Below are 72089 nucleotides of genomic sequence, written 5' to 3'. Positions count from 1 at the left end.
TCTGGAAAATATTATGTAATTTCGATTGGGTTTCAAATGGTTCAAGCAGATTTAGTTCTCTGATTTGTAACCATTTTACAATTCTATCATGTTGATTATTGCAAGTATTTCATTTCTTAGACACGGAAGTGTCTGCATATGGGTCTTGTCCATATCATGAAACAGAGATTATTATTCAGTATTTTCTTTACTTTTTCCCATCATTAATTTTCTGTGCAATGTATACGAGTATCCAAACGAATATTACTTTCTGTCGACGTCTCCTTTATATTATCGGGGGCGGTCGGGTAGCCTAGTGGTTAAAGCGTTCGCTCGACACGCCGAAGACCCGGGTTCGATTCCCGACATGGGTACAATGTTTGAAGCCAATTTCTGGTGTGATATTGCTGGAATATTGCTAAAAGTGGCGTAAAACCATACACACTCACTCACCTTTATATTATCTAAACGATTTACGGTTGTTTTTTTGCCTGCGTTTGTGTGATTCACAATAAGTTAAGTCAGTGTGTTGGGCACAAAAAGGCCTTATGATGGCCCACGTCGTACTTAAACACTAACACCTCCACCACCACAAACTGGTCAACTACCACGAGCAGTCCTTTGATCAAGATGCGCATGTCTCGGAACCATCTGATTGTGTAACCAGAAACCTATGATTGTGGGTTCGAATCCCGGTTCGCCCCGATTATGTTTCTAGGTTTGTCAGCACCATACCCGTGCTCGTGGGTTTCACCGAAGTGGTAAACGTCTGAGACCTGCATCACTTCGGGCTTTCCTCCCACATTAAGCTGACACGCCCCTATATAACTGTAATACTGTTAAAAGCGGCGTTAAACTCACTAACTCACTCACTCACTCTGATTGTGTCACTGTAATTTGGCCCATGTTACACCATTATAAATGGAGTACTGGTTTTCACATGAAATATAATTATGAATCACTGAAAATGTGACACCTTTTGTTTGACGTCGGGGGCGGTCGGGTAGCCTAGTGGTTAAAGCGTTCGCTCGACACGCCGAAGACCCGGTTTCGATTCCCGACATGGGTACAATGTGTGAAGCCCATTTCTGGTGTCCGCCGCCGTGATATTGCTGGAATATTGCTAAAAGCGTCGTAAAACCATACTCACTCACTCACTTGTTTGACGTCGAGGTTTCTTTTATGTCTTTAACGACATTACTGTTTGATTAATCTGTATCTCTCCTTTGGTTCACAATAAAACAAATCGATTTGAACATCATTTGAAGGTTTTTCCACACAGCATTTTCATTACTGCTTTAACAATGTAAATGCTGTCTTTGGTTTGACAGAAAATGTTATGTTTCTTTTTGTTTAATGCCGCACACAGCAATATTCCAGCTATATGACGGCGGTCTGTAAATAATCGAGTCTGGACCAGACAATCCAGACATCATGAACAATTGGGATACGACATGCATCAACCAAGTCAGCGCGCCTAACCAAGACGTGCATGTCTTAGACTTCAATTATGTGCTAAAAAAAGAAATCAAAACAAACAAATATATTTTTATATCGTTCTTGTATTTGTTTCATAATAATGTGGTTGACAAACAGGGCATATAGTGATCAGTATGTCCGTCCGTCCGTCGGTCCTCCATCGGTTTTCCGTTTTCGGAGCACAACTCTTCAACCGTTGACTATTTATTGTTGAACCTTTCTATACAGATCAGTCTAGTGGTGTTCTAGTGCCTTTTGGTGATTTAGCATTTTGAAAAATACCGAACACCATTTTGCTTTCTTCTAATGAGCCAAACGTTGGGTATAAGGAGCCAGTTACGAATTGCCTCAGATCGGGGGATATATGATGACTCTTGTTTCATATGTGTACATATAATAAATCTTAAAACATGTCAATTTTTTTAAAGTAATGCGGGTTTTGTTTAAAGTTAAAATGAAAAACCTTTTGAATAACTTGTTTATATGATTTTCCCTGAATGAATATTTCACTCCAAATGAAGTACGAACATGCTGCAGTTTTAGACATTTACGATTCATCATTTAAATGAAGGAAATAGAGCATAGGACATTTTCTATTTCTTATGTAAAATATTTTATATAAAACGTCAATGCTAGGGAAGAACCAGTCTCGATTATCCAACGATAAAGCTTCCATAGAATGCAAAATATTGGTGAAATATATATGATCGGAGCACTATGAATCAGTCATGACACCAGGTGTTCGCGAAATGAGGAAGCATGCCCTGTCCCGCCTCTAACAAAGTATGCCTGACAGCCCACAGCATGCTTCCCGAGAGGCGACGGCGGCATGAAAAGAAACCAGACAATCAATTGATGGACCATAATCCAGTCACAAGATTGCACATTTACCGATTTTGTATAATCTAAACACCATATGTTACTTTTGAATTACGTCTGTTGTGAAGGAGTGCAGACATTCTGCTGCTCATAAGTAAAGACAAAAAGTTTGAGAATACAACGTGTGAATAGACACAATACAACACTTTATTTATTGAAACTAAAAACCACATGTAACAGTCACTTTTTAAATACGTCCGCTGTATAAAAGTGTAACCAAGAATTTGTCGAAATGCAGATATGTACCGGACTTTGATACAATGTAAAACTCAGATGTCCCCTATGATCAATTTTGTGATTAAATTCTCCGTGTAAACATACGATATTTAGATTTTTCTTAAAATACATGAATTAATGCTCTGAATGGTATTTTCGGAAAGTGTAAAAAATGGCGATAATTTCAATGGTCCTTATTTACGAAGGTGTCATTTGCAGTAATTTTGCTTTGACTAATACCACAGCGGGAGATATAAAAAAAAATCCCCGCAAAATTCAAAACTGTGAAGTGTATTTGCGTGCGTGGTGTATTTTAAGTTTTAAGCAAGCTGAAAAGGTGTGGGCTGAAGCGCTGGGACATATACGTGTTGACATGACATCAGAAGGTTAAGTGAGGCTGAGTGTGCTCGCCTCACGGATTGCTATGTTCGGGGTATTTGTCTAAAATGGCTAACAAGGAAGGAATAGACTCACAGACTGAATGCGTGACGAGGTGGATAATCAGGTCTTGTATATCGATCGTATTGTACCGTCTTACTGCTTGAGCACTTTTGTTTTTAAGTCTGTGTCTGACTGAAATAGTTTTAACATGGCCATGAAAACAACTTGAGGTTATACGTCAGGGTTGTGTTGGGTACTAAACCTTTACAACTTTTGTAAATCACACATGCACTGTTATGGGGCGGAAAAAAACAATGATAGTAAATGGGAAAATCTAGGGTTCAAACCTGAGAAACGGATTCTAAGTGACGCACCACATTTCATTTTACCTTCATCTTGTCATATTAGGTGATACTTGAACTTATAGTTGTTATGAAGCAAGACATACAAATGCTTCTAAAACATACGTCAAAGTACGTAAGGAACAACATTTAACATTCGAAGCGTTATCACTGAATTGCAGGAAAGAATTCGAACTAGAACTCACGAACAGCTGAAGAGAGTGTTTTGTTGGATGTGTTGAGGGTGAGGAACGGTTTACAGGGATCCAGAGAGCGCGCAAGAACTTACCTTTAAGCAAAGATTTCAACCATACTGTACCATGGGTGTGAAACATAGCCGAGTTCAACATAAACCAGATGTCGATTGTTTACATGGCATGACTAACACGCTACTGCCAAGTGTTCCTTGGCTGAGTACACACCAACACAGTTTCAATTGCAAGCCTTTGTAAGGGTATGTTTACCCCCTATTGTTTAAATCCTGCAAATGTGAACTTCCAACATCAATAAGAGCCTAAAGTACCCTGTGATGTTCAAGGAAACAATTATAGATACCGGATTTAATCTTTCCCAACCGATATGCCATTAACCCAAATGTTTCAGTTACGCTTGTCGTCCCAAACAAGGCAAACAGTTTAAGCCAGAAATCGATGACGGTTTGTCAGTAGTCAAGCTCGCGGTATAAATCAATCCCAATGCTAGAGAAAGAGGCCTCATATATTGAAATTAAAAGTAAACTGGTAATGGTCAGTCTGAGTCTGGCCAAACAGTGACCATTCAGATCTGACCACATACCAAGTGATTAGCTGCTCAGTCTGTAAAAGGCGTCGGGGAAGCGGACAGGTGAAATTGGCCGCGTTGGTTATGCGTGTGTATATGTTTATTTTGGGCAATATGTCATTGGTATCATTTCTTGGTCATAAATGAGTTTGTATAAGTACGTGGTTATTTGTCTTGCAGCATAATACCATGGTACCGAATCTGGTCCATGTATGAGCATATTGTATTACCACGATGTTAAAAATGTCGTATTGACTGCATTATTCTCCTTGGGTGACAGTGACATAATGATTTATATCATTCTAGACCTGCACTAGCATTGGGAAAATACCTGTAACGCCTTATCACCACCATCATCATCATAATCATAACCATCTCCCTCATCGTCATAATCCTTTACACCAACAATATAATGATCTAAGCGGTTTTATGTACTCACGGTTAATGGAGGAAGGTTGTGTATACAGGCCTTGACGATTTGAACAAACATGATCATCAACACACGAAACAATACATATAGCACATATATTTCTTCTTGTCAAATAACATGGGGTTTTTTCTAATAGAGTGACCTGATAAAGTTGTTATTTTGTCACGAGAGTCCCTTGATGGGATAAACATGTTATTTGACGAACCAAAACAGAAATATTCTATTTTTTGTAATCACCAATCATAATCTTACGTTGAATCAAAGTGTTATTGCCAAACTCATGTTGAATATAATGTTATGTCACTCGAGTGATATATCGATTTAATAATTATAGATAAATACAGCATTTCAACACTAAATACATATTACATGCATGTACGCTCCTTCTATCAATATGGAATTATCGAATGTAGCGGCTGTATTGGCAATCGTCTTCAATCATTATTTTTTCTCATAAATATGAACAAATATATCATTCTTGATCATTAATTTCTGAAGCCATAGCCATATGTTATTTGATCTAAATATAATTGACCTCATGATATGGTATTTTTAACCAGGTACAACAGTACGTTTAAGTTAAAAATACCATACTATGAGCCCACTGTTGTACCTGGTTAAAAATACCATATAATGAGGTTATTGTAGGAAATGCATTACTTTCTCGCTATACCCGTCATAACGTCTATTGTTCTGAACACGTGATCTACAAAGAAACTGCAAATGAGGGTTTATAGTCGATAGGAATATATCAGAAAAAGTGTGTTTGACTTTGTAGCTCAGTGTGGCAGCATGATATTATTGCAAGCAGAGATAAATACCACGTTACCACGTTGCCATGGAAACGTGCGGTTTTTAACCGATTATCTGCAGTAGCATTGTAACTAGGTTAACATTTATGTTACACTGTGTTTCTTAAGGAAGACGATATGCGGGTATGTCAATTTTCATAATTGTTTTCATAAATATAATATTATATACCAGTATGTCAACATCACATTTGTAGTAGAACAGACTACATATAAGTGTAATACGAAAGTTTTATTTTATAATAAACAGTGATTAATCTACAATAAGCATTTGAGGTTCAAGGTCAACTATATTGATAAATACATTTTAATAATAACCTGCGAACAACGAGGCTTTACGGAGTACCTGTCCCGAGTTTTATTGACGTAAATTTCAATTTTATTTAACGGGGGCAGATAATAGGTAATTCCGAGTTGCTTGTAGGCTATTCTTAATATTACCAATAAACGTTTTTCTGAGAATATATAGAAAAATGTAGGTTTCCTGATCTCAAATAGATACCTCAGCTCACTTCCTCATTTTTTTTAACGACGAAAATTGGGTGACGTCATCTTCAATTATTTGCGACAATGCATTCATATGACAGCACTTGCTACTTCCGAAACAATGAAAACAATTCAACAAGTGTGACAAACGCGCACTCACAACTCAGTACATTACAAAGTAGGTCAAAATAAAGTTTGAATAAAGAGTTTATTGGAAACATTTAGAAACAGTTGAACTTCAGTTAGATCGGGTAAGTTAAGATTACAGTTGAACCAGGGAAATTGTTAGATATTGATCTATCATTACAAACATATCCACTATTGAATCTGGGAGAAGATGAATGAGCATCATTTCTTATCAATATTTGTTTGATGTTGTTATGTAAACCTTTCAGCCCAAAGCAGGCAACCATCATGATTATATTCAAAATTATTTTGTTACCAAAAACAAAAACAAAAACAAAACATGTATGTACGAACATGGACATGTACATGCACAATGGATGTGAGAAGTGAGAATTCGTTGCAAATAATATGTTGTTGCATTCTGATTTGGTTTAATTTTTGTATGTACTGTCATAGCGACTGATTTACGACTACCAGTGTCTGAAGTACATTTGACTCCAAAGGCAAATTACCCCGTAGCCATGTCTCCATCACTTAATTGTCATTAAATTTTAGGCGCTAATCCCCGTTGTTAATCCTCACCAACATTTCACTGTATATTGACTGACAGCCAACCTGGGCTACTTTATCACTTCCCGTTCATTACTGTTATTAATAGTATGACATTTATTGCCTTAATTGTTCATCCGCTAAGCTGTGTCACGCCCAGAAGTCCCATGTCAAGAGCAACGTCATTGTTGTTCATTACTATATATGTGCTACCATTACACTGTTACTTGGGTGTTAGTCAAGCTTGGTATTCCGAGTGCTGGTGTAGAGACGACCTCGAGCAGGATGTGCCGCTCGTAGGAAAACGTCCTGAGGTGAGCTGGAGCTCACCTCATGTATGCCTGAGCTGGAAGGTCCGCTCATCGCTGTGTTTGTGTTGTCAGAGCAGGTATTCCGCTCATTGTGAAATTGTTGTTTATTGTTTACATGTTGTCCATTAAGCGTTCCGGGACAGTGATGTCGATTTTGTCCTTTATTCCCCCAAGAGCTAATTCCCCGTCAACATGAGAGTTGACAGTACTACAATGTGTAAAGTTCTACTGCATGTGTTTTGTACACATGCTTGTTTTTGTATGTACTACAATGTGTAAAAGTTCCACTGCATGTGGCTTGTACACATGCTTGTTTTTGTATGTGCTACAATGTGTAAAGTTCCACTGCATGTGTCTTGTTTTTGTATGTGCGACAATGTGTAAAGTTCCACTACATGTGTCGTGTACACATGCCTGTTTTTGTATGTGCTACAATGTGTAAACGTTCCACTGCATGTGTCTTTTACACATGTTTGTTGCCTACATGCGACATTTAAACGTACACTCACTCAGTCGGAGATGTTGTATTCGACACCTGACCAAAATTTCAAAATTTATATTGTACATGTATATTCTTTCGCTCTAACTGATCGAATGGATACTGTCTTGATTTCAATAATGTATTCCTAAAATGATAAATACTTCGATCTTTAACTGCCTAACCTTACATTTTTCTTTAGAACTATTACACAACCAGTACGAAGTTATGACAACTTTACGTAGGAGGAAAACTCACAACTGCCGCAGGGCATAACCGTCTTCAAGTCCACGGATATGATTTTAACAGACATATCCACTGGTATTCGAGCCGTGGTATGCGTGAGGAATGCAATGTTTCACCACCTTTCAGCCACAATGTCTCGCAAAGGTACCAAGGGTATATTGATAAATATATGCGCCTAGATATATGAGCAACCCATGAAAAATTCATCTTGCGAAACATTAAAGGCAAATGTGTTGCTGGAGGTTGCAATGTATTTTCCCAGCCTCTAGATTTGTATGTATACAAAACACAATATATCCCTTTGGCTTCGACTTGATGTTCCAGTTTTCACTGGAAATGGATTTTCTGTCGACCTTACCCCCAGGGTACGCTGCCCTGCTAGTTGTAATAAATAATAGAATTAAAAGAATTAGATGGAATATAATTTGATCTAATGTTGTCTTGCAGGATTTATGTATGCTATCTTTTTATATATTTTATATCTCTCTCGTGATATAACTACTTGATAATACAGACGAATGGCTTTATCTCTCATACCGTGGGATTTCACCAGAAATCAAATACTTTTCTCTTGATCTGAAATGACACGTTACCAAACTGATCCAGCTTAGTAATCCGATTTGCATGTATATGTAATAATGGTAATTTAAACAACACAAAGCATTATATACACGCTAGTGTGGTCTTTAAAGATGGATGAGCTTACTGCCAATAGCGCTCTTGGAGTCTTTGTCTCGACATTGGTTGTACATTTTGATTTAGGTAAATCACTTCTGGATAAAGGGGGCATGGGTGGGCCAGTCGTCTATGGCGCCACGATTCGCTGTGCAGAGTTGCGTCCCTTGGGCACCACAGAAACCTATGATTGTGGGTTCAAATCCCGGTTCGCCCCGATTAAGTTTCTAGGTTTGTCAGCACTATACCCGTGCTCGTGGGTTTCACCGAAGTGGTAAACGTTTGAGACCTGCATTTCCTACCACATTAAGCTGACACGCTGTGATATAAATGGAAACTGTTAAAAGCGGCGTTAAACTAAACTCACTCACTCTTTATATAGACTGCAAAACTAAACCCTGTTTCAGATGACTTCTTTTCGGGATAGAGATTTTTTATAAATAACTCATTTGGTTTTCAAATAAAAAGTATTGAATTTACACGTTTGTCATATGAATCATATGAGAAACTATAGATTTGTTTGCCCTCTGCGTCAACCGTTTCCACTCGGAGTTAGTCGACTAGTCATATGAAGGAAGCCAAGGACGCTAACTGACGTTGATCGCTTATTGTGTATCTCAGTAAGATTAACATCTCAATTATTTTAGCTAACACGAAATCAATAGGTGCTTCTACAAGTTTCTGTATATATTTTTATTATGAAATTAACATTGTTCAAACACATATAACCTAAGGGCAAAAGACGCTATACCTCTCAGTTGAAATTATCATACATGAATGTTTGATTTTCAATTGAAAATATCTGAAGTTAGCGATATCATATGCGACAAATGAACTGTACTGGCGACAGGTCAGCTCTCAAAGAATACTTCTACATTGTTTTATTTGTTCAAATATAATTCTATTTAAAACTTTTCAAAACTATGAAATAATTCTCATAATACATAACTGCTGATGGGTAGCTTAGACATCTTATCATTGACAATCAAGAAATTTGCTTTTTTTCGACACAAATTTACAACATTTTAAACATGGTAGGGGTCATGTTATTGCATTCATGGGCAACCGTGACGATCCGGGTTGCAACAGGTCTTCGGCAACCAAAGCCTGCCGTAAAAGGCGATTATGCTTGTCGCAAGAGGCGACTATAGGGATCGGATGGTCAGGCTCGGTGATGCATGTCATCGTATCCCAATTGCATTGATCGATGATCATGATGTCAGTCACTGATTTGTCTGCTCCAGACTCCATTGTTTACAGACCGCTGTGATATAGCTGGATATTGCTGAGTGCAGCGTTTATCAAACAACAAACAAACAGTCCTCATTTTTACACAAATATACACAGTCACAGATTACGTGTTGCAAACTGTTTGCAGGAATGAGTGATTGTTAAATGGACATAAAACCAAATTTAACAACAGTTCTTTCAAATACATATTATCAAAACACAAAATAACTCCCTTCATTCTCCCTCAGTTGATGTCGAAGTAAAAATTACTACTTTAAAATTGTGTGTGTTCCGATAAAAAAATAGTTCAACAAAAATACATCAACTAAATATGATTACTTACTAGTGTAGGGAATTTGGTACAGCCAAATATGCTTTATTTTACATTAAAATTGAAATAACATTTCTTAGAGAAGTTATTTAAAGCCACATTCCTTCTTGTCCCTACATCTGTGTGAACTCATGCTGTAGAAATACATTATCGATCAAGTTGCAGACAGTTATGATAGACATAGAAGCTGTATGTGCTCGTTAGGGGCTGTTAGGCCAGATAACCTGCATCTCGTCATGAATACATTAGTGCCGTAATACGTCGCAAACTGTGTTAATGCAGCCAATTGAAAAATTCAGGTACCTTCATGAAATCCCCGAGGTTTCAATAAGTACATGTACACATATATTAAATATGGCTGGTGCATTAGAATCATCAGCTGTGTCAAATCGTGTGGTCTATATTTGTGTATTTATGTCTCGAACTGATAAGCAGGCCATATATGACACTTGATTGTTGTCGTTACTTTTCCGCTCATTAGTAAAGGCATAGCATTCGGTGTGCACATGCATTCACCAAACACCACCGGCATCTTCCTGTCAACCTGTGCGAGACCTGTTGACTGGAGACTTGGGTAATGTTTCACTCCTCCTCCCTACCACTACAACCCCTTCAGCCTTTCCCCTTGTAGCCGTTAATCTTATTGCCATTACATCACATTCTCGTAAAGGCATATTGGTGCTGGTCTAACGGAAAGAAGACAAGAACCAATTATTTCAAAAAAGGTTAAGGTTATATCAGTTTTATCTTGACACCAATGACTCATGCCAGTGCAAAAACAAAATGGTGCTTCATATGAAAACAAAATTCATGACTTTATTTAATAATTGACTTAAATTGAAGTTTATAATAATACATCATCAAGGATATGTTACACAGTTATATATTTACAACAATAAATATCAGCTTTCCAAATATTAAGGGGCCCGTACAGTGTTCACTAATACACTGTGCGCACATCACAATTAATGTTGTCAAGTATAAGGTATTAGTAAGGATAACTTGAATTATATGATATTTCATTACCGTTTGTTCTCAGCTGCCTTCAGCTAGACATATTTATGATGACCTATTAGTCATGTGTCCGGCGTGTCATTGTCGGTAATTGTGTTTCCAGATTTGTCAATCCCGTCCGACACTTGTCTCCATGGAAACAGAAATCGTTCTGTCAACAACCACTCTGGCGAATCAACGGCTGTCTTCGTCTTGGTAATAAAACTCCGCAAATCGAAAACAAAATGACAGAGCCACACTGTGTGGCTTTAACTCATCCCTGTAAGTGCTCGAGCTCGTTACAATCATCGTAATGACCTTCACAACCACTCTCTAATGACCTTCACAGCCACTATATAATGACTTGCTGGACGATAACACGACATTTCCAGTAGACGATGACCTTTACACAAGTGTCATGTGACTGATACTATAGCCATAAGAATTTGGAATATCTTGGTTTCAAAATTTCAGAGTACGTGACAAAGTTTTATCGTCAGTATTCATCGGCAGAGGCTTCTGGTGGACGATGGTGTGTCGTCGTTGAATGGTTAACGTCGGACGAAGGAGCCGTTCGTGTCCTCAGCCGCTCCGATTGATATGGTGTCGCATGTTTGCCTCAAGGAAGCCGCAGTAAGATCGATTGTTTTCAGTGCCGAGAATCAAGTGTTTTCCCTTCGAGATGGTGGAATGTACACCATCACCATAGAAACCTGACCATGTTGACCTATTGGCGCCGAGCACACTGAAATGGTTCAACAAAATCATGGTCCTAAAATCAGCGGGTATTGGAATAGCAGACAGCAATATTTCATCTGCGTCATGACAAACAAACCAGTGACTGATAGGAAGAACAACCATCGACGCAATCGGAGTACGATGATACGCAATCAGCCAAGTTCACCAAGCCAGTGCCCCCGATAGTTTATTGGATGCTAGGGCCCTATTCAGGTCCACACGGGAAGAGGTGAGGTGAAATGGGTTTTACGTTGCCTGCAAGATTATTGCACTTACAATGCGACGTGTATGCACATGTGTGTTAGTGTGTTTGTATGCCTGCTTGTATAGTGTATGAATCAGGACTTATTCCGATATTATAGTGCTAGCCCACTGAGATACTATGCCGCAATTTAACATAGATACCCCACCCAGACACAGTACACGGATTTCGAGCCGACCAGTCCTTGTTTTATGAACTTAATGTCGAGCGCCAGTCAGGGTAACAACAAGTACCATCTTTTAACATCTTTGGTATGGCGGGGCCGGGCATCGAACCCCGACCTGGACAGACGCTCTATCCACTAGACCACGGAAGCGGTCCCCATGGGAAGAATGACTATAACAATGTGGGTGGAAGTTGTGCATTGCGCTGTAATCTGTACACGTGTGCTAATTAATCGATAAACAAAACCAAGTTCCATTTCCTTAATGACAATACGCCGAATGGTCCTCAGCAACCAACCCAAATCATTCGACCTGCGGCACTTTGGACTTTCTACACGCGGTGAAGTAACTTTGCCAAATATATAAATATACTCACTCACTCATTCGAAACGTTATTAATCCCTCTTTGAAAAATATTTCTCTCTCAACGTCGAGAGACTTTTCAAGGACTCTACTCACAAGCAAGTTATGTTGTGAGTTGGTAACGACAAATATTCATTTCTCAGATATTTATCCTGACCTCGTCGCTCCAGATCACACACTTTGGCCTTGTGACTCTATGTGCCATGTCCGTGTCACGATTGACTAAAGTCGTGGATGCCGAGTGTGCACGGTATTTGGACGTTTGTCACAGCTGACTTTAGCTGAAGGCGTCAAACCCCTTCGATTCATCAGTCATGAAAACCATTAAAAGGTATTCGTTGAAGGGTTCAGACAGGACTCGTTCAATTCAATTAGATAAAAACTGAAAACACAATTGGATATCATTGCTAAACGTACTTTTGTTTCATTACAAAACAATATGATGATTTGTAACCTCTTAGAACGAACTTGCAGGTGTTTGTGACGGGTGCCACCTGTGGGGCAGGTTACGCTATCCTTTTCGCGAACACCTGGTATTATCACTAATTTGATAGAGATCACGGAACATGTGCTCATAGTATAGTCGGAATCGTAAAGTGGACTCCTATTTTCTTAGGATTACGAAAATGTTATGTCTCTTCTATTCAGTATATAAGTTAAAATTTTACATCCCACCGGCAATCTTGCAGCCGTTTAGCGATAGTTGAATCTTGAGTAGCATGAAGCAGGAACAGGTCAGCGGGGTATATAGCTCGACTGCTGTGTTCCAAATGAAAAAATGAATGATTTAGGGATATCCACAGATTACACATCAAGTCTGTGGGAAATTATGGTCTATACTAATCAGAAACCAATCTATACTAAGATCTTTGATCGAGACGAATTAATCCCCTTATTGGTGTGGCAAAATCCTTCAGATTATGTATGGTAGTACATAAATACATTTGTTTTCCATTTCTACCTGATTGCGTTGTTTTATTTTCGGAAAAAACACACCTGACCCCATATGCTGTCACAACGTCAACACCAGAGGATAATGAGTCTCGAAGACCTGCCGAAACAGATTCCATAGGTCGTACAAGACTATAGAGTGATGAAAATAACTGGAAAGGATCCCTGAAAATCAGTGATGACACCAGGTGTTCGCGGAAGAGCTGAGTATGTGCTACACCACCGGTAGCACCCGCCACTAACACAATTTCCGTAAAACAATAGGTATCAATTGAATTGGGAGGTGTGAGCACTCAAAATAAAGGTCATCACACGAGATTGCATCGCACGTCATGTTGACAAGCGAGGTGTCACATATAGTAATTCATCTCGATCCATCATAAAAAAACACCCAATCGATTTAATCAGTCTAACGTCCACCAATCTCATGTAATACCAAATCACCATTCCCATCATACGCACATTTTCATTTGGTGCCATATCTATTTCAAAGCTAACGACCGACAACATCAGACCGCAAGTTGTGTGAAAGAAAGAACATAATAAGACACAAGAAACACCCTGACCAAGAAGTAATATACTTACTTGAAATCTCAAATCAAAGTTGCATATTGGTCACCAACAGAGAATTCCCAACGTGCTTGTGGACATGTCGGTGTACACCTGGTCCTAGTACACCTGGTCCTAGTAAAACATGTGCGTGCGTTTGTTGTTGTTTGAAAAAGGCGAAATATTGGTTTCTCATGTCACGATGTATTCATATTGCTCAACGGTGTAGTCGGTCGTTAATGACAACGCCTTAATGTCATCTACTAGCCTCTGCACTGTTGTTGCCATTTCCAAGGTTTACTCTTCCCAAAATAGCCGATAATAATGTGTTCGGGAGTGAGATAGATTAGTCGGTGTTATTGTCCGCCCTTTTCATGGTGTCCGCTGCCAGGGACGTTCGGGCGACAAGTTGGAAGGGTAGCACCCACGCTGTGAACATAAACATCTGGTTTTCGATGATAGGTGTTCATGTATTTGGATTTCTAACTGAGGATAAACATGTCGTTCATTTAACGTACTGTATAGTTGTGTCATTAGCCTTGATGAATAGCATAACTGAATAACATTGATATCGATTTATAACTGTTAAGTGAAAATGTTTGATATGGTCGCTAATAAACATTCGCGTATACGTCTTTCAAATAAAAACTCAATTGTACAAATTGTCATAATCATAGGCTATTTTACACTTTGGCGATCATCTAGAGAATTTGTGTGTGTTATCTGCAACAGATCACTACCATCAGTCACGTTTAACATAGTGTATGTGAAGAACCGGAATAAATTTAACCATGATGTTAACTGATTGCATACTGACAAATGTATACATTACATATTCACTAATGTAATATGGACCACTGTACCTGTATTTATAAATGGTTTTCTAATTCATTACAAAACACACAAAATATTAATCTGCCGGCTCCTTGATAGAGGAGTTAACAAGCAAAGTTTACATAATTATGTATCACATGATCAGCTGAGGAAGGGACACAAGAATGGCAGTTAGTGAAAAGGAGTTAGTTGGAAACCTTTTATCCTTTATCCCATCTTCTTAAGTCTTCGCTTCATTAGTAACAATGTAACCATGGATATAATTCCGTCTTGTTATGGAAATCAGTTATTGGGTAATTATGTATCAGGTGATATAACAATTCGGAACGCTGTTTTCACAGGCCGAGTTATCTACTTTCTCATAACCTTATCCAACCTCGGAATAATATTTGATGAACAGCTTACATTCTGCTCGTAACCTAAGCTGGGCTGTGTTGGGTTATATAAATAGACGCAATCATTTGCCATCGCCCAAAACATTATTATCCTTCCACGCGCATGCGTGAATATCTGTTCGGTGACGTCTTAAAAGGTAATTGTGTGTAGGAAGGATGTGTTGGTCAGTATCGCTAGCATGATTAGTTGCTTCCAGATACTGATGGAGGAGGCAGTGTGAGTGTCTGGGATATGACAAACAGACGACAACCGGCAAATGTATCACTGAGTGGACAGGACCACGTGGAACAATAACATGATACCTGTTTACTGTAAACCAACAATGTTCGAATGTATTCAATACTTCACAGAAACTGTATAATAATATACTTGACCTGAACAAAACTACAATGGACCTGTACAACACTACACTAAACATGTACAACACTACACTGAACCTGGACACCCAAACACTGAACCTGTACACCACAACACTGAACCTGTACAACACTACACTGAACCTGTACAACACTAGACCGAGTCTGTAAACCTTACACTAAACACGTACAACTCTACATTGATTCTGTACAACACTACACTGAACCTGTACAACACTACACTGAACCTGTACAACACTACACTGAACCTGTACAACACTACACTGACCCTGTAATGCACTACATCGACGTTATAGCAAGCACTACTCGTAAGTTTTGCATCACGACATTGAAGCAGTACAACATTTCACTAGACCTGCGCATCACTGACTGAACCTATAGAACACCACCACTATTCACCACACGCGATTCCAGCAGACTTTTTCCCCCAGCATCTATAACTGCCTGTATGGGAAGATACGCTGTGTTCATAAGAAAAATGCAATACAGAAACCAACCAGTGACACTTTCCGAGGTTAAATCTATTTGCATTGTAGAAGTAAGGTTTCCCTAGCCCAACACGTCCCCCTCGACATGTCAAGAGGACCACGGCAAAGGCTTGTCATTCGCACCTAATTCAATAACATAGGCTTCAGCTTTCATGTCAAAAACATTATTCTGGCGTAAACCCAGATCGATGTGTTGGATAATGACAAGGTTCTATGGGTCCCCGGCAGCTGGGCGGTGTTTTTCGTCAAAGATATATCGATATTAGATCAAGTCTTACACTCACTTCTAGAGCCTCCAGCAAGAAAGTGGAGTCATCTGTCTTGCTGGCAGCTAATTCCGACACGGCATAAAACGTCTCCGCTGCTGCTTGGCTCTAGGATACAACCTTGGTATTTACTGTGCAATTATTGTTGTGTATTACTGAGAATTATCCAAGTGAGAGAGTGAGTGTGGTTTTATGCTGCTTTTAGCAATATTCCATTAATATCCTGGCGGGGAACACCAGTATGTCGGGAATCGAACCCGGGTCTTCGGTACGACGGGCGAACGCTTTAACCACTAGGCTACCCCACCGCCCAGATTTCCATAGACATTGTTCATGTAAACCTTCCACATATTCCATTCAAATGTTCCGACTGTACTGTCCTCTAACTATAGAGAAAATGTATTTGTCTTTTAAAATAAACCTTGTTTTCGTTATGAAGGCCTATTCAGCACCTGGGTGAATGATGGTTGAGGTCGTAGTCAGCAATATTATATCTGATTTCAGAGACCCATTCATATAATGCCTTTTATTGTGCCTCTTACGCCCAAAAGAATCTGTTTCGGAAGATCATCGAGACCGATTATTCTCTGGCGTTAACCTTTTATGTTTATTATGAGTCTTGCCCAGTGTATGTATATTTGTAGCTGCGGTTTATGTTAGCTACTCGTGATAGTATAGGAACACGATAAGACGAGTACTATCACACTCAATTACCTACATGGAATCAGTTAGATGTAAGATGAAGTACACTGTATAATGAAACCCTTAACACACGCATAAAACGTTTTAATATCTCATGTTCCACAAGACTGACATGTAGTCGGCTTTATTTAAACTCTTTAAGGTGCTTCTAGTATTGATTTCATTAATAGTGATACTCTTATCGCATCCTGATTGAAATCATCAGCCACTTTAGAATGATCGATGTTGCGGAGAGCACTACACAGCAGCAAACACGTCCCTGTCCTTGTAGCGCATTCCTTCCGAATGTATTAAAGGCTTTTTATGGTTGAATCTGTTTATGGGTGACGTATTTCCTCTCAGTGTGAACATGTCGCAATGCCCCAGTTGATAATTCCGGGCAAAGGGCATGGGAGCTGACACGTACGTCGTTCACTGATGTAAATTAATATATTATTTCTGCCTTTTAACACCCAACCAGGCAACCAAGATGCAGTCTTGCAGTTCGTTCATGTTGGGAAGCTGAAATTCATGATGAAAACAGAACTCATTTGAATTTATAATTATTCAATGTTAATTCAATTACATTTGGACATTAAAACAAAATATACGCAATTTCTTATAACAGTGATATATTTTCTGTGGCAGTAGAGGTCACTGGAATTTTGCAATGCACATAAAACCGTTCCATAGACTAAATAAACGTTTGCTATAATTACGTGGCTATTACCTAGGCAAAATTACTCAGGTGCATGCATAGGGCGTAGCGATCTCACCACGACCATACACTGTGAAGACTTCTAGTTGAGCCGTAATCGTTTGCAAACCTAATAGGTATAATAGCTGTTTTCCAAACAACCATTCAATGTAATCATGGTTGGCATTTGGCGATGTTGAGTCTTTGCACTACGAGATTAGTTTTTCTGAAAGATACACAATCCAAAGTGTGGCCAAACATGCCCCGCGGACACGCAAGCTGAAACACATGGCACGGAACTCTTGGTTAAAAAGGGCACCTGGGTGATCTTGAAGTGGGTACAACTGTACGTCGCATTGGACAAAACAGACAGTACTAGTGACAACGTGACTTTACCTTACCCCCTACAAGTGTATCTACTCGTGAAGATCCGGGTTAGAATGGGTCTTCAGCAACCCATGCTTGTCGTTAGAGGCGGCTTCGCTGGTCGTAAGAGGCGACTAACGGGATTGGGCGGTCAGACTCACTGACTTGGTTGATGCATGTCAACGAATCGGATGAGTAGATCGGTGCTCATGATGTCAGTCACAGGATTGTCTGGCCCAGACTCGATTACTTACAGACCGGCGTCGTATAGCTGGAATATTGCTGCGTTAAATAACAAACAAACAAACAAACAAACAAACGCAAGTGTATCCCAAACCAGCACAATCCATTTGATGAAGTATATGCCATTATCCATGTCGGGGTTACCACAGTTTATGTAACTACTATCTCAAAGAGGCAAAACCGATTTCTGATATATACGATGAGATGGAAGAGCACTAACCACAAATATGACTGTTGTCATTTTACCAAAGAGAACTCTAAAAATACCTATGTCCAAGATATAGGGCTGTGATGGCATTTCCAGGAGGGATACATCTAGCATTCGTACACCATCCAGTGAAGCTATGTCCAAGAGTATCAAATGTATTAAAGATATCCTTCATGTAATGATGCTACAGAAGTTGACAATGATGTCGTAAACAGTGTAAATATGACAGATATTGATGTTTTTGTCTATAAGAAAAATGCCGAGGTACAATATAATTTCCAGACTATTGATGTCATTAAAGTAAACGAGCATTATGCGAATGTTGTTAGTGATATAAACAATGTTGGTGTGAATGTTTGTTATGATACTGGTGGTTTCAAACATTAGTTTCAAATATCGGTTTCAGACCAGTTGATACTGATACTGGTGGTGATGTCAACTAAAATGATGCTCAATATGATATCGATGGTGATGTAAGTATTGGTTTTCAACATGTAGATAAGACCTTTCATGAAATATTCTCTGCTGTTATTATTATGGATGATGTCAGCAATCTGGTCAGTTTCCTTACGTTAGATGTATACGACCTGACAAATATGACTGTGGGGTCTCTACGTACCGGACTTGCGTAGAACTGGGATTTAAGTCAGGTTTAGATATGAATTCACACATCTGTTTGGCGTACCTAAAGTGCAAGTCTCCCGTAATGGATAAAGACGTTTTACCTTCGCCGCGGCCACTGAATGGAACGATCTACCAACTGATTTCCGTGAATGTCCTACTTGATCTGCTTTTAGAACACCAACCAATACCTATATCTTCCTCCAAGCTGTCTACTGAAGTGACCTCTCTGATCTGCGTTTTGATCATGATATTTGAAAATTGCGCTTTATAAAAGAACTACTATACTATAGACAACAGTCAAGAGAACACAGAAGTTCGAATTACGTCCCTTGGAATCTCACGAGAATGTTAGTTTACCAAGACTGTATTAAACTGGTAAACCAAATCCATAATGTTAGCTTACAAGGGACAAAAACAGACAGTTCAGATGACTTGAAAATATATGAAAATATAATATTTACTTAAAACATAGAACAGGTGCTATCAGGCGATTTCATTGTGAAAATATGTGACACATTATTTGGCACCGACGGTTCAAAGATTTTTAATGCACGTGGTGACTCGTTTTGTTATATAACACAGTAATTAATGCAATGTCTGAATGGAACTGTGTCACCTTCGTTGGCGATTTTAATGTAACTACTGATCACTTATGTTGCTATAAACTGTTTCATAAACAGTTTCTGCAAGACCTTTTATGGTGTATGAATTAGAGTTCGAAATTGTATCAGACAAATTGCAATTTCCACACTTGAGAGGTACTTAAGACACTGGTAAAGTTAACAATGCAAGCTTATTATTATTGATATTTGCAAACAATTAAATATGTTTTTATGCGACTGTAGATAAGGCAATGGTATGCTGATTGGTAAACAAGCAGTAAAGATAAAAATGTTATTGAGTATATTTTAATATCACCATTTGTTAACCTCTTGTCACTGACTTTCAACATGGGAATATAATCATTATTGTTTAACATTGGGAATTTTATTGAACATCATTTTTGTCAATGATGCGTGGTTTTGTTTTAAATTTCTTCCACATGTCAACCATGAAAGTTTTTGAAAGCTGTATGCGGCCTTAAATAGTGTAACCCTGCTCAAACAACACCTGAGTTCGATTGTACCTCACAAGTTGTGAAATGGAGACACCAAAGGCTGGAACTGATGGAATTTTTCCCGACCTAAAGGGAAAGTTGTATATTTTCAAGTCGCTTGAGAATACAGACTTGTGGATATGTTATTGTCTCTCTCAATCGTTATGCATTGAGATAAAAATGAAACTGAATCACTATTTTATTTGTTGCTCAGGTGAGTTGCTCATCGGACGGCAATTGGCCATTAAAATACACCAAAAATGCCAAATAATTATTTTTTTTAATTACATAACATCATTTTTCATTTTTTATAGACATTTGAACAAATGAAAGGACGACGATTGAAACATTGATGACGATATATAAGATGCCAAAAAAATGGATTTCAAATATTCAATCGAGAAAAACAGACAATAGTGAGTGAGTGAGTGAGTATGGTTTCACGACGGTTTTAGCATTACTCCAGCAACATCACGACGGAGGACACCAGAAATGGGCTTCACACATTCTTGCCATGTGGAAACAGACAGTAACGACAGTTGAAATCATACATGCCGCAAAGTAAATTAAAAGAAATAAGGCCTTAGTTGAGAATGACCACATTGTTGAGAGTGTTGGAAAACTAACCCCTTTTTATAGAGATTTGTATTAATCTCGTGCTTCCAACTGGCATACTGACACCTTGTTAACCTATTTAATTTTAAAAATAGGAAAAATCCATCAACACAAAGTCATACAGGTCCATTACTGGCCTTAGTTGTTTTGGAGAAGTGTTTAAGTTTTCTGCTGGTGGATGTCCGATCAATTATGCCGAGTCAATTACAACAGAAATGTTTGAGCCGAGATAATAAATCTGCCCTGCAGCAGAATATCTGCACTTGTACACAGAAGATGTAATTCAAAATTAACATATCGTTTTCAGTAAAATCAGTAAATGCGCTAGAGCGTCACTGGATTGTCAGGCCGATCGCTTGATTGTCTGGACTGCTTACCAGGAAGTCGTCACATGGCAAACACTTTCTTTTATTTGCAAATTATCGATTTGAATAAATGGCGTTGAACCCTTTTGTCTCAAAGGGTTGTGATATCAAAGAGTAAATGAAAACGATATTTTGTTCTGGTTCCAATTTGTAGTTCTGCTTGACACAGATGACACTATTCCTTTCGAATAGACTTCATGTTGATGACAAAAATCATAAGACATTTTTCACGAATATTGCACGAAATGAAAACCGTATTGTAAATATTTAGAAAACAAAATTAGTAAAATGTGGTGGGGGCCCTGTCAAGAACTAGACTTTCATACTGCAGGAACACTATTGGAAATCTGGGAAATGTACTGCCCTGAAAGGGTTGAGAAGGTTAACCTGCCACGTGTCAGCAGTATGAACATTATGTTTGTTGGTTTTTGTACGGATGCAATCACACGGATCGGAAATAGTCGGATGGAAAACCCTGGACATAATCGAGAAAGTAAGTTAACATGTCAAAATGGATCGCGAAACAATCACAACTTATCAAAAGCCTTATTATAAAGTATATTGAAATGAATCCATGACAAGATTGTGAACAACGGCTACTTGACAATGTTGATCTGACTGAAGTGTTCACTGATCCCCAAAGTGTAACACGAATTGAGTAGTCACAAAAGTTGAACAGAATAAAAAAGACCAGTATGTTAAAAAAGGGGGGAATAGATCTGGAGCATATTCTTATCTTCTTCTTTTTTCTTCTTAAATCTTCTATATACATTTCAGCAGGTACAGCATATATATTTATTTATATATTTAATAATAAGAATATGCTCCATATATATATATATATACTTATATTTGTTTACTGTGCTTTTATGTATATATAAGTGACATTCTTGCCTATAAAGCCAACGTACTGTATCAGTGTGTCTCACAGATTGGTTTTTAAACAAAGTGTGGAAGGTAGGCCAGAAAATAAAAAGTTAGCATGGTTATAATTTGCAACAGTTCGTAGCATTGTAAATACTAATTATCTCATTCTGTATGTGTTCAAAATGTGGCATTAATCCTTTCCTACATTGTCTGTATATTACTTGTTTTGAGTACAATATTCAATTGGTTGTTGTGTTTGCCTTGAAATCCAAACAAAACATTTTCTCTGTTCAAGTCAATGGTTCTTTCCAAAACGGATTTTATCCAAATGTACAGATTATCCCAATTCTTTCTTACATGTTCACAATCATATGGATTATAGTTTCAGGTTGCTTTGTACTGAAAGTACACATAGGATAATGAACATATCCTATTTTGTATAAATATTTGTTAGTTGTAAGAATATAGTGAATAATCTTAGACTGAAACCATCTAATATCCTGCATCTTTGTGCCATCAATATATGTTTTTGCCAATCCTTTTCACTAAATGTCTTATTTGGTATACTTACCAATTTGTCAATGACATAAAATTTACCAAACTCCTGTGCTGATAAAGGAGGATGATATTATCAGCATTTGAAAAATAATTCATATTTTGAAAAGTATCTTGTGCTTCCGAAACAAATAACATCCATTAACTTTATTCTTCATCAGATCAGGAGGAGTTTCATTGCCTAGTCAGGAAAACTGAACAGAACTGAACAAATGGCATGGCAAATCTCGTCACTGTGCCACGTGATGGAAAGATCTGATGATTGATTAATTAATTAATTAATTAATTAATTAATTAATTAATTAATTAATTAATTAATTAATTAATTAATTAATTAATTAATTAATTAATTAATTAATCTGGTTTGATTAATCGAATGAAACGCTCACAGAGGGTACTAGTCGTGGAATTACACGATGAACGTGATAAGGAAAGCGTGATGTTTATCTGCCTTGAAGCCGAGGATATGATGTGGATTCCACGAGGAAGACACAGGACGCTATGACATGTGACAAGGATGCTGGGTCATTTAACGGGAATCTACGAAGAGTAACATGAACCAATAGCGTGAACCAAGAAACCATTATGTGTCATAACCCAGAACATGTAACAAGAAATTGTTGTGTGTAAAAGGAACCCAGGACACGTACCAGGAAACTATTATGTTCAACAGGAACCCAGAATGTCTGACAGGTACCTTGTATCTGTAAACCCGGACATGCAACAAGAAACTGTCATCTGAATCAAGAGCTCAGAACATGCAAGAAGAAACTGGATCATGTAACAGGAACTAAGAAAATGTAACAAGAAACTATTAAGTGTAACAGGAAACTATGTCATATAACAAAAAACTATAATGTGTAATAGGAAACTATAACAGCAAAAGGAAGCTTGGCCATGTAAAAGGAAACACAGAAACATTACTGACATGCAAAGGAAATTAGAACACGCACTAAAGGACTAGGACATGCAACATGAGGCATGGATCTTGAGACGAATACGAATTGGCTTACAGGAGACCGCAGCTCTAATCGCGTTTATATATTCAGATTTAAGTGCCCGTTATTCATAAGCCTAAATGTATTCTGACGTTCTTAATGATGGCGTTTATGTAAGCTATAACTATATAGCATTATAGGTGATTGTTTAAATGAATAACAAAGCACGCTTACTGAGGCCGCCACATTGATATATTGCCTTCTCTAGATCTATTTTGACATTATAAATTCCAGAGGCGGATACAGGATTTTGACAAAGAGGAGGTGCACTTGACACGATCAGTATCAAGGGAACAACCATACTTGATGGGCATACATGTCAAGTGTCTGAAAGATGGGGCGGAATACGGACCTCTGCACCAGAAAGTGTATTTTGTCAGAAACAACGATCTATTCATCTATACATCGGTACAATACTTACGTGAAATATATACCAGTACATCACACTACCCCTTCTTCCGATCATGGTGTTTCCTCAAAACATCTACTAACCTTAATACTCAGGGTATGTGTACAACTACGTAGAGTACAAAAATGCGTTTGTCGTGGAGAGGTCCCTACAACTATCGGTGTTCCTTAGAATGGCATCGTACTTTGCTGCATACCAGTCTCATGTGTTGTGCAGGCGATGGGAATGGCAGCAGGCAGCTATGACAACAATGCATGAAGCCACTTCGCTTGTTGAGTTGCAATCCCTTAACAGTTGTGGTTAGCGGAAGTGGTCTTTTCAACCTTCTGATCACCTACTCATGGTGGAGCTATAGAGAATGCAAGAGTACGTTGTATTGAGTGAAATGAGGCCCTGTTATGGTATTGAGTACCAATCAAACGTATGACAGTTATATGTCATGGTCAGTGACCACTTATGCCAATGCATCAGTTCAGTAGGTCGGGTAGACAATGGATATTGTCAAAGAACGACAGCTCTTGTGGCTACTAGCTGAGTAGATATGGTATGGCACTATTTTCAAGTAGATCTGTCTTTGGAAACTAGATAATCACTTTTAATATAAAACCCGTTAATTTTCAAGTTGCGGTCATCTGTCAGGAATCTGTCGAGTTTGAGCGAATTCAAGGAATATGCCAGGGAGTGTCAAATGACAGGAATATATCAGGAAGTGTAAATTGTCAGGAATGAGTTAGGTAGCGTCAAATATTAGGCATATACCAGGTAGCGTCAAATGTCAGGAATATAACAGGTAGAGTCTTCTGTGAGGAATATGTCGTGAACAGAATGTCAGGAATATAACAGGTAGAGTCTTCTGTGAGGAATATGTCGTGAACAGAATGTCAGGAATATAACAGGTAGAGTCTTCTGTGAGGAATATGTCGTGAACAGAATGTCAGGAATATAACAGGTAGTGTCAAATGTCAGGAATATACCAGATAGCGTCAAATGTCAGGAATATACCAGATAGTGTCAATTGTCAGGAATATGCCATGTAGTGTCATCTGTGAGAAATATATCAAGGAGAGGCATCTGGAATGAATACGTTAGGCACTGTCAAATGTCGGAATATGTCAGGTAGCGTCAATTTTTAGGAATATACCATGTAGCGTCACCTATGAGCCGGATGTCAGATAGAGACATCTGCAAGAAATACGACAGGCACTGTCAAATGACAGGCAGGAATACCAGTATACCGGGCTCTGTCAAATGCCACGAATATGTCAAGGAACGGTCATCCGTTAGGAATGCGTCAGGTAGTCATCAGGTGAGGAAGATATCTGATGGGTGAGAGTGTACCCTGAGCCACAATTGTCCAGCGATATATCAATGAGGAGAGAATCGAACCCTTGGTTTCCACGTCACAAGAACAATCGCACTTATCATTGGAATAACCTGGCTGCCGAATACACTTTAATAAACAGATCCCCATAGGGTATTTATACAGCCTTGCTGAATATCTTACAAAATTAATCCAGGCCATACATTCATATATTTCTAGGCCCAGAATACGTCAATAACATTATTAACCCATTTCCTCTTATATCTTCAGTACAATACATAGCTGTCAAATCGACGTGACATCTATGACGCCCTGTGTCCCTGGCAGATCTCGCATCGTTAGCTCAGCTGCTTCAGGCGAACGTGCTCGGTATATGCTCCCTCTTTGTGTGTCAGGGCATCATCGACAGCGAGGCTGTTAACGTCATCCTGAGGAGATGGGAGATGGACACTCGGGTTTTCAGACAGTGTCTGTAAGAAGCTGGGAAAACTTACCTTGAGAGGAGAAATGATAACATTGAACAGTTATTGAAGCGAAGAATGACTGATTAAAGTATGATTAAGAACTAACCATGCATTTAATTTCTAATTATCATTCGATGGATTTATGTTTTGGGCTCTATTTTCAGACTCATCCAATTATTTAAATGTACCGAAGGGCAGTTAAACCCATGCTGTGTTGGCAGACCAATGATCACAACCGGGACCAATCTAGGACTCTTACCAAAGACCAGCGGATCCTGTCATGACTAAGGTACGCAACTCTCCACAGCTAGATGTAATGCTTTATACTGCTACGGGCTACCAGTCTAACACATTCACGATTGACAGATTTTGTTATTTTAATTACACAAGCATATATTCCCCCAGGTACATGTGTAGATATGCGATAATGTTTAAAAACTCTAGCATGTCATATTGATAACATTATTCCGAAGAATAATCGCCAAATAATGTTACTTGGTATACATGTTTACACAGTGTCATACAAACATTGTATAAGAAACACACCTTACCAGGTCATCACTGTCATAGAAGCTTGTTACTAAACATCAACATATCTTAATGCTAATGTTCGGCAGAGCAAAATAGTAAATGCAGAATTCTTTTTTTCTTATTTATACAGTGAATAGCGATCCATAAACGCCTAGGGTTACTGATGTAGTCAATAAGTACATTCATGGCGGTCTCCATGTAGACACTTCTTATGGCCCCGCAGAGACGACAGCCTCTGGCCGAGCCTTTCATCTTGACACCATTGGTGCCAAGGAGATTCGGTTTGGAGAGAGTTTAATGGTCAGTGGTCACAAGAGACGCAAGGCATACCAGTGTGTGTTAAGTATTCTTAAGATCACCTGTGTCAAGATAGTCAAGTAGTTGAAATCTAATTTTGTTTGATGCAGGGGCAGATTTGTTTTGATATCCTGGGGATAAATCAGTCCGATGAAGCCGTCTATTTGACACGTGACCACTCACCATCTCACCTGCGCTCGATAAATCGATAGCAGAAGAAGACGAAGAATTGCTCTCAGACACTGCAGCTCAAAAGATCTCCAATAGAGTAATCTCACTGGTACACAAGTGGGTAGTGTACAGAAAGGTAGGGTGAAATGGGGTTTTACACATCATTGTGCACTGGAGTCATTTACGTTGTGGTATTTGAGACAGCAAAGTGTGCACTACCACCTGTCTTCAGCTCACGTGGACTCGTTTTATTCATTGCACAAGGCCAGCATTCAGATGTTTGTTTTATCATATTATTTACAAGCATTACAACTTATATACCAACAAATGACACCACTGGAGAATACTTGTACAAATGCGTCAGACACTGACGAATTGGGATAAGGAAAAACGACACTTGGAGGGAATGAGGCATATACATCAGTTTACATATGTATAGGGTATCTTCCCAAAAAACAAGTACTCATTGAAAAGATAAATTATTGTACTTACCAACGGATATATGTAGTGGTATTAAAAGTATCAGGGTAAAACAGGGATGACCACTGTCCGGGTTTTTTTCGACCCTGCATCTGTCTTTCACGTTACACTTGTTTGTGTTTATTTCCACACGTATCAACACGTCGCCTATGTTGCAGACGTGCAAAAAGGTAACTCAATGGGGGTTCACAATATTATGTGACGTAACAGGGCGTATGTCATCGGTATCCGCAAAAATCGGTCTGGGATCGAAAAAAATGCGGGACACGTATTCAAAATGTATGGATACCGATGCGGATAGGTGAAGCTGTCCCAGGGTAATTTCTATTTGATCAGTTTTTGAGTATCAGAGCATGCCAGCTTAAAGTCGGGGAATCCAAAGCGATGCACACCAAAGTACACCATGTTGGTGAATCCCACGTGAACGTTGACAAGTTCGTGGGTTGAACCTGATGGTATAACCCACGATCATCGGATCATGTCACCGTAAAGGGACACAACTCTGTACATATATGTTGAAGCTGATGAGCCATCAGTTCGCTCTATTGATACTGCTGACAGTTCAACATATATGTCACCGTTATCAATTTTAAAAAATGATCTGTTAATCTATTCAGTGTACATCATATATCATATCTTTATTTTCCTCATTTTAAAGTGTATAAAAACAACAGATCCCTCCATATACTCATATTCAATTGTATGTCTTTCACGTACCTAAATGTCAATACATGATAATGTGTGCCGTTGTAAAGTATGGCACATTTGTCTATTTCAGGACGTCAATTTCCTCTTACAGATTTCTGTAGATAAATAGGAGGTGATTTGGCCTGAGGCCGATTGGATGATGTTCCATGGCTGATCATCATTTATTTGTCAAAATCATAAAGGGATTCTACGTCAGGAATTTATGCCATTTCTTACGAACTCGTTTCAAGACACAAAACACCTATTCGACATATGAATCCCGGCATGAAACTTAATACTGATATAGATCATTATCATGTGACAAATGAAATATGTCATTGTAATCCCTTGATGCGATGTGTCTTCCTGAATACGGTAACTGTCATGAATGGTACTATCACTGATGGGTAAATATGGGCACACGCGAGTCGGTGTACAACGATGGATTCAATGCCGGAAAGAAAACATTTATCTAGCTCGGAACATTTCAAATGCATTAAATCGTCAAGACTCTGGGAAAGGCAAACAGCTAAATTGCAACTCAAACTGACAAATCGACTTCATCATCAGCTTGTCTTAAAATCTCATGACATCGATTATTTTCACGAAAAAGTGCATTCATACACAGGTGCTTATAAAAGTAATACCATTGGCACCCAGTGGTGTTGTCGAGTAAAGCGTGTTATTTTTCTCTATTTCTTCTAAACCTCTCGCTGTGCAGGCCCTATCTAGTTTAGTTTTCATCCAAATTCAAATTGATAAATGACATCAAGTCATCACGAAACACGTGTAGATTTCTTTTGTACACACGTGATACTCGGTATAGAAAAAGTATGCAAATGCGAAATGAAGAATAAAAGAATTCGTGTTCAATAGAGGCCTCCGTTTATTTCAAGCCTAATCTCATTCGAAATCGACCAAATATAGCTGCCACTTCTACGGAGGAGAAAAACAGATCTCTAAAATAGATGCTAAAGGAGTCCTCATATATAATGCCGTTTTCAATAAATCTATTTTGAGGGTAGCATCGCACCAGGCGAACATGGCTGTGCAGTACACGTAATGAACAAACCTGCCTATACTGTTGAATTGTAACCTTAGTTGAAATGCCTGATATTAATATTGTATTGATGTTACAGTATTGTCAATTCTTCTTGTGTCAGATCGACTTTACTTCCAGATAACAGGGAATCGTTAACCAAATCTATTATTCACACAAAGCAATTTGATAGACTTCATCTGAGGGCAAACCTAACCTTGTCAAGGGGTTTATGGCATAAGCTCCCATATGTAATTGTCGGGTCGCGCCAAGTTAACGAGACAATGAGTGGAATGGCAATTACTGCCTAATGATCGTCCATGCACAGATTGTCTCATCGAGACCCGTTGCCATAGTCAACATGTGAACCTGAAGGCTGACGTCAAAGATAGTAACCCTGACAACGCGGGGTCATCAATGGTAACCTTAGAAACGTATTTTCAAGTCTGTGAAGGTAATATTGGTTGCCCTCACATCCCACGCCATTCTCTTCTCGTTGTTTAACACAAAGTAAACATTCCGTCGGAATTCTCTGCAGGTATTTTCCTTGTATTGATTGGTAATAACTGTTCCAGCCAAAGTCGGGGAAATGGAATTCTTAAAAATCATTTCTATGTTTTTTTAGACTCGTTTTTATGCATACATTTCTGAGGCTGAAAATTGAATTATAATGTCTGTAATGTCCTTTTCGTGTGCCTCACTTTGAAGGTGTATTCCCAAGACTTAACGCTACACACACTGGACTATTTTAGTCCTCTCTACAAACAATGCAACGTTGAAGGCGAGAGAGAAAAGCCTTCAACAAAGTCTGCACTCCGATTGAGTAAACCAACTTCATCCGGATCTTTGATTCTGTATCAATGGAAGTCAAATTCCTAGAAAGAATGCTAGGGGCTGACGGAAGAGGAATGAGATACGGTTGAGAGGAAACTTATGAAAACAGGATCGGCTGACAATAAAGCTATTTTAATTAAATGTTCTCTCAGAACGCTACTACACTTCACTACAGTCAACATTAGGGTTGAAATCCTTCGAGAGGCTTTGTGATCCCGACAACACATTGGCATGAGTGAATGGGTTTTTTTGTGCCGCAGACTTCACAGTTGCAGCAAATGACGCTGTGGGGTTAACTCCACTTTGTACAGTTTTCCAGTTATGTCGTAGTCTATTATGGTAATGCAGGCCGTTTCCCTTTGATAAAATCCAAGAGCATGGTTATGGTGCTAAAAACCCGAAAAACATAACCAGCCCGAATCTTGTATATCATGCTTGTTCGAGGCAATCAATGGCTCATGGCATGAGAGATCGGGTTTAGATTACACACGATGAACACACGATTACATCGGGGTAGTTATGATATTAGTTGCTTTTCAGAAATTATTTTACACGTTTCTAGGAAAACCATTGTGTTTATTTGTTGAGTTCTTCCTACGGGTGCTGCTCTTTCGTGTTTCTTGAATACATTACATTAGGTGTCTCCGTGGAGATTTGTTGTCCGAAGAATTGTGGACTGATGAATCATTCGTGACCAACTCGTGTTATTCCGGAACAAGTCAAATAGCGACTCGTCCCCTCTCATGGCCATTTTTGCGACCAGGTTCCATCTTAGCGCAAACGGGCATGCCTAAAACAATTGTCAACTCGTTGCGTAATGGTTCACATATGTTTCACCATATATTATATATATTTCAGATGCAATTTAAAGCACATCGGGACATGCGGATTTATACAGTATGGCTGAACACATTAAACAATGTCTTGGGTATATTTTTTAGATGCAAGACATATGTAAAATCAAAAATTATTCCTGAGGGATTCTTTGACGAAGACCCTGAAGTCATACGCGCATTCTGATTGGCTTGTCGTATTTTCGCACATAGAATTCATCGATAGGGGACGAGTCTTCTTGCAGGCTACGGAAAGGGGCGAGTGGTAACGAATGCTGATGAAAAACAAAACTTCCGAAGTGATGTACATTGATGGTCAGGAATGTGAAAGAAACCCAGGTACGTACACATGTCTATTGCTCTGAACATTTCCAATGCATTCCGCAGGTGGGAATGTGAACAAATCCACAGTTAAATGGCAACTAAAACTGACTTCAACGTCTTCGTCAGCAGCTAGACCTCAATTCAACAACACACCAAATCCATAGGCGGGTCTGTGAGGTCACTGTTCACTGATATGAAATGAAAACATAACATGCGATTCAACAAGAATAGCTCTCTTTATTACACGGAATCGTTACCGCTGGATGACATACTAATGGAGTAGCCACAAACCAGCTGTGTAACGGTCAGCTGACGTCCACCATGGATGCTATCTATCTGAACGTGATGAATAACCACAACCACACCATGCAGTGTTCAACATCAGCGTGGAGCTGGATACGAATGTCGGTGGCTTTTTAAGCATTTACAATTATGCCTGCTTCTAATTAACTCTTTTATAGGAATATAGAAGTGTGGATAGACATCTATCATTGTGATCGTCACATCTCTCCACTAAGAATGTTTACCAACCAGATGTCCTCAGGCAATTTTGTTTTAAAACATGTAATATGATAATTGGCATGTTTTAGTTCGAATAGTTGGGGTTTTATGTATATTGAACAAAACATTAGGGAATATGAACATTTTTGGGATTTTTTAATGAAATTGTGTACTCTGTGTGCACTACAAAATGATATCCCTAAAAAATATGCATGATCCCTATCATTTTTTGTTCTGTATATAAGACACGATATCGAGTTGTGTACCAGTTTGATCAATTTCTTTTATAGATGTTCTAAATCGGGATGTTAGTATCCAACTCCACAATACATGCTGCGGCTAACACTAAGAAGAAGTATTGTAAATTATGAAGATTGCAAAGTTTGGATGTTACCACCATGACAACAGTATTCGTACATGAACCCAATAGTATGACGCAGCTGTATAACTCTAAATGAGTGTTAGATAGCAAACATGGCACGGCACGGCCACAGTAATCTCCCCCTACAGTGCAGGTAGCTAGTCTGTTTGTGTTTGTATTGCATTGCTCTGTGGAAATGAAAGAGTATATTAAGAAACACCATTTCCTTCTACACAAATGAAGCTAACATGCTTTGATCTTCCCAAGAGCCCTGATCATATAGGCAAAGCATATAACGCATTGACAAATGTGATCTCGATCGCAAAATTAACATCATTTTTCCATTTTTCCTCCGTGGCAAAACATACCTTCCAACGTGTTGTTGTCTCGTTAATGACCCTTTAATATGCTAAGTGTTCCAACATATCTGCACGATAGATAAGCCATATAGACGTCACTATAACTAATGGAGATATGCCAAATAAACAGTTAATTATTAATGTATATCCACGAGAAATTTAGAGTATGTACTCTTTGTGTTATCAGAGTATTACATTTCCGAATGGAGCCTATTTTTAATATTCACATTCAATTTATTTGGCATATCCCAACGATTGAAAATATACGTAAATATATAATATATACAAAGATTTTATTTATATTTTTGACATGATTTTACATATGTTTTTCTTCTACGTGGTAATGACAGATACACAAAAGGTAACAAAATATAATCTGGGAGTGGGTAAATTAATTACATATACATGTACAGTAACTAAGAGGTCTGATCCTTGTACAATTATTTCTATGATAAAATATATTTATATAGTGTTCAGTCTATAAGGACAATGGCGTTACAGTACATGTGCATTTTTGATACGCTGTAACAGTGTCAGCCTTTGAAAAGGCTATTCTCTAGTGTACGTCACATTTGGTAACAATGCACAACAGCATATGCAAAACGTATTTACTATTGGTAATTATACTGTTTGAGTTCAACAAGTGAATGGTTTCACGAACAATCGTTAAGGGCGATAGAGAGCAGGTATATAAGGAAGTTGTGGGAGACTTGGATAAACAGAAAATAATAATCGTAGAACATTGACCGTAACTAGGACCGATCACTATGGGAACAGAACACGTCAACATGTAATTTGTATATACAAACGGTGGGAATTCGTAGATCCGTGACAATTTTACAAAATAATCATCGAGGATCGTAGCTCATACAAAAAGTGACAAACATTTTCAATGCTAATTGAGCATGACATTGGTTTGTGCTTCCGGTCAAGAACCATAATAAGTGTTGGTTTGTTTTTGGGGTTTTGTTTTTTTGGAAAATCGTTTAATTTTAATCATTTTACTTTAATAGACTGAAATATTCAACTGTCTCGCTAAATTACCTGATATTTAACCCATGAGTTGGAAAGGCATATCATTGCGCATGCGCAGTGTACATGTTAGTCTATATACGGAAACCGGTGCCGTTGAAGTGACGGTTATAAAACAGCAATGACATGTACTTCCGTCTCAGGTAAAAACAACAGAATATCACATATTCACAACAAATACCGGTGGTTATATTCATAGAACATCGGAATGGTGGTATCTTCAAATCTCAGCTGGACATAATCCTACAGAGTGATCTCCCCTTGTTACGTGGGTAATTTGAAATTTCACCTCGTTATAAATAGGGGACATATGGGACTTTGTGAGGGTTTCTTTAGATGGGACAGCAGGTGGGGGAAGAGGTTGGGAGGGGAAAGGGAACAAGAAGGAGCTGATGTGGTGGAGGAAGAGGAGAGGGAGGAGAAGGGAAAGGGTTATGAGAAATTCTTATCTTGTAGTGGGTTTGATTGAACTTTGTAGGATCATATATGCCCTTAAGTACGTACAATATCACAACATGTTTGTTTATCTACAGCGAATATATATAGCCTATACACAAGTGACATCTGCCAGTTGTCAAATTGAGCTATAACAACGATATGTAAGCGGTATGAACATGGATACGTTAACAGACGAGCAACACAGCTGTAATAGAGCCAACTTACAAGAACCATGACACCGCACTGTTATGGTCACTTTTTGGAATACAATGCTGTAACAGATATATCATGTTCCTTGAGCTTGGATGATGGATACGATTGCTGCTGTCACACTGAGCTGACATTCAGAACCACTGTGACCAACTAGCAGGAACAGCGTTGGTCATTTGTAGTACATATGTAGTTATAGCGGCTGCTTAATAATGTTTTTGTCACATTAATGTCCTGCTCAACACTTGCTTCATTCGTGATCATTCGTGCAGTTCCGGGACAAGCTGAGGAGACTCGTGCCTCTCTCGGGGCCATTTTAGTCACTTGGTTCCGTCTCCGGGCAAAAGGGCATAGGGAAACACAAACTCAGTTTGTAGTGCCACATCCAACTTTGTAATTTTACATGGATATAAATATAACACGGATGCCATTAACAACCGCTTGTTATTTAGTGTGGTAAATCATTTTTTCTGTCCTTTTGGTATACATTTAGATGCACATATACCTTTAAGCAAAATATTTTAGGCGGGGTTATTTGACCGGAGTAATCATAGTCATACGCCGTTTCCGATTGGTTTGTCTTGACAATGACACTGATTGACAGGGGGGCGAGTCTTCTTGCAAGAGACGGAAAGGGCCGACTGGTGACGAATGTGGTTAATCATAAGAACAACATATTTCCCCACCTCCAGTGAGAATAATGTGATTGATCACCGCAACAGGGGCGCGACTCTGTATTTCCACTCACGTTAGACTAAGGGCTGTTTGATACAGCCACATTTCAACAGCATTCCTATTCGTTTAAAGCATTGTACAGGCATAATCATAACAAATATTTACATTATCAGAAATGTCTTGGTTTAAATTTCCAAAATGCGACAAAAGTGACGAGTCACTTCGAGAAATCATGTTTAATTTGATTAAGATGCTTGATTTTGTTGGCAGTCGTACGTTTAAAGACGTTCCGTTAAGGACAACTATACAAAGGCTACTATATATCCTTAATACGTATTACTACTGTTGGGGTTGTGCTTAATTAAATACAAGCTGGTCCAGACTCGATAACTTACAGACCGCCGTCATATAGCTGGAATATTGCTGAGAACGGCGTTAAACAAAAAGCAAACAAAACAAACAACATAATTAAATATAATTGACAGATTTGAATTCGCATGAATCGATAGATGAAAATATTATACAATTTGTTTGCACAATTCTGAAATATAACTTGGTACTACAAGACCACAAACTGATTTTATAAGCACGGTTTGTAAACAACTGTGAAATTAAACATGATTTTTCATCAATACAATTGATGTTGAACGAGTTAAGTTATGAGTTGAAAGTACTAATTGCTTTTGTATTTTCACAAGACATTCCACCCAAGCGGGTCCGCCATGGATCCGATGCACGTTTCTAAACTGTCCATCCACACCTGAACAGGAGATATTGTTCCGAGAAAAGTTCAAAGATTTGTAATTAAATAATACCTTTGAGAATGTTTTCATATGAAATCGACATTACAAATGTAATATTAATTTGGATCAAACGTATGTTGCTGATCAGCAAAAAGCATGTCAGAGAATCTGTCAAGACGATTAAAAATTTAGCACTGTCTGAAGGTGGTTTTGTCCAATCCGTATAATAAATGAACCACACTCGCTTCCTTTCACAAATAAAATCTCAGTCTTTCATCCCGTCTTTCACATTGGCCCAGTCTCTATTCCTTCAGTTTATGCCACTCGGCAATCTGTTTCCGTGGGCAATTCATGACCTCGTTCCAATGATTGGCCTCTTGTCCTACGAGTTTGGCTCCAATTTCGAGGCGACCAATGACTTCGTTTTTCGTCATGCGATCCCAATCCAGTACCAGCAGCTCCAGGCTGATGTTTTGCAGACCCTCGTTGTAGGGCACATCGAATAGGAAGGATTCGTTGAAGACTGGGTTCAGTGTACGCTTCTTCACGTGGGTTTTCTTCTTGGCTATCCGTTGTCCGTTGTAGAGAAGGTAGATCTTCACGTATGGATCTGGAAATATATGTATCCAGTGTTTCATGACATTCGCTGTATGTGCTACATGTTGACATTAAAGGGGCGTTAAATGTTCGAGTCTGCACCAGACAAACCAATGACTGACACCATGAGCATCTATCTACGCATTTGTCAGCGAGCCTGATCGCCTGCTGCTGTTAGTCGCCTCTTACGACAAGCATGGTTTACTGAAGACCAATTCTAAACCCGGATCTTCACGGGTCGACTATCACAATACAACATAGACAGTTTGTGTCATCATAGAAAAGCATGACCTTAGAATCATAATATATTCGTATTCAGGGGACTCATTGGCGTGCCTTTACGTGTGTTTGTGGTGGGTTACGCCGGTAGGACCGGATACTCTCGCCTTTTCGGAACACCTGGTCCATCATTATTTGATAGTGATTCACAAACACGTGCTTCTGATGTAGTCGGAATCGTGTAATGGAGTCTGTTCTCAGCAGGGATTTCTTATCATAATGGAAAGGGTGTTGTCGATTTTAGTTACCTGAGAGTCCAGTGATGTCCATCTTGGGGAGGTTCCTGGCTTTAAGGACGACCACTCCGAGTCTGTTGGCGGCTGGCTGGTAGCAGAGAGACACGAGCAGTTCACCGCGGCCTTGGCTCCGGAACTGAAACAGATAGGCATCCCGTCATAAATATGTCTACGTTTCGTACTCTTTCTCGACACATTATGTTGTTGAAAGAAATAGGAAAGAATACCCACATGGATATCAAAATGTTATTTCAAATAGTAAAATTTATGGCGCCAACACCTGGGAACAGACAGCCTCGAGTATACGTTGAAACAGACTCCATAATGAAAATAATGTGAATGGATGACTGTAAATCAGTGATGACACCAGGTGTTTACGAAATGGGTAAATATGTTCTGTTCTGCCGGTAGAACTCGCTACTCACGCAATTGGCAAAGATATGGCCGCAACAATATAGTCTCTGTATTTCTACCTACAGAACCTTTACAGATAATTATTCCTCTCCACGTCGATGAAAGTGGTATGTTTCAAGAAAATCATGTTCCCCTTTCCTAAACGCCCGTCCCAAACCCATCCTCACAGACCCAGCAGTGGGGATTCTTGGAGATAAGACACATGGCCAGAGTCTCCTTAGTTATCGAGAAATGACTATCAGACCACTTATCCCAGAACGTCTTTCTCTCATCGAGTTTGGTTGACCTAAAGGCTCTCGTAAGGACGCTCGTGACGGAATGGGTAGTTTGCGGAACAAATTAAATAATTCAGGCTCAATCAATATGTCTGCGGTAACCTGGCCCCAATTCTCCCCACACATAAATCTTCCATTCGTGTTCTCAAAGCAACGATAACATTCTCAGGAAGGAGCCACGCTCTTGTGGAGTGTTACTTCACATTGGTAGGAGGCGGTAGACATCCGGGCAACTCAAAGATGCTCTGCTGCTACCTTGTTGTGCAGACGGCATCCTGACGTGAAGCAACTAACAAATACTGTACTGTAGATATATACTTACAACACAATAAAGGCAGGATGGCATTTCCGGTTATCTACATTCATATTTTTAATATATTCTTATGTCATTCAATGCGAAGTATGTTTACACTGATTGTTAAAGGGACACTCTGCTGCACGGTCTGCTGCTCATGTTCTCTCTAGTTCAGGACAATGTGATTAGCACCATGTGAGAAGCTGAGGCATTGTCTCTGTGTAAGTGTGATAATCATTATTATCTGCTGAATTGATACAAACTTAATGAAACTTAAACTACTCAACAAATGTGGTGTTTAAAGGGCAAGTAAAGTCAACATTGCAACATTGCAGACTATATAATACTTTTGGACAAACCTTATCATAAATGCTTGACCAAATTTAAATTTGAAAAAAGTGAACAGCGTAAAACAGCGATAAAAACGACAAGCGAAATCGTCCCCCAAACGAAATTGTCCTGTATGGCAGGGATTCCTCATCCTTGAGGTCGCAAAGTATCACTTCTTTCACTTTACTTGCCCTTTATGGGGTTGTAGTCTGATCGGACGGCCATATAACCCGAGCTTATTCTACCAATCATACCAGCGTGACATTTTGAGGATATTGTACACAAATGACAAAAATTATTTCGACCTTCAACTCGTTCTGTTGAATTACTGTTCCAAGAAAATGTAATATTGCATCAACCAACCCTAAATCTCCCCCAGATCCCACAATATCACGCTATTCAGTAGAGGTAACATTGCGCAGCTTTTGGCTATATTTAGGGTCAAAATCCAAGATGCACTGTCAAAATAGCACTGTTTTCAAAGTGCTTTATTGATTTTCAGTTGCCCCCTTCAGCAACACAGATATTCCGCTTGATCGTATATTCTGTCGGCAGTATGATATACTCCAGACTTGAACACTAAATATGTTACGTTCATCGATAATACAATCACGGAATTGTGTATCAGCCGCAAATACATACGGTCACTTTAATTTTTAAACAACTAATTAAGCCACTGCCTGGTTTCAGCTAAAAAGCTAAAAGTGATAACATTTGCATTATAAAGACAGTATTTTCATTTCCTCCACTTGGAGGACATTCAGAGAAAATAATTTCTATTTTCCATGTGTGGACACGCCAATGCAACATGGCATCACGGCCGTGTCATTTACAAAAAATATCTGATCATAGCATCAGCAGCTAACCCCAGAGCACAAATATCACATGTATCTCTCCCTGTTATGACAGGAGAAATAATCGAATTGCCCTGGAATACTCCCAATATCCCATAGGGTTTAAACAAGACCGCGTCTCTGTGTGTGTAGTGATCCTCCCTTGGGGAACGGTTTAGATTTGTTGCAGAGTAAATGACGAGATGGCACAAGAGTGAGTGTACAGAGCATAATTCAAGTCTTAATGCAATTGTGTTCCTTTGGGGCTCTCATAGTTTCCCACCGGGTCTTATTTCATGCGAAATGTCAGGCCTCTCCCAGACAACGATAGATCCTAATACGATAACTGTGTCGGGGGTATGTATTTCATTTAAATGGTCAAACTCTTGCAGTTTTTTAAACATGCCACATATTTGTTTCAGTCTGAAAAACGATGCGTTGAACATTCAGTCCTGAATATGTTTGTATAATATGTAAGTCCGCTTATGTAACCCAATAACATTGTATCATTTGAGAAATATGAATATTCATAGCGTGCCCCGATGTAATGAATGATTACTAAGTATAAACCAGCTTGGAGGTAAATCCTTTGCGGATTTCGGGGGAGAGACCCAATAAACAAGAATATTCTATCTTATTCAGACATTACCTCTTACTATGTTGTTTCTTTAAGAAGTGGGGGCACGGGTGGCCCAGTTGTCTAAGGCGCCGCGATTCGCTGTGCAGAGTTGCGTCCCTTGGGCACGCCAGAAACCTATGATTGTGGGTTCGAATCCCGGTTCGCCCCGATTATGTTTCTAGGTTTGTCAGCACCATACCCGTGCTCGAGGGTTTCACCGAATTGGTAAACGTCTGAGACCTGCATCACTTCGGGCTTTCCTCCCACATTAAGCTGACACGCCGCGATATAACTGGAATACTGTTAAAAGCGGCGTTAAACCCAACTCACTCACTCACTCACTCTTTTAGAAGTAATGCGTCGCATTGGAGACCTCCTCTGGAGCCAGTGAACCTTTACAGGACACCTCAGAGTCATGTGGCTGGTCTGTCCGAGTCAAATAGCTATGTATAAAGATTGTATAACTTTATGTGCGATGCATAGACGAAAGGTAGTGATAGGGTATCCAAAGGCGGTTGTTGCCATCCTTTAATGAAAGTGCACATAATCCCAGTCTCAATGGAGCGCCATCGTAGTTGTCTCACAACATATCCTGCCCTGAAGCTACATCAGGAGGTAAATGTTTGTCTCGATTAGGATGGTGCACGTTTTAAAAGGTTAGTCACACTTAAAGTTTAGTTTTATTCTCAGAATGCACGAAACCCAGAGCCATGGAAAATTGATAAGTATCAATGATAAGTACGATATACGGAAACACCAAATATCCAGATTGTCGAATCACAGTTACGTATTGTGTATATAAGCAGATGTATACATCTGATCCTAACAGTTATCAATTCTAGGTTAGCAAGGTTGTTGTTGTTTCCTTATTATTAATTATCATAGACGACCCAGTCGTATAAGGCGCCGCAATTCTCTGAGAGAGAGAGAGAGAGAGAGAGAGAGAGAGAGAGAGAGAGAGAGAGAGAGAGAGAGAGAGAGAGACGTGCCAGAAACCTACAACCTTGGGTTTTAATCCCAGGTTTCCCTTTGTCCGCATATCCGTGTTCGTGGTTCACACCAATGTGGCCTGCATCACTTCGGGCTTTCCTCCTACATCAAAGCGGCGCTGTACTAAGTTCCTTCCCTCACTAACAGTCATATCCGGAAAGCAATTATTTTGTCGAAGCAACGAGGCCCGGAGTAACTAGTTTCAATCTTGTGGTGTCCGTATTGGGCGACAGACACCCACATACTCATCACTATTGCATGAGAAATGCCAACAATTGTTTCCATTTTTCTAAACCCTATTATTACCAGTTGTGGCAATTGTAGAGTATTGTACCCTGCAGCACCGCCTCCATGTCGGGCATCAGAAATCAATGTTGTTTCATGTCGTGACGCTGACGGTACAATGGATTTAATCGACACACTGGCTGTCCAATGTTCTACACCAACCAGACAGTTATAATGGCTACTTCACAATCTCTACATACACATGTAGCCGGGGGCTTGTACAGAAAGACATTCAAACGTGACGCTAAACATCCTTATGTATTGATTTCCATCATGGTGTCCATTAAACAAGTCATCCGTTTGCCTTTTCCGTGGCGTAAAAGCTCTATAGCGACTTTACATACACCATATACCATGAAAAGTGAGCTCGTTTCCTTGATGTTTAAAGTCTGTAAATATTTAAAAATTTGATGAGGTTCCAGACGGAATGTGTCAGTATTAGTTTTACATTATTAATTATTGATTATTACATCATAAATTTGCAGCATATTTTTATTTAAAAACAATTAGGTTGAACAAGGAAACTGGTACGAATAATTAAGGATAGAGTTCTTAGTAATTCTTAGAAGATTTCGCGCTCGATAAGCCACTTTGAGACCCATTTGTTAGCCCGATACATATGCTATCAGATGAAGATGTTCCAGGTGACACAAACGCCCACGGCCTCCCTACCACTGTCAGGGATCCCTTCTGCCCGCAGAGATGAGAAATAGAGCAAGGTTCATCTTGCATTGGCAGAAGGGTTTATTGCGGAACACGCGGGTGCCAAGGTCGGTCTATGTCTGCAGTGTGGAAGATGATACGATGAGGATGCTACTCTTTTATTTCATCCACGAATAACGTTGTCATTGATTTCATCCCACCTCTACCACATAAATTGAAAGTCAACATTTGCATATCTCCATATAACATTCTGCATGTCTCGCAAGGGAGTAGGGGTGTGAATATCGATCTTGCGCAGGAAATGGAACCAATGCTAGACTTGTGGTTGTTGTGGCAGCCTCAGGTTTTTGTCAATGAATATTTCATGAAAACAAAACACCCATTTCCAAATTTTAATAATTGATTTCTTGTTTACCAGAATACAAGGATAAAGGTTTGACTTTCCGATGTTATTGGTGTACATGGCCCGAACATGACAATTGTGGACACGTATATTGGTATGGTTCAGATACAGAGGATGTTCATTTCAACATTTCCAAGTCGTATATACGTTCTCGAATATTCCTACAACACACAAATCAACTGAAATGCGGTACGCTAATGCCAAAACGTCCCTCTGCGATAGAAGCGATGCATTTAGTGCAAAAAAATTGTCTTAAAAGTTGTCAAACGCCGACAAAGAGTTGAGAGAAAATATTCTTTACGTGGTGGACACGTATATTGGTATGGTTCAGATACAGAGGATGTTCATTTCAACATTTCCAAGTCGTATATACGTTCTCGAATATTCCTACAACACACAAATCAACTGAAATGCGGTACGCTAATGCCAAAACTTCCCTCTGCGATAGAAGCGATACATTTAGTGCAAAAAAATGGTCATAAAAGTTGCAAACGCCGACAAAGCGTTGAGAGAAAATACTCTTTATGTGGATCCCTGTCGCCAACAAACGCCCACATTTACTTCATTTGAACAGTCCATCAACCCTCCCTTTGACAGACCATTGCAACACAATATACACAATGATTCAAATCCTAAGCCTAAGTATCTAGGTCCACCTACACCATTCATCACACTCACGGGTTCCCAGAAGGGATGACTGCCATTACTTCACGATATGAATAGATGGAAATATAGCGACATGTTCTATTTCGAGTTTACTGATGTACACCAGCACACAGAGGAAGTTAATTTCGCTCTATCGAAAATGACGATCAGTTGATAGTTGTACGCAAGAATCCCTTTCCGATCCGCAGATGTGATTTGGGTATATTGATTGTTACTTGTCAGCTCTGGGGAACATCGCGCCTAATCGAAAGTAAAGCAACATGGAACGGAACTTTCAAATAACACCATAGGACAGCCTTAAAGAGTTGCCTACAGGGACAATTGGACGGAATTCTTTAAAAACATGTACAAAATTTACATGTATTTCAAATCTTTGATAGGCATTTAGAAGTTGTGAAAATGGAAGACGGGATATTTTTCATGGACTACATACTGTTGTTATCTTTGTACAGTAAACCTACCATGTTGTAAACATATTAGCATACACACTCACACACGCGCACACAAACACACGCGCGCGCTCGCACACTCACACATTTGACGAAAGGGACAAAACGTTGCCCTCAACCGTCGTTACAATATAAGCGACAAAAATCATTCCATAATTTTCATTGCACAATTCCGAATCAGCCATCATAAGAATGTGTGATGATACCAGGTGTACTCGAAAGGTTGAGCATCCCATGCCCCACGCGTGGCACCCGTCCCAAACACATGCAAGGGCAAGTCAAACAAAGGAGTTATCCCTAAAAGTTTCAAGTCTTCACTATGTATTTCCCACTGAATGAATGCGTTTAGTTGCATTAATTGGTTTTTCAGATAATGGTTACTGCCATGGCAGAATACATGGTAATTTACAAACTCAAGTGAATATTGTTTAAATACCCCATACTACTTTCCAGAAGAGTAGCAGAACTTCTGCTTCTCAACGACTTAATCTATAGTCTATATAAATTAACATTCTCTGTATGAAGGCACAGATCAACAATACACCATAATTTTATCAATATGTCATTGGGCACTAATCCGTATTTACTTCAGGGAGCCGTGACAGGTCAACGCACCGAAGAACCCTATTCTGAAGAGCGACAGCCGTAAAGCACAGAACAGATTATCCATATGACCTGGCCGTTGATGTCTTCACTAGATGACCCGATCATGTACATGCTCCAAACAGACTGTGACGAACTCTAAGTAAAGATCAGAGACGTGGGAATATTATAAACTAAAGGACACAATCACTACTGTTGCTGGTACTTTGTAGGGCAGTAGGTGCAGTGTTTCCCTGAGAGTGTGGTGACAATGTGGTGGTCTGATAACCACCTTCGCCACAGGGATGAAGAGCAACATTCATTTTGGTCTCAGCAAAGCAGAAAATTGATCTGAAATATGATGATGATGACGACGATGAATTTGCAATCGGGTGAATCAGTTGATTTCCGGCACAATTTTAGACATTGGGGAATCGAACCAGAGTCTTGCTGTTTTGGTCGTGATCTTTAATACAATATATTAAAGAGATAAACCTATGGTGTTTTCAACGTAGAGGTTTCTAACGTAGAGAAATACCTGTAAATGTCATACGAAACCTGACGCGATAGCGTGAGGCTTCGAATTCGAATAATATTACAGGTATCGAATCGATGTTCGAAACTTCTAATTTGTAATAAAAGTTGGGTTGTCGCTATCTTACCATGGCACAATGACAAAACAAACCCGGACTCTTTGGCTATAGCGGAGATGATTAGTGGCGTGGCATCGGTTGATCCTGATATTTTCAAAAGGTTGAAAAGGGGAATTCAGAGATTAGTAAATATCGGTTGTAATCTGTACGTGTATGTGTACCCGAACCATAGTTTTATCAATTTAATGATAATGATAATAAAAACACGTAGGCAGTACGATTGTAAGCATTTTGATGTTGTTGAATTTTACCACACATTATCTTAGTATTTATTCAAGTTTTCCGCCTGAAATATATTGCAACACTTGCAGTGTCGGAACCACAACACATAAGATCGGTATTTGGAATTGTCAAAAGGAGTGGGATTGGGAAAGAAGTGATTCTTATATAATGTCATCTTGTGGTTATGCTGTCGCCAGGCGGATCCATCATAATGCAGTATTCTAAAATGCCATGATAGAATTGTAATTTACCGTATACGTTGCTCACTGAAATACTCGCGGCGCCAAACGAAACGTAATGCTATGTCTTCAGTGAAATTACAAAATGACCTTCCATTTACAAAACATAATCTCCTTATCAATATCCAATGCTGCTGATATATATATATATATATAATATATATATATATATATATATATATATATATATATATATATATATATATATATATATATAATATTCACATTTACAAGTCGCTGTAAATCTGGTCATTATTTCATAAGACACATGATCAAACGACGTAATGCTAATACCGAAGAGATATTTTCATTACCGCGAATTGGGATGCTTTCAATGTGATATAATCCCCTGTCAGGTATTTAGATATGTAACGTTAACATAAACAAGACTGCCCATTCGTCAGTAATATCAATTGATTCCAACTGCGTAATTCGTCACTTTCTTGAACGCGAACACCACTTTATGATCAAAAGTAATCAAGGCAATAGACAGTGTGAATTATTTTTCCATCTTGAATTTTCTGTATAGCTAACCCTGGCCGTGGACGACCTTCAATGCCAAGAGTTTGTTCTCCTGCAATGTTTTCAGTGTGAGTCAGCGCGCTCCACAGGGAAACATAACACCATGAGCCATGATCCCTGACACGACCAGGCGCCACGGTCTAATAACGAATCGGTCCAGGATGGTTTGGTATAAATCATAGCATGTGTTTCCTGACATTACAAGAAGCTCACGTTAAATTGTGTCGTCTCAGGATCAACTACAACCTTGACTGAATGGTTGTATTGTCACAGAAAGACACATTCCCCCACTGACACATGGCCATCAAGACACCGGATAAATAATTACTGTTCTCTTCCTTTCAATGCCCTTTGCAATATTATGGAATTCTAGTATTCACTGAAGCAATTACCATTAGTTTTTTAAACTTATATCTTGATGTTGAATTATTCACAACATATTCTGCTCCTATTCTGCTGATTATCATTGTACACATAATGTCAGGGACATTGCAATTGAAATGTATTCCTGAGACTACATTACGATCAGCTAACCATACTTATGAACAACCAGCAAAAGTTGCTGTATTGAAATTTTCTCATCCATAATCATCCAACATATGATATGCTGTAATGAGTTCGCATGCAGATTCGCAACAATAATTATCTTCAAGCACAATACCCGTGCTCTTTGGTTTAACCCAATTGGTAAACGTCTCCAACCTGCGCCGTATTGTAATTTCCTCCCACGATAAAGCATCACTTCTTAATGTAACAGAAATACTGGCCACAGTGACGTAAACCCCACCTGCAGTTATACCTATTGACAGCTGTGTCTGTCTGCTCTTGATAAAAATCTATGATGGTAGCCACTCGAATGCGGAACACTATGACATTATCCGTAAAACAACTCTCGTAAATAAGATGCAATAAATATTCCCCGGTGAAATATTCATTACAACGGCAATCACCTCTGAGGCGTGATGTTTTTATCGACTTGTTTAGCTGGAAGGTCTCTACATTGTCACCCTGTTGCGCTGCGGGAAAGGTCACAGATCAATGGCGTTATCAGATCCGTCGATAGATTTAGCCTCTAGCTACAAGTTTTGGTAAGTGAGTTGATGGAATCAACGATCTTCTACTTTCCGGATGGAAGAAGATATATGCCTACTCTAAGCCCAGGTCATGTGACTAGGGCTCCGTGAGTTGGTATTACATTGTCAGCCTTTGATGAGCTCGGGGTGGTATGGCAAATTTCATTACATTCGATGTACGGTATGCTTGGTTCACTGAAGGTGTTTACTCAGATTTCTATGCCTATTTGCGGCAATATTTATTTTGCTATGAGGTCGTGAAACAGGTCTGGGTCACTTAACTAGTTTGTATGCGTTTCCGATCGTCTTCTGAATACTGTTTGTGGTTCAACAACACTTGCTATGTTCATGATGTTAAATGTCACGAATTGATTTCTGCGGTTGAACAAGGTGACGTGCAGACATAATTGAACGTTTGATAACATCCTGGCAAATTCCTGATACACGACCTCAAAAGCTATTTAATGTTCAATAGAGCTAATAACGAAAACTGAAATTAAAATAACACTGAATTTCCCAATTCCATTTAAGCATTTTATATCAAATTTTCTTTCAAGTTACTATATATTCAATTCAATCAAAATCACTTTAACCAAAAATGTTTCATTATTCACAGAAATAGTGCATTGTTCACTGAATGTCTAATAGGCCTTTCTGAAAAGCTTATACGGACCAGTTCCTTTTCATTGCAATAAAACTCCTCAAACGTGAACACTTAATCTATCTGCTCTTTTAGCTACCACACGTAGCCAAGTATTGGTGGCAGAGAGGATTGCGTCCTAACTTCACACATGGTGCCACGGGAAGCGTGCTCCTTTGTCAGTCATGCTTCTAAAATGGCGGCCATTGGCTCTGTCAAGGAGATTAGTTGTGATGGAAGTAATATCGTTAAGTGCCTCCTTCGGAAGAACTTAAATGTAGGAATTAGAGAGAACTCGCTGGCTTGAGTATGAACGTGGCTGTCAATTATTGAATTAAACTTCTCCATGCAGTTCCTCCGATCATGGGACTAGTTCCAGGATTTTGCGTATACGATCTGATGAATTTGATATAGTTTAAGTGGATCTCAGAGGAAATAGTCACTTTCATCATAAAAAAGCCGACTTTAGAACATAGGCAACGGTCGGTTTACAGTTGTGCTACAGTAAACACGTTACGCATGCGCAGAGAGAAACCCCAATGGAAATGTGTTAATGTGCATTTGCTGCTTAAATAATGTCCGGAAAATCAGAGCTTCAAACATCCTGTTCCTTTTCACAACCCGCAATCCAGGACGTAACGGAATCAATATGTGTCCTTGTGTCGTCTGTATATCATATGAGGGAAGCTATAAAATGAATGAGAGGGGGTGGATTGATATTCACAAAGCCCTCTCTAACGTCATGCTACATGATTACATTATTCAAGCAAATCTGGCTTTGGTCAAACCATATCTGGAAATTACAGTCTTAGACTAATTAGGTTTGAGAACCAGGTGTGATGAGATGTGTGTGATTCAGCCAGAAGGTGTTGTTCTCATGTAGGGTTTCCTTGATTCGCGCGTTTCGTAACTGTTGGCATGGAAATCGAACTGTGTTACAAAATCTACACTTCTTGGTAAAATGTAAAGTGAAAGTTGGTGTTGAAATATCGCCCGCGTGAAAAGCAATTTGCGAAGCCACGATTCCTATTTAATTACATGAGTCGTGACATTACCCGGTGGTGTGTGCTGCATGCGTGCCATTACTACAATTTAACATGGATTGTATACATATCCCCTGACAGTTGAGTGTCTGTACATCATAGCTTAAATACAGTGATGAGACAAAGTGTGTTTGTAGAGTCGGAGACCACCTAATCAGGTATATAGAAAGGCTTATAATGTTACCACAATGCAAGCTACTCAGGCCTGTTCAACAATCCACAATCACTGACGAGTCATGCAACCAATGGTGTGAAAACTTTGGCACCACTTTACCTCTCGCAAAAGACATCACCATTAGGACGACACAGATCGGTTCCATCAATAGGCAAATGTTTGGAATCGATTCCGGGTCTCCCGACAACGAACGCATGGACCCACTAAAGAAGAAGTCTACGTCGTCCCACGACTACTCGAGAAGCTTTTCCCCATCGCAACATAATCTCCTCTCATTACAATAATGTGGGCTGTCTATCAAAGTTAATCTTGTTCCATTCCACAAAATCCTAAATAAAACAGAAATGCCCGCACAATACACGGTCCAGATCCTAACGTCTAGACGAAGGCGGACGTTGTGAAGATAAATGCTTTTAATATTTGGTTTAAATGAATCAATATTCTTACCTTGAGATGTCGTGGAGAGATCTCCTTGCTAAGTGGCACCTCCTTCTCGCTCACGTCCACCCCAGCTAGCGGGTATATCACCTCCCCGATAATGTCATCCCGGGAGAAGCGGTCGAAACTAAGAACTACAAAGTGGAGGGTAATCCCAGGTATTTGGTTAAGGTTGATTCCATAGAAGGTGAAGGTCTCGTCATACACAGGGTTCAAGGTCTTCCTCAGAACCCTGGTCTTGCACTTGTGCTTCTTTTCCGGAAGTAGCTGCAGCTTTACATAGGGGTCACATCCGCCCAAACTCGGGTCACGTGGTGGCAGTTCAACCGCCTTGATCATTGTGACCAACAGTGCAGTCTTCTGCGCATCGTAGGTGACAGCGAAGTGAAGAGAACCTAGTTTGGTCGTCTTTTCTTCCAAATGATGCTCGCGCATGACGTCTTCTTTTTCGGGTGTAGCTCCATCCTTTTCGTTCTCCACGTACACTTCCGTTTTGATTGAACTTGGGTCACCACCAGTTGGCGAGAAGCCAGGAGAGGTTGTTCCTCTTTGAAAAGGATCTCTTTCTGGATCTGGAGGAGTTATTGGACTGGTGGCTTTCGACTTCATGATAACCTTGCCTCTGACAGGTGCACTCTTCTTCATGCTTCCCGAATTGCTTTCCTGGAGCCCCTTCTTGATAGCTGAAGAAAGCCTGTTCTGGGCATTGCGCATGACGCGGCGTCTGTAGCATTTGTAGGCCACCACCGACACTGTTATGACGAAGCCTACAGCTCCGATCACAAAACCGGTAATAGCGCCATTAGAAACTGCAACAAAAGAAATAAATATTACTTATTTTCATGATTTATTAAATTAAATGTTTCAATGTGATTTAATCCACATCCAGTTCCTAGTTTACCCAAGACAAATTTAAAAATATGAAAGGCTTTATATGAATGAAGAAAAGCATATTGGCTATCCAACATGTAATTTGTGTCATGAGAAGTCTGTAATACGTGTCAAAGTGATGACCTATTAGAAATATCAGACCTCCTATTAAACAATATAAATCAAGAGCTAGGTGCTTTGTATGTGTTTGTATTATGAAAGGGAAAACTGCGGGTTATACTTTCTTTTTACCGACATCTGAGCAGATCCTGGTTATTGCACAATTATCTGACCATAGCCCTGTCGACTGTAGTCCAGGAGACCATAAGCTGATAACCCACATCAAAGTCGACCAAGAGTATATATACTGTTTAATTTACCGTTTCCTGTTGTGTCAAGCAGAGCTAATTATATTTGTTACGTTTCCTGGCAACTAGTTCTGGAACCTCTTTGAAGCTACGGCCTAGATGGACCGCGTTTTCAGAAACGCTATCAACTTTCTGTGGCGTAATCAGAGTTGTGATGAGATAGAACGCATTCCTAGGAATGAGCCTTATAGAACTTAATTTTCACTTGTGGTTGTTCAAATCAATGCCAATCATGACGGTGTTGCGGGATTGGTTTTCAGGCAAGGCACGAATAAACACCATTTCAAAATTGATTGACCTCTTAAGTTAGAGTGAACATGTCTTTTGAGAGCATGTTCTTCCGATGGAAACATCTTTTCAAAGAAACTTTAAAGGCGGGGTAGTGTTTTTTTTCTCTGTTGCGCAGTAAATTGTTACTGGAAGCATTCCGCTGTTGATGTAGGGCAACCACAGATAAAGTTTTCCCTGGTAATTTTAACAGGACGCAACGAACTTGATTGGAAACTAAGTTTTATGTGGAGCGTCAGGATAAGCGTCAAGAGAGAACGTGTACTGGATTTTCCACGTTCTCGCTTAAAGGGACGCGACTGAGTGAAAGTAGTGTTCTTCCCTGCATGTGTATGTGTGAATATATATATTTAGACAGGGTGTTAGAGAATCCAGGCCAGCCTTAATGGGGAGTTCATTTGTTGTCTTGTAGTTAACTTAGACAGAAGAAATATGTGATGGTTCAGTTATAACATACAATATGTACACAAACGTTAAACTAAAGATACTACGAACTTACATCAATTTTCCCCACTTTGTAAATGTTAGAAAAAAACTCAAAAACCTGTTGTGTGTCGTGTGTACGAGGGGATGACATATCTCGGTTGGGGACTATCGTTTCATTAGTATGGGTTATTCTGTAAACAACGGTTTGGTTCTGTTCGAGTCGAAGTTTTTACTTAATAAGAGTGAGTGAGTATGGTTTTACGCCGCTTTGGGCAATATTCCAACAATATCGCGGGAGTGGACACCAGAAATTGGCTTCACACATTGTACCCAGGTGAGGAATTGAACACAGGTCTTCGACGTACTTTGACCACTAGGCTACCCAGCCGAACTATTTACCTTAAACCTCTTGTTTTGCAAAACCCCCATTTCCAGAAAAAAACAAAGTTATCGTTTCCTATCTCGTCATATTATTTCAAAAACGTCCGTTTACATAAAAGTACAACAAAAAGGGGGGATGACACTAATTGGTAAGGTCAGGCAATTGACCATGTTCAAAGTTTATTTCTTTGTTACTCCAAACTATGTATATTTCGAAAACAACTGGTGTCATCACTAATTTTCAGTGAAGTCTTCATTCAATACCAGTGGAATCTGTTGCGGTGGATAATCGAGACTGGTTCTATAGCGTTAACGTTTCATTTATACACAGCACCCAGATAACGACCTCTCTGTATTCATGTCCATGTCCAGACCAGTTCCTCGGTTCAGTGTTCCACAGAGAGTACAACGTTCGCCAAGCTATTAACTACATGCTTGGCAAACCCATAGAGACAGCAGGGAATTCCTATCACTGACTCACAGACGGGAAGCTAGTTCGGTAGGGCATCAAAATACTGTTTCCTTGCCCTTGCAAGGATTATTGTATATCGGTATATTCTAAATTATTTGTTTATATCGAACGACTATTGTGTACATGAAGGGGGTGTGTGTGTGTGTGTGTGTGTGTGTGTGTGTGTGTGTGTGTGTGTGTGTGTGTGTGTGTGTGTGTGTGTGTGTGTGTGTAGGTGTGTAGGGGGGGGGGGGGGGGGGGGGGGGTATACCACTACAGTGTTGCCACGATCTGGTAAAACAAGGTTGGAGGCTACAGACACCTTGTTTGCACTGGTGTTCCAGTTTTGGATAAAGGACTTCTCGGGGTGGTTTACCTATAGTTGTATCTGGCTGACAGATAATAGGCAAATACACTGCCGAGCAAAAGAAAGTATACACCCAAATGTGTACTAACAAAAACTTATTCGATGTGTTTGGAACGAGTATCAAAAGCGATACTACATGTAGAATAAAAATGAGCATCCCACAACAGGTCTGTTCAGTGTCGTTTTGATAACGTTTGTCAAATGTTTTGTCAAATCCAATTTTCAAAATTTATACTGTATTTTGGCTGGCAGATAGGCACCATGGCCGAAAATATGTCCATAGCTTTCTCCCGAACAGGGAATGTGTGTGTGCGCGTGTGCGTGCGCGTGCGTGTGTTGGGAATGGAGGGGGGCAGCCTGGATGCCACATTGCAACGTGTACGTGTGTATGGAGGGAGTCGAGCTGTCGACGTTAACTCGAAATCGAATCACCTGCAGAGGATAAGCTTAATCGGATTGCATACCTACACTTCACGTTTGACAGGAACAATTATTATGATGCCACGTTGAGTGACATTAGTCGTGTAACAGCTGAGAATTTGAGGTACCCTTCTTCGAAATTTATAGTCTTGCTGCAGACTTAAAGGATACCCTTGTAGTCGATTGGTCGTGTTTCTGTTATGCCAAAATAACATAACACTGCATCAGACGCCAGATCTTCTAAATGCCACATCGCAACACCTATAGTCATTTCGAAACGTAAAATATGACTAATATGATTCCTCTGAACAAAACTCCAAGATGCGTGTGTCTACACAACCAAGAAACCATATTTGTTGGCATCTATTAAGTGAGTAAGTTGGGTTTAACGCCGCATTTAACAGTATTCCAGTTATATCGCGGCGTCTCAGCTTAATGTGGGAGAAAAGCCCGAAGTGATGCAGGTCTCAGACGTTTACTTCGGTGAAACCCACGAGCACAGGTATGGTGCTGACAAACCTAGAAACATAATCACAAGCATAGGTTTCTGGCGTGCGCTAGGGACGCAACTCTGCGCAGCGAATCGCGGCGCCTTAGACGACTGGGCCACCAGTACCCCCTTGTTGGCATTTAACAATGAACAGATTTTTACATTGTTGCAACATATTTAGACATCCCCGAATATCATACGGTCGGTGCCCCAGATGACAAGGCCATCCAAGCTCCTTTTATCAAACAGAATAATCTAGTTCCATATTCCCGCCGGCTTCTAGTGTTACAATAAAGCTATTTGGGTGCGCGTGCATTTATTATTAACATGAGCAGTGACTCCCGTACATTGATCAAGCAGCACAACTGAGAAAGTACGACGCAATTAACTGGCCGTGTCTGTTGGATATCCCGGACAGTCGGCATGCGAATGAGGAAACTTTAATTATTCAGATCACTGTTTTAACAATCTAGAGTAATCTTGAGTGCGCCTGAATCGACAGTTGATGCAGTGGTGTGGTAATTGTAGTCTTAATCATCTGCTGATGTTTCCATTACTGATGACGCTGAGTTTCATTAATGTAATTTTGTCGATGACATGTGTATTAGAACTGCTGTTTCGCCACCTGTCACCTGACAATCAGTGAGTGAGTTGGGTTTAGCGCCGCTTTTAACAGTATTCCAGTTATATCACGGTGTGTCCGCTTAATGTGGGAAGAAAGCCCGAAGTGATGCAGGTCTCAGACGTTTACCAGTTCGCTGAAACCCACGAGCACGGGTATAGTGCTGACAAACCTAGAAACATAATCGGGGCGAACCGGGATTCGAACCCACAATCATAGGTTTCTGGCGTGCTAAAGGGACGCAACTCTGCACAGCGAATCGCGGCGCCCTAGACGACTGGGCCACCCGTGTCCCCCACCTGACAATCTGCGTGACTTCACTGTGACATTTGCGTGAAGGCTCTAAAGAAACTGGCATCTGTTCATGCAATGGACATGTAACGGGACGAAAAACAGATAACGGCAGGGAGGGATAAGAGGCATGGGATGTATAATGATAGGGAGTGATCAGAGACACGGAATGTATAATGATAGGGAGTGATAAGAGGCATGGAATGTATAATGATAGGGAGTGATAAGGGACACAGAATGTATAATGATAGGGAGTGATAAGGGACACGGAATGTATAATGATAGGGAGTGATAAGGGACACGGAATATATAATTATAGGGAGTGATAAGGGACACGGAATGTATAATTATAGGTGTGATAAGGGACATGAAATGTATAATGATATGGAGTGATAAGGGACACGGAATGTATAATGATAGGGAGTGATAAGGGGCATGGAATGTATAATGATAGGGAGTGATAAGAGGCATGGAATGTATAATGATAGGGGGTGATAAGGAACACGGAATGTCACCATATGTAACATATGCTGTTGTCTTTGTCACCATACTGTAACACAAAGCTGTTGTCTGTCACCATATTGTAACATATGATGTTCTCTTTGTCACCATATTGTAACATACGCTGTTGTCTGTCTCACCATATTGTAACATATGCTGTTGTCTTTGTCACCATATTGTAAGATAAGCTGTTGTCTTTGTCACCATATTGTATCTAAAGCATTTTCCGTTGTACCCAAAATGTACGATAATCTATTTTCTGCTGCCGCTGTTTACATACTGTTGTCACCATATTGTAAGGTAAGCAATTGCTTCATGTAGTCCTGACGTGACACTCTAACACTCCCCCTCCAGGACGCGCCCAGTGTCTCCCAACACATAGCTTCGCGTAATCCACGACAGCTAATTAAAACCACACCTGTTTCCTTGTTGAAAATATAGGACTTGGCATGCAGTCTGCCAATACCTTTGTACAATGAGTTCCTCAGTAAGACCTTTAGTGACACTGAACCAGTGTCAGTGCATCATTGCGTGGACGTATTGAATGCCCCTACCCTGCGAACAACAGTGATAGCCAAACTCGGACGAGAAGCTTCCACGCGAGGAATTAGCAGCCTGCATTAATGGAATTGTTCTCCAAGACATTTTCCTATTTAGAAAGGACCAAACAGTATGAGACAATGGGGGTCGATCGGTACGTTTTCCTTGTCGCTCAGCAAACGCATTTTACAGGTCAACACCATTGCTTATCGCAAGATGGCTGCATAACCCGGGAGAATAGGAAACAGAAGGGTTAAACACTATCGTGCATATCAATATAGTTTTGTTTTCAAACGAAAACCCCTGCAGCAATTCAGGAAACTTGTTATTTGTTAATTGTTTATCGATCTCTGATTAATTGTAACGGGACATCGATCTGAACGCAAAGCCGATTTTCCACTAAAATAGTACTGGTGGTGCTTCAGAATCCAGATATAGGACCCTTGTCTTTGAATCTGTGTCACTCCTAGCCTCTTGTCCTACCAAGCAGTATCGTAGTAACAGCGACAGTAACAACAGACACGCGGCAGCATCCGTAGCAGTGGCTGGTGACGGTAGTCAGATCAGTGTCAGAGCGTGCAGACGTTAACAATAATTCCCAACAAATGACACATATTCACATGGTACAGCTCATATTACGGCTAGATGGGATATCATGTCCTGAATGTGATTTCCGGTGGTGTGATTTTTGTTTAAAAGTTTTCTTGCTTTAATAGTTCTCGTGAATCGATCTTCAGCAGAGGGAGTTGAATGAAGCTTGGTCCGGTTGTAACGTGACCGCCCTGCCGCGTGCTGGGCAGTTTGCCCCGTGGGCACTCTATAACAACCTCCCAGGGGACACACATGCACAGGTTGCCCCACACAATACAATTATAACACTCCTTGACAAAGGGTTGCCATGGAAATGACACGAATAGAATTATTATCCCATCGGGCGTAAGGCTTCACAGAGATCAAGTGCATGCGTTGCCTGGTGAAATACTTAATTAGTCTTCCCGTCTACTTTTTGTTGTTAAAACGTAAAAAGTCAATATGTAATGTTGTTTGTAATCGGTTAGATAACAATTGATTGATTTATTTGCGTGATTTTGATTATTGCATTATTTCCCATTTTGATTGCATATATGTTCATACAATTAAGTGTAGAGGCGAGGCACTGTTGTGTATAGAGGCAAGACATTGGTTCATACAGTTGGGTATAGAGGCGAGACATTGGTTCATACAGTTGGGTATAGAGGCGAGACATTGGTTAATACAGTTGTGTTTAGAGGCGAGACATTGGTTCATACAGTTGGGTCTAGAGGCGAGACACTGGTTCATACAGTTGGGTATAGTGGCGAGACATTGGTTCATACAGTTGTGTTTAGAGGCGAGACATTGGTTCATATAGTTGGGTAATAGAGGCGAGACATTGGTTCATACAGTTGTGTTTAGAGGCGAGACATTGGTTCATACAGTTGTGTTTAGAGGCGAGACATTGGTTCGTACAGTTGGGTATAGAGGCGAGACATTGGTTCATACAGTTGGGTATAGAGGCGAGACATTGGTTCATACAGTTGTGTTTAGAGGCGAGACATTGGTTCATATAGTTGGGTAATAGAGGCGAGACATTGGTTCATACAGTTGTGTTTAGAGGCGAGACATTGGTTCATACAGTTGGGTATAGAGGCGAGACATTGGTTCATACAGTTGTGTATAGAGGCGAGACATAGTTCATACAGTTGGGTATTGAGGCGACACATTGGTTCATACCTAAGGGTATTGAGGCGAGACATTGGTTCATACATTTGGGTATAGAGGATTTGTGCATAACAGATTTGTGCAGAAGCGAGACACAGGTTCATGCAATTAGGTATAGAGGCGAGATATAGGTTCATACAGTTGAGTTATAGAGGCGACAAAGGTCCCCGGACAGTAGGGCTGTGTTTAGTCTGAACCAGTCGTCCAGGTCTGGATGGGCACACTGAAATAACATGACTTGAATCCACTTGAACGTTCTCACTAAAGGTCTGGGCAACCAGTGGCGATGAGTCTTGAGAAGATTGAAGGCATTTCTGAGCAATATGATGCTATGTTTGTCGCAAGGAGAGATGATGTGTTTCAGGGAGCGAGTTGGCACACTGCATCGCCAGTTTGGCTAATATGCCAGCATCTGAGGACATCCAAAGACGTTATGTTGACTTAAACAAGAGACAACGTGATTCTCATGTAATGGGGCCTCGTTTCTGAAGACGCGCTTTTTGGTCTGATTGCGGGATTATTTGCACTGCCCAGGAAATCAATAGGCAAGTCTGCTTTGGGGCAACTTTAAACAAGACTGGTTTGGGGCTAATTTTGCCGCACAGCATTCCAGCAAATATAACTTCACATTCATAGGAACTACTAGCACTGATAGACAGACTGCAAAAAGTGCGATTGGATGATAAATATGTTGATGGATTTCCTGCCAACTTAAATACAGCGGAGCAAGTGCCAAACCAAAAAATACAAATTAGTTGTGGTCGTAGCAGTGATGGTGGTGTCATGATTGGATCGTGATGGTGGTGGTGCTGAAGTGGTTGCGATGGGGCGGTGATGGTTTGAGGGATGTTAGTTATGGTGGTGGTGGTGATTGGAGAATTGTGAAGTGACAACAGGGATGCTGATGGAGATGAGATGTTCATGGTGTTGTGGAGATTTAATGGAGTAGTGTAATGGAGTAAAGTAATGGATGAGTGGTGGCAGTGATGCTGTGGTGTTCATGTTCGTGGCGATGATGATGATGATGATGATGATGATGATGATGATGATGAATGTCTGTGCATGTGAACTAAGGTCTATTTAATTCAAAACACGTTTTTCGTTTCTGTAGCAAATAATAGAATAATACAATTTACTTTCGCGATGATTTAAATGTCTGAGAATGCTGCTTTCAATTGAATTAGAGTGTTCTGTATCTTATCACACAAGATTAACAACGCAACCTGCTATCTCTTGACATTTTCGCTGAATTCAGCATTATCGCGTTCAAAGCCAGTCCGACCATTTTCGACGCAAGGCGACATATTGATTTCAACATCGCAACAAATTCCTTCAAACAACACACGATATCTTTAAACGTTTTAAATCAATAAAACGGAGCTGCGGCAATAATAATGAAGCTAGTGGAACATCAAGAGGAAGACAATATCGACGGGGTTTAGTACCTTCACGGTACCATATGGAGAGTTTCGACCAAGGCCTTTCACCGTGGGCGTACTGCGTCTTGTTAATATATCCCCCAAACCGCCATGAGCTAGGTCGTGACAGGATGGAGGATGTTGTTACGACACACGACAGCAGTTGAGTTGTTATTATCTGCTATTGACGTGGTTAGATGAAATCTGACGAGTGACACTTCGGCATAACGTGACATTATTTTTATACAACAATTATTTATACAACAATCATATTCTATTCTAAAAACAATACTTAACATTTGAGTAACCGAACCTGAGAGCATTAATTGAATTTTTCTGATTTTTGTAAATGAATGGATCACCCGAATATTCATATTATTGTTTTGATAACGATTTAAACCTTTTTGCAAAAAAAACATTTAGAAAATGAATAAGAACATTTGGTTGTTGGACTGTAAACTATGTATATATAGACTATCTAAGATGGTTTCCGCGAAACAACCGAATGAAAGTAAACTGACAGGCGAAAGACAGTATAGACACGTGTGTGATCGGGGCTCAACATAAAACAAAGAAGAAATAGTTATTTGATGGTGATCTATTTCATACAGGTATTATAGGCGATATTACATGCACCATATCAATGAGTTTCTCACAACAGACGACAGTTTTCAGCCCAGTACGTTTGTTACTTTTTGGTCAATCTCATTTTCAAGTGGACGCCTTCTTTCAACAAAATGGGCATTATTTATCACGAAATCAGTAATTGTGATTTTCAAAGTGTTTCAGAGCGTATTTCAAAATCACACAAGACGGCAAGCGGACATCACCGGATGCGTGGGAGTGTGCTGTAGATGATGGGTGTGACAAGCATCCCAGGGTATTGCTGCTTCAATGTCGGGGGTACAGATTCCGCCGATTTCGATACGGGACAATTTTACAAAGACTCCCGCTGTTGTTCTATAGACATGATGACCTACTTCTATAGCTATACTATGGCCACATCTCGATATCGATGAACGTTGGTAATCTGTTTTATTCGAATGTGCATAATGACGGTTAACCTTCCATTAAAAAAAATATCATGCATCAAAAATGGCACTTACATGAAAAAAAGAGTATTCATAACGATTTACATAAATAACACCCATCCAAATACAATGCGACCGCCACAGTTATGTTGAAATATGAACGACCATATCTGTTTCCCGCAAACCAATGTTAATCTCAATACCTACGTGTGTTAATTGTAATATAAGAACATATATCTTTTCCAATTCAAGTGGAGGACATTAAATATACGTGTATTATTAATAAAGATTAAATATGTGTGACCATCCCTCCTAGATACAAATCCACACACAATCTGACAATCAAAACATTCGACAGTGGTAAGACATGAAAACATGGAACGGACATTCCGACACAACTGAGATACGACATGGAGGACTTACAATGTTGAAGAGGGTGTTCTCCTTGCTGAACTGGCATTGTGTAAATAGGGATTGAAATTCACAAAAATCTCTGCAATATTGGGATGTCACACAGCAAATATGGCTTCAGCCTGTTGAAATATTCACGCCATATTCTTTCCTTAACTTCCAAGATGGCGTCGTTTGGCCGTGCGCGGCAACAGTCGGGAACTAGTGACTAATTATGAAATCGGTCCGAATATCGATTCGAAATGCTTCTCTCGTCTTCGACAGTCGTGACGTCAACAGGGGCCTGGCTGCTGATTGGCTGCTGGTATCGTCTGCGTAAGCAAAGAACTTAGGTTGTTGATGTGACGCGATGAATAAATTATTGATTTTTGACAAATTCTCGATTCTAGACCGCTATAATGTTATTGACGAAACGCAGGGAAATTTATCAATGGCTCTGTGTTGCCAAATAAGGGAGGATTTCCGGTTTGTCATGGATACGAACAATGGGCGTGTGGGGTCCAGCCGGTACTGGTCGTGATTCGTGCTGTTATTTCGGGCCTGGTGTGAAAAATAGGGTTTTTCCTAATGATAAATGACTCTTTGAATGACAAAAGGAAGGGGATTTCAGCTCGTGAAAGACACATTTGTTTTTAATCAACCTGTAATAATTGAGGATTATTTTATGTTATCGTTCTGTCGAATCGTGTTATCTTAAAACTGATCTAGAAAAGAAATACAAAACTACTGACGCATATGAGCTTTCTTCAGGTCTGACGTAATTTTTGCTATCGTATAAGACAAAATATGTCTTAATATATTTCAACTTGATTTTACGATTAGGGTGGCATGAAATTTAACTGTATGTATCTGGGGGCACGGGTGGCCCAGTCGTCTAAGGCGTCCCTTTAGCACGCCAGAAACTTATGATTGTGGGTTCGAATCCCGGTTCGCCCCGGTTATGTTTCTAGGTGTGTCAGCACAATACCCATGCTCGTGGATTTCACCGAAGTGGTAAACGTCTGAGACCTACATCACTTCGGGCTTTCTTCACACATTAACCTCACACGCCGTGATATAACTGGAATACTGTTAAAAGCGGCGGTAAACCCAACTCACTCACTCACTGTATGTATGTATGTAGTAGAGTATTAAGAGAGTGGAGAAGAGAATATGTTTAAAATAATGTAAACTACTAATCTAATATTCTAATTATTCTACGTTCTCAATGTTGACACACCCTGTTGGTACTGTCTTTATAATATCGTTATCCCCTTATAGTGTGACATTATCTGAACCCTATCTGCTATCGTGGATTGACCCTGGCCAACTGTAATCAAGTTCCAATCCCCTATTTACTCCAAGATTAGCACAACCTCACTATCAGTAATCTTAACCTCACAATCTGCTGTCGCGGTTCAGATGTTCATATACTTTCACTAACTGTGATCGTTGTTCAGATACTCTGGCCCTCACCACCTGATAAGGCTGTTCAGATCTGCTATAGCACTTCAGATACTATTACCTAACCACTTGCTATCACGGTTCAGATATTCTCAACTTAACCGCCTGGTATAGCGCTTCAGATATCCAATTAACCTAACTGTCATTTTGGTTCAGATAATCTTAACCTCACTATCTGCTATCGCCGTTCAGATATTCTGAACCTTACCATCTGCCATAACGCTTCAGATATTCATCTACCCCAACTAATTGCCATCATGGTTCAGATCCTCTTAACCCTACCAACTGATATCGCGGTTCAGATAATCTTAACATCCCACCTGATCTCAGGGTTCAGATATTCATAAGCCCATACTAACTGCCATTTGGTTCAGATAGTCTTATCATCGCCGTCTGTCCTTATAGCAAACTATCTCTGTCAGTTATATCGGTTCAGATTGTCTTAACACACTATCATATTTCGCGTCTCAACAAACTGGTAAGTGCATAATTTGCCTGTTCGTACACGTACATCTAGGATGAGTTACCATAATCAGAAAAACACGTACATCTAGGATAAGCATAGTTTGCCTGTCGTAAATTTTCGGGTAATAATCGAATATTAGAATAGGTTTACCTTTTGGCATTATGTAAGAACCCAATTTTTCATGTTATGATACGTTCACCATACCGAAACAATAAAACATTTTGAAAGTCTCAATATGAGAGATTACTTTGACATTATTTCGTGTTCATAACCATAAGCCGTTCGGTTGTACTGTCTTGTATTTGTACTCATACACCATCCATACACACAGCACAACCAACTGTTGAAGGGCGGTGCAAGTACATAGGGCATTTACTGCCAGGTGCCGGGCCGCTCACTGCCGCGGTGTGCTGTTGATCAAGACTGTTAATCGCTTACCAGAAGAAGAAGATGTTTATTTCTCATGAATCACCGTGGTGACAAAAAGAAGAGAGACATATCTACAAAGAAATGAGGCAATACCTAGTGGAGCATACGCAGTCCATATTTTACATACTGGGCTAGTCGTAAGAGGAGAGGTTTATGAGAACAAGTCATAAGTGAAACAAATTTTTCAGTATTTGGATATTTACAATAATAAAGTGGGAGATATTTATTTCTTAAATGATCCAATTCAAGGCATTCTAGTAGAAAATGGAATTCATCACCAATTTTATTTTTACAGAGAGAGCAAAGCCTATCTTCCCTATTGAGGTTATACCATCGGCCAGTTTCAATTGGGAGTCAGTGGTTGGTGGTTCTGATTTTAGTAAGCCAGATGCGTAAATTATGAGGTAAATGCAATAAGTAGTCTTCTACTGAGGGGATATCTTTATACAGATTATAATAGCGTATCACCACCCGTGAGTCAGCATAATGTCACCAGCACGATGTGTTAATTTAGCTTTCAACCACATCAGAACTAACAGAAATGTTCTTAATGTGGGTTCTACATTATAACAGATGTCATGTTCGTCTCTTCTCGCGTGAAGCGGACCCGATAAACTAAAACTACTGTGACACGGGTCCACCACAGCTGAGTGTCTATTAGGTGTCGCGTCACCTACATCTTTCATACACTCAAGGGGGCACGGGGGGCCCAGTCGTCTAAAGCGCCGCGATTCGCTGTGCAGTTGCGTCCTTTGGGCACGCCAGAAACCTACGATTGTGGGTTCGAATCCCGGTTCATCCTGATTATGTTTCTAGGTTTGTCATCACGAAGACCCGGGTTCGATTTCAACAGTATGAAACCCATGCCTGGTATCCCCCACAGTAATATTGCTGGAATATTGACAAAAACGGCATCCACTCAAATCACGGACTGTGATTCTGTAATATGTGGCCACCTTTCTATTTGAAATAAACTGACTATGGAACTGAAACTGAGCGCAGTGTAGACAGATCAGTGAATACAAGTCAACGAGTCCAGTGGCGATTATTTAACCATTTAACACGGGTTACAACTAGATATTTTGTGGGCTTTACCCAGCAGGCATTCGACGTCAGACCTTCAGACAAATAAACTGAAAAAGGGTTAATTGCAAATGTATCTTTATTCCCGCCATTATGCGATACTGTCCAGGTTCCGACGCGTTGGCGCTCGGCTCGCTGTAGAATAACGATCTAAATACCATGCAATGTGCATTACAAGCAGCAATACAAACACTGCGCTGTACAAACTCCGCTTCAGTCACACACAGAGGGTAAATACGAACGCACTTGTCAGCGAAGTTAGAAATCCAACAAAATGAAAAGGGTACTTGGATGTTTGAAACATAAAGATACAAATGAAAAGATGTCTAAATCATTCTGACATTATTTTCTTTCTCACAATTCCATCGCATGTTTCGGACAAAAAGTTGTAGGTGGGTACAACCCCATTTATAGATTATAATCTATGAGTAAACTGTAATCTCGGGTCCAAGAATGTCGTAACTCGCTATGCAGATTTGCGTCCCTTTGCCATGGCAAGGATCAGTAGGTGATGGACGCTAGTCACAGATCCGCCCTATATATGGCCATTGGTTTGTCAGCAACACACCCAGGCTCGTGTGACTAACCAATGTGACGTCACTTATGGTTTCCTTCCAAATTTGGAGAGGAAGCTCAGTTCCTCGAGTGAGTGAGTGGGGTATTGGTTTTCGCCACTTTTAGTAATATTCCAGAAATATCACGTCGGGTAACACAGGAAATGGGGTTGTACCAATGTGGGGAATCGGACACGGGTCATCGGCGTGACAAGCCAACGCATTAACCACTAGGCTACCCCACAGCCCACAGTTCCTCGAGACGTTAAAATATGGTACTTACTGCGTATATAATTGCAATAATCTGTAACGAGCCGTAAAGGCCCCGACCATTTGACCATATGATGGGGGGAAGGGGTATTTTTGGATTTTGTTTGGAGACAAGATATTTTCAGATACAACTGCAAAGCTAAATATATTTTTTGTCTTAAAACTATGAGCCTAAATATTACTTTTTTATATAAAACATATTGTAACAATGTATTAATGTAGCTGACACTTTCTTTTGTTTCAACAGTCTGAATCATAATTATTTTTTATTTTTTTGTATTTATCAAACATTTATTTTTTTGTGTAAAATCTCAGGAAGCCCAGAATAGTAAATGATCGGCCACTAAAATATTTTTCACTCCACCTTCCGACTTCTCTTACATGACTCTAGGAATGTTTCTTAAGAGTCCGAAAACCCATAACACGGGGATAATTCATATAACTATTGTCATGGAAGAGTTGTAGTAGAGGATCGGTTCTGGTTTCTGTGTTATATTATGTGTATGTGAATGAACAAATATGTTTCGACTAAAACGTTAAACAGGAGTTTTGCGCCGCTTTAAGCAATATTCCAGCCATATCACGAAGTGGACAGCAGGAATTTGTATTCCACATTGCACAGACATAATGTGACGAGACGGACGTTTCACCCACAAGGCTGCACCTCCGCCGTAGTACAACTGAAGTACTGAGTCGGGTTGGCATTTAGAAGTCGCCGAAGGTCATAGAAATCTTTAAAGGTCATTTAGAAGTCCCCAAAGGCCATTTAGAAGTCTCCGAAGGTCATTTAGAAGCAGAAACCGGAATCATTTAATTACTTACTTACTTACTTACTTACTTACTTCAGATTCGATTATTACTCCAAACACCACCATCGGTGGTTGAGAGTATGAAATATAACACATAATATAAACAAACACGATCAAGATGGCAGTTCAGCAGTTCATACAAATGTGTGGACCCCTTCGAGGTCAGGCGCCGACCTTTGTATCGAGCTATATTTACTCAATATCAAATTGCATTTGACTGTTTTTCCTCTCAAGACAGAGCATGACATCATTCTCCCCTGTTTTGAAATACTGGGTTGTTGGGTACTTGGTTGTCCAAGTAGTACAGTGCACGGGTCCAAGGACGGCGGTAATTGGACCTGTGTTTACTGTGAATATAATGACTGAAGGTTACTGGAAGATGAATCAGATATTTTACAGACTCTTCGGATACAAGGACTTATTTTATGCTTAACAATGACGAATTTATCTGAGGGATTCACTTGGTGACATGATTCAACAAAAATAACACAAATAGTTTGGCATATCATGTGCCAGCATTCTTGTATCTTACGTGCACATGAAGGGTCAATAACGTGTACTAGAATAACACGTTCATCCAGGATAAGTCATGTTAATCAGAATAACACGTCCATCTAGGATAAGTCACGTTAATCAGAATAACACGTTCATCTAGGATAAGTCACGTTAATCAGAATAAGACGTTCATCTAGGATAAGTCATGTTGATCAGAATAACACGTTCATCTAGGTTAAGTCACGTTAATCAGAATATCACGTTCATCTAGGATAAGTCACGTTAATCAGAATAACACGTTAATCCAGGATAAGTCACATAAATCAGAATAACACGTTCACAATTAGAATATGTCACGTTAATCAGAATAACACGTTCATCTAGGATAAGTCATGTTGATCAGAATAACACGTTCATCTAGGATAAGTCATGTTGATCAGAATAACACGTTCATCTAGGATATGTCACGTTAATCAGAATAACACGTTCATCTAGGATAAGTCATGTTGATCAGAATAACACGTTCATCTAGGATAAGTCACGTTAATCGGAATAACACGTACATCTAGAATTAGTCACATTTATCAGAATAACACGTATTGCGATGACCAAACTATCCCTCTGTCAGCCGCATCCCACTCAATGCATTGGAGGTGCTTTCTGCCTACTGCATTTACAAAAGTGAACAATGTCATTAATATATACATGTGTATGATATTATATATACATTACGTTATCGTCCATAATAGAGGTTGCAAGTAAACGCGACATATTGTCCAGTGTTGTCAGGCTGAATCAGGGGAAGTGCAGACAGAGGCCAAACAGCTCCACATCGATCAGCGAGACAGGGAAATTACTTTCCCCGCAGTGCCTAACATGTGAGTAATTATACAAAGGGATGCGCACGAGACACGGTAAGGAGCCGTTGTGAATGTCATCGCCACTGTAAGACGCCGGTCAGATGTCCGAACAATACCAGTAGGTCAACTAATTGCTGACCGACCCAGGAGCAAACACAGTCATCTAACACCTCAGTTTGGTCACCTTTGCCGCTCGACCTATCCGGAAAGACATATGGTGATGAGTGATTTAAGCGTGAACACTATATCACTGATGTCACTTGCAGTGTCTGGGCCAGACAAACCACAGTGGGGGTCTTCTCTGCCCTTAAGTCCAGGGACCATATTTTGTCCGGGAACAAGGACGTGATACTGAGACCTACTCGGAATTGCATCTCGAGACTAGGGGGAGATTTGAGTGCCCGTTTGTATTCCTGGTCGCATAGGTCTCCAGTAACCTATGAAGGTCGTAAGAGGCAAGTTTCATGTCTCTGTGACTTGGTTGATTGTGTGACCTCGTACCCACAATGGAGTAGTGTGATCCTCATAATATGAAATAGTGATGTCTCTGGTCCAGATTCCATTATTTACAGTCGCCGTGATTACTATTGTCGCGGTTTTAGATAACAAACACATGCTGCATGGAAAGAGAGGGCCGGAACACTGGGGACCTTGCCTGACATTGAGGAGAGGTGGGGTGAAATGCGGTTTAAACGTTGCGCCTAAGACAATTACACTTATACAGCGATGTGGATGCACGTGCGTGCGTGCGTGTGTATGGAGAGAGAGAGACACGGGGTACTGGGGATCTGTTCTGACATTAAACTTCGTGGGAAGAGAGACACGGGTACTGAGACCTGTTCTGACATTGAACTACGTGAGGAGAGAGACAAGGGATCTGGGGACCTGTTCTGACATTCAACTATGAGAGGAGAGAGACACGGGGGTACTGGAGATCTGTTCTGACATTGAACTACGTGAGGAGAGAGACAAGGGATCTGCGGACCTCTTCTGACATTCAACTACAAGAGGAGCGAGACACGAAGTACCCGGGACCTCTTCTGACATTCAGCTACAAGAGGAGCGTGGCACGAAGTACTGGGGACCTCTTCTGACATTCAACTACAAGAGGAGCGTGGCACGAAGTACTGGGGACCTCTTCTGACATTCAACTACAAGAGGAGAGAGACACGAAGTACTGGGGACCTCTTATGACATTCAACTACAAGAGGAGAGACACGAAGTACTGGGGACCTCTTCTGACATTCAACTACAAGAGGAGCGTGGCACGAAGTACTGGGGACCTCTTATGACATTCAACTACGTGAAAGGAGAGACACGGTGTACTGGGGACATGTTCTGACGTTTTTGATGCATGTCATCGTATTCCAATTGCGAAGATCGATGCTCATAATGTCAATCTGATCCAGACTCGATGATGTATACCGCCATCATAAAGCTGCAATATGGCGCGCCGATAAACAACAAACAAACCTATTATTTGGTAACATCAGGCAAGGTATTGATTACATTAAAACTGAGCGAACGTTCTCATGACATCAATACCCTGGTGTTCCAATAGAATTTAAAGAAATGCATAGTGTATAATTGAGTGTTGTCTTACGCTGAAGTAAGCAATATTCTAGTCATACGTGTATATAATGAAGCCTTGGTTAGGCAAACAAGTGGTTATTAGTATGAGCAACGATCAACACCGTCGTTACACAATGAGAAACATCAACCTTTCGATCCATATAAGTTGCGACAAGCATTAGGAACTGGGGGCCTATTCTAACCCACACGTCCACAGGTCAAATTAGCAAAGTAAGTTCTAAGTAATGGAGGTATCTAGGCCATACTAATCAGTAGTCCATAGTCACGATATCTAAGGACCGATTCACGCCATAATCCCGGGCCCCGCAGAGCAGTGCTTGATACCATAGCAACGATCGACGCCATCAGGAAACGATGGCATCCAATTAACCTAGCCACAGTTTGTAGCATCCGATCCTCATGTTAAGTCTGGGATCTGGATAAATTACCCAGTATTCCCTGGTGAGATGCTTCTTCCCGATGCAAGGGAGTTAACTGACTGTTAAAGTCCAGTTTCCACCCTTGCCGAACTTGGCTGCAATTGTGGAGTTCAGATCAAATCGTCTTGACTGGGCGCCGCAATTTCGTTTGAAGCAAATGCAAGTGATAAGAGTGGTCTAATCTTATCGGTCAGTAGAAGGGTATAGAAGAGACATAACTCGTAATAGCCACTGGTGGCGCTACTGTCGAGTCCTGATATTCCTGCTTAGTTCGGCAAGGGTGGAGACTGGACTTTTACAGTCAGTTAACTCCCTTGTCTCGGGAAGATGGCGCAGATGTGGCCTTCTAATCCCCATTTGACCTGGAACAATTGGGTTAAACACCAACCTTAGCACAGCATGTCATATCAATGTGCGAGGAAAGCCAATAATGACACGTTAAAGTTACAGATCTTCGTGTTGGTGTTCAAAGTTAGACAGGCCCAGCTCCTCTCTTCCCCGAGGAGCTTATTCGGGCCTTAATTAAGCCTTAAGAACAAGTGTCCAAGATCTAATGTGTACCCTCAATAGATGAACGCAATGGCCGAACGATCGCACCGAAAATTGGGAGAGATATCACAATCGGTATTGGGAGAACAGTTACAGATAATTGACGTGAAAATTGTAGCATACCAAACTTAAACACACACACACACACACACACACACAAATGGAGTTGTCTGACTTCGCCAAGGACGGATTGTATTCAGGAAGTCATCTTTCTCTATTTGAATACTGTTTAATGTTTTAAAAGTTTGTACAAACCATTGACATCCTTAAAAAGGATGTAACAAAATGTTGATATCTCATAGATATAAAATATAAACGACTCGAGGTCGTTGTTTATCGTACAATAAAATCACATATCAGCCCCTCCTGGTGTATTCTCCATGCAGTGCATTATTGTACGATAAACAACTCCCACTCGCTTATTTCTTAAATAAAACACTGCAGGGAGAATAAGAACATGACGGGCGTATGAGATGGTGTCAATAAAGTTGACCCAAGTACTTTCAAGGTTATTCAAATATTACTAGGTCAGTTTAAAGTGGAAAGAGCAGATTTTAGAGGTGCCATAATTTGGTGAAACCCTCCAACACCTGCATGACACTGACAAAACAATGGTCATAGTGAGGGTGAATCAGGGAACGAAATACAGGATTATAAGATCCTGACCTCCCTAAGGGAGGCAACTCCACATAGATAAGTTAAATGCCCGAGTGATGTGATGCTTTAACGGGCCATCTGGACCAATGATCACAAGAATAAACACAAGTACATCTCATGTACATCAAAATGTTTATTACATACGGATCTGTCTGTTTATCATGATCATGTTTGTTACATCAGACTGATGACCTGCACACACAGCGGATACTCTCCTAACAGAACCAAAACACCTAGTGTATAGAAACATGGTTTATATTACATATTTGTCCGTGGTCATGCTTGTTAGTTTTGTCTAAGTATTACAATTGACACGAAAATGTTGTCAGTTTACACCATCAAAACACTTTGTAATACAATCTTTATGGGAAATATACATGATATGAACATGATAAATACTGATGGACACTCCTCAGCCTTTTTCAACAGAAAATGGCATGACTACAAAAATAGTATGTACATGTACATCTACTGTTAAATGCTCTGGGATGAGAGGGACAGCTGAGATTGATTGGTTTGACAGTTTACCAAATTGGTCATTGTGTGAAGCAAAATTTTAAGTGAAACAAAACAATTAAGATATAAGGATCTTTGAATTTTAATGCTATGTATGAGTGTTGTAACTTTGTTTCACACACAGATTGAAAGCATACACACAAAAACCTTGTTTCCTGTACATGCAAGCATTAGCGCAAATATATTCTTACAACAGATCCTAATGTGCACCAAGATATACTATGCAGCATTTAAGGACCAAAATAGTCATTTTAGTCAAGAGTGTGGTCCTTAGCAAATAATGAGTAGTATAATTAAAATTAGCATTGATATATAATTTCAATTCCTTTTAACTGAGAAAAATCTCTTGATAAAGCAAATGCAGTTATGTCTCAAGCATAAACTCGCTTGAAAACAAAAGTGTAAAAAAGACAGTTAGACTGGCAATATGAATTGAACAAAACCATATAAGAGTCTTAACCAAACTCAATTAGAAATTATTGACAGGAAAACGTATTACAGTGATTAAGTAGTTTAATTAATGAACACAATGAAACAACAGCAATGGAGATAACGGCATTCAGTGCTACAGCCAGTACAAGCATGTTGCAGTTCAATAAACATGACAGTGAATGTCCATGAGATTCAGTAATACTAGAACTCTGATACAGGAAGTAACTGTATCCATCTGACCGTGGTCAACCCACACAACTACACACTTGGATATTATTCTTGCAAATTATGACTTTCAGTGTTTCACTTGGCTGTTGAACAAGCAATGTTTTTGTGGACCGCAGTTTCGGCAACTAAATAATATATGGATTATTACAATATATCAACAGGTAAACACAAGACAGGCATGCTAATATTGACTTTGAACAGTTATTTACAAGTAAACTTACAGAATGTAGTTGATATACCAAAATACATTGATAAAATTCAAGACTAACCTTCTTAAAATAGACAACTTATTGCACTTTCAACACTTCAACTTTCAACTTAATCGTTTTTCCTTAATATTTGACGTGTTACATCCTGCTCAGATGTTTACTTAAAATAAGTAAAAATGTTCATACACATGATGTTAAATAAATTTAATTCACTGAAAAATTTCAATTTCAAAATAATTTATATAAATAAGCTATTTCCTTTCATCTGTTGAAATCCCTAAAGGGGACAAAGTTCCTGTTAATTTGAACTGACAAGTTGCATTTATGTCTTAAAACCCCACATCGTTTATGATGCATTCTAGTTTATGAATACCTTAATTTCACAGGGATAATGTCTGAGGTTCCAACATGGCACTAATTACAACACACAGGGCTGGAGGAGGGACCTGCCCATGGTGCAGTGAGCTGACTCAGCTGAATTATACATCTATAAAGCAAAATATGTCATGGCAGTGAGCTATGTCTCAAGTAAGACTTGTTCAGAGAAACATGGCTTTGCGATGATCACTGATAATCAACTCAGATCTATTTCTACAGTTATGCCACAACAAACTGATTATTCTTACATCGCAATTCCTGACAACTTTATACAATTTTCAATAAAATATTTGAAGATTCATGTTATGACAAAGAATAGGTTCAGCCACCTTTATACCTATCATGACAGAAAAACATAAATAACTCTCTGCTAAGACATAGCAAAAGAAAACTAGATCAAAAATCTAATCTTAAATGATTGATATAAAATCAGTTCAAATGTTAACATTTGGCAAAAACAATATCCAAATCTATGATACTTATGTTGTCATTATAAAATAAATTGTACAAACAAACAGAAATTAAAACTTACAAGTAAAAATTAATTACCTGGCCGGAAACTGAATACAGAGTACTTAAAAGATACTTATGAAAAAATAAAAGTAGCCTTACTTTACAGCTTCAGCTGTTCCAGCTCCAGCAGCTGAAAGCCACAGTGCCGAGATACTGGTGTTCAGCAACTGGTCAATATCAATAAAACCTTAAACAGGTAGGAATTGTGTTAAGATATATTTGGCTTTCTAAACCAGAGAATTTCATCATAAAAAACTCATTTGTAACTGATTCAATCAGAACTGGATATAACAGGATTAAAACTCTTTGAAAACATCTGACTTAAACGAAAATATTTTACTACAACAGTATAAAACAGATTCTGTATAGCACCTGTACAAATAGGCATGTTCAACACAAGCCATGAACTTGCACCACATATGTATTCTTAGTTAAAGTTGTCGTAAGCTATCATCAATCAAAACAATCATCGTTTACTCACGTACTTTCAGAAGGCAAATAAAACAAACACATTACTAAATAGAATAATATTTCTTTAAGGTAAATAACTTTTGTGCCAAAGTAAAAAAAAAAGATTGCAAAATTTACATCAAGCTAAACTGTCTCTTGTTAACAAAGGTTTGTGGTATGGGTGGCAGATAACCTGTGGTTGTCTATGTGCAGAAGCTCTGCTACCTTGGCTTCTATTTGATTTAATTCACCTCCCTGTCCAGTTTCCAGATGTCCTATGAGTCAACACAACCATACACATGTACCTCTTACAGTTACATAACAGTACACAGGTCATGCTCACCATGCCCAGCCAGAACAGAAGTTTGGTTTCTACCATCCTTTGTAACATTTCAGCATTATCACGTGCCATTTGTGTGAACATTAGACAATATGAAACAAATTTAAATCTAAATTTTCAGTATATTTAATAGCTATGATCCATTGCAAAGTCATCAATACAGGGCAGTTCTAGTCATGGACATCCTTCTTTTCAACACAAGTAGGTGTTGGAACCTGCTCACTCCAAATCACGGGGAGAATAAATAATTTACTTTGACAGAATAATAAACAATGGTTAAATATAACTTATGCGATAAAAACTTCATTCCCTCCTCACAAAATCTCATTATCCTTGTATACCTGCATATGCAGAATTACTGTTATCTTCCTTCATTACTGTACAGTGTACAGTTTTAGCACACATTCATGTTTTATGTTGATCACGTCCATAAAAAAATTGGACAGAGAAACCTCAAAGAGTTCATAAAAACAATTAAAAAAAATAACAACACTAAAATGTCTCTTGCCTCACATTTTTGATAATTTGGATGAAACAATAATTAATTTGTGGCATTAATTATAATCATAATTGGACCATTTAAAAACATTGATTGTTTATGACTGCTGAACTTTAGTGCTACTTGAAATGTTCCCTCGGTTCATACAAATACAAATAGAACAAGTTAGACAGTGGATGATAACATGTTCATAGAACACAGACCTGTGCAACAAACACCTATGTCTGCAG

General features: G+C 39.6%; 1 protein-coding gene across 1 annotated transcript; it reads right to left on the bottom strand.

Annotated features, from left to right (window-relative positions):
• Positions 1-32022: 32022 nt before the first annotated feature.
• LOC139462383 (synaptotagmin-4-like) lies at positions 32023-58895 on the bottom strand. Its single transcript, XM_071244467.1, has 4 exons — positions 58680-58895; positions 48062-48861; positions 36256-36379; positions 32023-35741 (listed from the first exon to the last, which is right to left on the bottom strand). The coding sequence occupies exons 1-4, from the start codon at positions 58714-58716 to the stop codon at positions 35434-35436; spliced, it is 1269 nt and encodes a 422-aa protein (XP_071100568.1). The 5' UTR covers positions 58717-58895; the 3' UTR covers positions 32023-35433.
• Positions 58896-72089: the final 13194 nt, after the last annotated feature.

The sequence above is a fragment of the Haliotis cracherodii genome, unplaced genomic scaffold, assembly GCF_022045235.1.
Source record: "Haliotis cracherodii isolate W230 unplaced genomic scaffold, xgHalCrac1.p SCAF_1, whole genome shotgun sequence".
In the NCBI taxonomy this organism is placed as follows: domain Eukaryota; kingdom Metazoa; phylum Mollusca; class Gastropoda; order Lepetellida; family Haliotidae; genus Haliotis; species Haliotis cracherodii.
This window is presented reverse-complemented; position numbering and strand designations above follow the sequence as displayed.

What these genes read in the sequence shown, in the direction of transcription:
- LOC139462383 (XM_071244467.1), bottom strand. Translation starts at nt 58,716, where the DNA reads ATGCCAGTTCAGCAAGGAGAACACCCTCTTCAACATT. An exon ending in AGAACACCCTCTTCAACATT is followed by an intron (nt 48,862 to 58,679) that starts GTAAGTCCTCCA and finishes CTTTTGTTGCAG; the next exon opens with TTTCTAATGGCGCTATTACC. An exon ending in GGACATCACTGGACTCTCAG is followed by an intron (nt 35,742 to 36,255) that starts GTAACTAAAATC and finishes ATATATTTCCAG; the next exon opens with ATCCATACGTGAAGATCTAC.